We start from the raw sequence: 65608 nt of genomic DNA, 5'->3' as shown, positions 1-65608 counted from the left end.
ACCCTAACAGGTAAAACCTAGGTTGCATGATAATAATTAATAAAAGAATTAATTATAATATGCCCAAAATTTATCTTAAGTAAATTAGAGATAATATGTGATTTAATAATTAAATTAATATAATTTAATTAATCTAAAAATACTTTATTACTCTAACACTCCCCTTTAAGATAAACTTAGGGAGGTGCTAAAAACCTAGAAACTACTACTGAAAGAAAATTTTGGTCCCAAAAATAAAGCTTGATGAGATATCCAAGGACAATCAAATCTCTGACAAGAGGAGAAATAGAGAAAACCATATGGGAAAAACCCTACTCCAAAAAGGGATGGAAATAATGTTAAAAAGAACTAGTGAAGGATTAAAGAATCCTCCAAACTAGGGAATGTCCCAAAAGATAGGAATAATAGATGATCATGAAGAACTCCATTAGACTATGAATTTGCAAATATTGCCAAATTGTTGATCTAAAGAACCTCCAATATATAGAATATGATCAAGAAGAGAAGACTAAGTCTAAAGAGCTGATTAATTGAATATGGAAGGTATCTTCATGCTCTCTAAAAATAGGAATGAAAGAATGTCTATATGGTAAATGATCCATCTCATCAAAATGCATAGGTATCTAGCCACTGTAATGGCGTAGTACATAGGATCAAATACTGAATACGCTCCATCAAATCAAGATAGGAATAGAATCAACATAACCCCCCTATAATGCTGAGAGGTATGACATGAACATTGAAACTAAATGCAATATCTCCTACAGAAAGAAGAACTAGGAACATTGGAGTGCAAAAGAAGTACATACACCTATAATGACATGTGTGATTGACACATAATGAGGCTAATGTCATGGAAGAAACACTCACTTGACAAAGGAAGATGGTGAATATGGACAAAATGAAACCCCCAAGGCACTTTATAATGTAATGCAAGTACAATAAAACACAAAGATGTCCAAGATCCTAAAATGCAATATCTCGGTGCATTTGCAAAAATACTACAACAAGATGGCAACAAAGATCTAAAGAGACATAAGAATGATATAAGAGATAGTACACCACATGAAAAATCATCTAAAGCAACAAAATTAATCTTCAAGCCCAAAACATTCCAGATATCCACCAGAATGCAAAAAAGAAAAAAATTAAATGAGGTGTGCTTGGAGAAGAATCTAGAAAATATAATGCCTCAAGATATGTCTCCCTGAGTGCAAAATATGAAATTTTACTGCATAAATTGACAACCAAACATCATTAAAATTATAAATAAACTCCACCATCATGATGGGCTCAAAATTAGCTTTTTGATGATATCTTGTTTGAGAAAAATGGAGTACAAATGAGAAAGTTATAGAGAAAACACCACATGTAGGTCAAAAAAGTGCTAGAAGGGAAAAAAATGACTACCTTAGGATCTGTTCTAGAATGCCTCAAGTGTGCCCCACTAGTTCCAAAATTACCTTGGGAAGCATGCTAGTTTTGTACCAAACTACCTTGATTTGTGTACCCAAATTTTTTGATTCACATACCAAAATCTCAATTTGTGTGCCAAAATCTTGATTTTAATGACAAAAGGTCTTGATTTGAGTGCCAAAAAATCTCAATTTTTGTGCCAAAATCTCAATTTTAATGCCAAAAATCATCAAATTTCTGCCTTAGGAAAATTTATTCACAATTTGAGAGCAATAATTTTTTGCCTCATATTCCAACTGTGTCCAAATTGGACAAATTAATTGAATAATTAATTATTATATGCCTAAAGTTTAGACAAAGTAAATTAGAATCAGCAGGAACACAAAGGCAAATAACTGAACTCAAAGATATAGATGGCATGAAACACCAAATCCTAAAGATTTGATCAATCAAACATGGAAGGGTGCATCCAAAATAGGAACAAAAATAACAGTATCTATATGGTAAATGATCCATCTCACCAAAATGCATAGGTATCTAGTCTCTGTATCTACCTATTACATCAGAACAAATATTGAATATGTAGATCACTCCATCAAGCCAAGGGAGAATAAGAACCAATAGAATACCCCCCTAATGTAGAAAAGGGTCTCGTGATAGGAAACTAGAAAAGTGGGCCAACAAAATTGCATGTCAAGGAACCATAATCACAATGTACAGATAAATAAATAATAGTGTAATGAGGTGATGAATCTCAAACATATGATGCAACTAATGTCATAGAAGGGAAACTTATTGGACAAAAGTAGATGACAAACAAAGGCAAAACATCAGTACACTATGGCACTTAATCAGATTAGTGTATGTACAATAAGGCACAAGATATGGTGAATCGTAAGAATACAGTAATCACATATGAGTTTCCTCAAATGAAATTGCTTGAAGAAGGAAAAAGAAAGCTAAAAAAAAAATATAGAATGAATATGACACTTTATCTTAGTGCATTTGCATAAATGCATACAATAGATGTCTACACAAATCATAAAAGACATAAGGTTGGTGCAACAAATAATACAACCCATGACAAATTATTCCAAACAATGCAAAATGATCTCTAGACCTAAAATAACCAAGATATCCACCATAATTCAAAAATGAAAAAAACTTAATAGGATGAACCTAGTACAAAATTTGGAAAAATAACTAGCATCACTAGAAAGAACACAGAAAGACATTTTTAATGATATAAATAATTCCCAAATCATAGCTCAGATGCTCAAGATATGTCTCCCAAAGTGCTAAATAAAACTCCTAACTTTGATAATAAAAAATATATCAAAACTAAAAAAATACTTATACCACTATAATAGGCTCAAAACCAAATTTCTCATGATATCTTGTTTGTGGAAAATGGAGTCTATATTTTTTAGATATGAGAAAAAAATAAAATCTTAGTCCAAATAGATCTAGAAGGACAAATATGCATGTTGATGCAGTGTTGATGTCAACAAGTGATGAGCCCAAATTTGACAGTCAAATGGTCATCGAGGAAAAAAATGCCTAAAAAATTCTCTTGCCAAAAAAAAAATCGAGAAAGAGCCATATGGCTAGAGGAAGATAAAATCATAGAAAACATGGATTTATACTAGAAAATAAATACAATAGCCATAAAATTAGCATGTGCAAAAAATGATTCATAGTTGCTAGAAAGTAGAAATTAAAAATGACCACCAAAAAGGTAGAAATCATTTTGTAAACTGAAAGAACCACCCATTTAGCATTGAAACCTCTATTAAAGGTGAGAAAATTAACAATAAATGGGAGGGAAACTACTAGAAATCTCTCAAACAAACTGCTTTTACATTCCCATAAATTGCCAAAAAATTCTCAAGAAACTGCCTTCAATAAATTTCAAGAAAATAAATCCCCCAAAAAATGCTCCATAGTGCCAAAAATCATCAAAAATAGAGGGGATGACCATGTGGCATGTCTAAGATAGATGTGGGTGCTGACATTGGTGTAGATCATAGAGGTCCAAGAGCTGACTTGGAGTTAGGTCCAAGGTTGGTTAATTCTCAATGCGCAAAAAAGTCCTCATAAATGGAAAGGCCTAAGAAATATGCATGGGAACCCAAGTCAAAGCATGTGGCAAGAGGACTTGTGGTGTATTTAAGGTTGCTACTAACAGAGAAGTTGTGACACTTTGCGTGACCTGCTATAGTGTAGGATGAACAAAAACAAGGGCGCTCCAATAAAAAATGTGTGAGCTCCAAAGATAACTACGATGTCAGGGTGCTAGGTGGTACAACTATCAATAGAGGTCAAAGGGTTCACAATGGTGGGCATGAGAGTGCAAGTTGAGAACTATGCCCAACATTTACAATAACAGTGTAAGCTAAGTGGGCCTAATGAAGGTTTCAAAGCTAGGCACTCCAATAAAAGATGTATGAGCTCCAAAAATAACTACGATGTTAGGGTGCAATGTGGTACAACTATCAGTAGAGGTCAAAGGGCTCATAGTGGTTGGCATGGGAGTGCAAGTTGAGAACTATGCCCAACACTTACAAAAGTGATGTAAGTTGAGTGCGCCTAACAAGGCTTCGAAGGCTAGGTAGGCCTATAGTCAATGTGTATGCTTAGAGAGAATGACAATATGCTAAATGAGGAGGGATCAAGAAATAGAGTAGACCACTTGGGTGAGTACAGGGCTAGAACTCTAAATGTGGCTAGTTCCTATAGTACCCACATAAATGTCTTCCCCCCCCCCCCCACCCAACCCCCCCTAAAAAAAAAAAATTGCCTCACACCTTTTTAATTTTTTTTTAATGCCAAGACCCAAAAAAACCATTTGTGTGTGCCTCTTGTAAAACAAAATTGTGAAGATTTTTTTGATAAATAAAATCAAGAAATTGTAGCCTTGGAGCACATGCCCAAGGCATACTACATTGGTGTAAATATTTTTATCTTAAAACATAAACTTTGTCCAAAATGAGGAAACTCTATATGGAAATAGGGTTTTTTTATGCTCTAAGCTCAACGGGAATGTCTATTTGGGCTCTAAGTGACCAAAAATCTTCAGTACCCTCATATCTAATACAAAAATTTTGCCAAAAAATTAGATTTGAAAAACAAAGCTGAACCTCTCATGAAGAGAAGGTCCAGAGATTAGATACCATGTTGAAGTTGAAGAAAGCTCAACCCACAACTCCTAAGAATTAGTACATGCAAACTCATATCATAGAAAGAGAGGACAAAAACTATTGAGGATGGAATTCAAAGATCTATAAGAGAGGAGATATTCTTGATGTGTAAAACAAAAATTACCACTAAATCAGAAAGTGTTAATTATAAAGAGAGATCCACCCTTATAAAAAAGATGAAAACCTTAGTAGGAAACTAACCTATGTTGCATGATAATAATTACTAAAGGAATTAATTATTATATGCCTAAAGTTTAGACTAAGTAAAATAGAGTTAATAATAAAACACCTTATTACTCTAACAACAAAAAATTAAATCTAATACAAAAAAAAGACCCATTAAAAACCCATTGCAACAAATTAAGAGTCATTACGATGCATTTGGTCTAATTAGAATACAATGCAATCCTATTATTTATTGTATAACATCTTTATGATGTATGCTATCCTAACATGTCATAAGCGTCATAATGGGTTCTAAGTCCTCCTAAAACCCATTAGGGATCCTTCTAACCCATTGTGGTCCCCTTATGATAACTAATTTGTCCTAATGGGACCTAATGTATAATAAGGGTTGTATACATTTTAAATCAAAAGACATAGAATATAATAATGTTGCATACATAATGGGACCTTATTTTAAATGTCCTAATTAATCAATGTTGCATACTATTGATGAATATTAATGAATGTGATTGGGAAGAGAATTCAATAATGGAGGCTCTTAAGTTTGGTTATAATCATGATAAGGTTGATGCACAACTCCCTTCTGGATTTAGGTTCCATCCCACTAATGAAGATCTCATAACACATTATCTCATGTATATATGTATGTATGTGTACTACTTTAAGTTTATTTGGTTTCAAATAATTTTATTTTCAAATAAAATTAAGTTTCAAGCTAGGTCTCCTAACACCTATATAAGATATCAACACAACATCTCCCCATAACCCACATATTAGATTTTGTAAAAGGCTAAGTGGGTATCGAGAAAATTGGGTAGATTTTCTTTAGCCTATATAGTGGAGGATAGTTGAAACAATCCATTTGTTTTCTTGTGTTTTGTGAGAATATTGGGAAGAGAATTAAATAATGGAGGATCTTAAAATATTATCTCACTGATAAAGAGTTCATAACATATTATCTCATGAGAAAGGTTTTAGACAATAGTTTCATAGGAAGAGCCATTTCTCAAGTTAGCCTCAACAAGTGTGAGCCTTGGGACCTCCCTCCTTTATTTTTCACTGTATATATAATGTTACATACCAATTTGATCTCAAATGTTGAGTGTCTATTCCGAGTACTCCAAAATCATCTATTTCATACCTTCATCTATACACAATGTCTTTATAGTTTCTTTCTAGTCACATGCCCATTTTATTTCATGTGATCATATGAAAATTTTGTCAATCTAATTTATCAACTATTTCCTCTAACTTGATCACCTCATAATTGCTAAATGGTGATGCATTGGTAGATACATATACAAAATATCGAAGAATAGAAAAGGCACATTATTCTTTCACGTAATGTTTTTAAGAGATCTCAACTTATAGAATTCCATGATTGTGGGATACATAGTAAATGGAAATATTTAGTACAAGTTTTTCAAACTTTGAAAAAAATGAAACTATGCATTTCTAGATGCACAATTCTAGATTTGTTAGGATCATGTTAGTTGGATAGGAAGAATTCCATCATTAACATAGGTATAGTTCCATTTGTTTCCTTGTTTCAACAACCTATATTTAATATATCCATCTACAAATAGGCCAAGGGGTTCCTACTAACGTGCCTAAACGAGGATGCCGACAGTGCTCTCAAGAACCCCACTGACAAGGGATGAGGATATCGACAGTGCCCTCTGAATAGGTGTATAACCTTTCACTGGCCCTTCCTAAACGAGGATGCCGACAGTGCCCTCAGTGACCCAGCGGATGATAGGGATGAGGATATCGACAGTGCCCTCTGAATAGGGGTAACCTTCACGATACACATAAAGGTTCCGGGTCGGGCCAGACATTTGTGCTACAACTTAGTGTTGTTAGGAAGTCATTCTAAAAACATTGGTGACACAAATTGTGTTGGAGAGGAAAACTTCCACTTTTTGATAGGAAACAAATGTAGTATAACTTCTTAATGATCACTCTAAAATAATGCTACAATATTGGATATTGATGACTCATTTGGTGGTTGGAGTTGGTGTTGCATTATTTCATAGAATCCTTTAAAGAGATGTCATCTCATGGATTTCCATGATTGTGGGATATGTAGTAAATGGTATAGGTTATTGTTCAAACTTGTAAACAAGTGGAATTGGTAATGGTATCTATCAAGAAACATTTCACAACTTGCAAAATGGGTATGGACATCAAGAGAAACATAGTGGTTAATGATGGAAGTCTTCCTCTTTAGCCAACATAATCCTATCATTCGTGATAGTTACATCACCAAATCCATTTGTTTACAAGTTTGAACATAAGGGTGGACATCCAGAAGTTATATTGTATTTTTTTTCTATCAAGTGATGGAAGATTGGAATCATACTTTAGTTCATCCATTAAACAAGAGAATAGTTCATATTGATCTAAATTATACATTATGTTAAACTTTTATAATTAGAACAATGCATAACAAAATTGGGCTGAACTTGTCTAATTAGGATAGTTCATAATAATTGAACTATTCCAAGTATGATTTCCAACCTTTAACTATTCCAATTATGAACTAATAGTTCATAACTAAATTTTAATGTATGAACTGAAGTATGATTTCTAGTGTTTAACTATTCAAATTATGAACTAATAGTTCACAATAAAATATTGTTATGTATATGGACCTAATGTAATTGAGTTAGACTTTATTATGAACTATTGTAATAGTCAACCGAATGTAATTGGGCTCAACTTTATTATGAACTATTCTAATCATTCTTCAGTTCAGACATTGCAATATTATTTTGAACTATTGTAATAGTCAGCCTAATATAATTGAGATTATATTGTCTTACAATTGAATTACAGGACCTTGATGATCTTCAAAAATCTTCTATTGCATAGGTATCTTCTTCACTTGTTTTCTTCTTCTATAAATTGAAATCCTTAATTTAGATTACATAATGATAATAATAAGCTTCAACATGAATTATAATCTACTGACTCAATAAGTAGTAATGAAATCATTAATTATAAAAGAAATTCAATAAGGCTTATTTTTTATACTCTTTTATGTCATTAAATAAAATATGGACATGTTATATTTACAACTTTGTTTGCATAATCATGAGCCTTGTTGCCTTGATTAGGGTATTTAAGGTAGACCAGGTGATACCCATACTCTATCCCCCACTTGTATTTTCCACTGAATATATAGGAATGAATGTTAGGTATTAACTAAGAATTTAGAGTTGCGGGGAGGAGAAGTTGATCTTCTACCATCACATGGTTGGCCTTATTAAGTAGAAAATAATAACATGTTCTTGAAACAAAGTGAAGCTCGATACCCAATCACCTTCTCAAATGATGTAGGAGCATCCAGAGGTATAAGGGCAATCTTGTGTCACCAAAAAAAAGTACTTAGACTTAGTTTTAGTTTCATGTGTTTTCATTTCTGGATACCCATTTGGGTCAAATAAAGGTTCCAACTCTCATAGTTCCACTATCAGTGTTCTAGGATAAAGTATTTGAACACATTGGGATACGTGTAAATGCCAAAAAAATGAGAGTGTGTAATTGAGCCATCATTTTGGTGAACTAGGAGGTGTAAATTGGCCATATGAATGTAATTGTAATTTAGAGCATTCCAAAAAAAGAATCAGGTCAAAAGGCCCCACAGTTTGAAAGTTATCACAATTTTTTGAGTTTTGGAGACCTCCTAAGAATGCTTCAAATTCAGGTTAGGGGCATTAAATGACCTCAAAAAGGGCCAAAAAATGGGAGATGAGCGAAGCTCATCTATAGGGCTATAGTGCGCTTTGAGAGCTTTCCAAAAATGTAAATGGTTCGTCAATCGGAGCTATGGTTCAAAAGTTATGCCTCCCAGAAGTTCGGTTAGCATTTTTGGATTCTTTTAGATTTGCACCAACTTCTAACACAGCTTCTGGAGTCTTCTACTTGGTTGGTGGATGCCTACTAGCACTTTCTAGAATGTATTCCTAGTCCTTAACCCTCCGGGGTCTATTTAAGGACATTTTTGGCATTGTAAAAGGCAGTTTGGAGTGGAGTTTGAGAGGAGGTACTAAAAGGAGAAATTATCTCCATATTTATGTTATTGTAAGCCCATAGGGCATGTTATGAAGTCTATTTTCTCTGTGCTGAATGTACTAGCTTATTTTCACAGTTAATATAATTTCCCTTTTCCTGTTGTGTCCATTCTGTGCTTGGGTTGTGTCCCCATCATCAAACTATGATTGTACCAAAACTACTTCACATTCAAGAGCCCTATCAATGGTCAAACTCTACCTTAGGATCCAATACTTGCCACATATCACTTGCCTTTAGACTTCTCTTTGTAATACTCTTATCTAAGGACTTCATAACCATTTTTTGTGCACCTAGAATCAACTTAAGGTGTATTTCTCTCCTCATTATTGATATTTTACATCTCTTTATTATGCATCTCAAACTTTCTTGATTGATCATTTAATAAAATTGATATCTTGTATGGATGACTATCCCAGAGTAGCAATCTTTTTGGTTTCAATATTTGCACTATCCTAGTCAATTAAATGTTTACATCCATTGTTTGTGCACCCAAAATCAAATGTATGTAGCTATAATTTGAAAACACTAAAAACCATAACAATTTCTTCTAATTCTATCATTCTCTTTGTAATTTTATCAAATTTAAGTTTAAAATTTAATTATATTTATGTACATATATTTCAATTTTGTTATTTCTCTTTCTAGCTCATAGTCCACTAATATTTTTTCAAAACATATATCGACTAGTTGGAGATTGAGCCAAAAAATTGTAAGAACAATTGTGCCAAAAGAGTGTATAAATTATTGTGCATGATCATCATCTTTTTGTACTCTTTTCTATGCAACTATTCTTACATTTTATGATTTTTAATGAGAACAAAATTCCAAATTAATCAGGTAGCAGATCCAAAATCAATTATAATTGGTTAAGGTATGTTTAAACAGCTTATTTCACATGTTATTGAATGTTATGTATTTATGTGCTATTGTTAATGAATGTTAAAGAATGAACAAATGCTAGATGTTAGCTTTGGATATTATGAGTTTACTTTATGGATTCTCATTTTTTTTACTTTATGTGATAATGAATGAATGTTATATTTCATTAATGGATGAAAGAATGAATAAATATTAGAAGTTAATGGGGAATTTTGAGTTATTATTTTAAGGTATGTTTGTCTCCTTATTATTAATATTTTATGTCTCTTTATTATGCATTTCAGACTTTCTTGGTTTATAACTTAATGAAATTGATCTTTTTTTGTGGATAACTATAACAAAGTAGCAGAATCTCAAGTCTTTGTTGTTGATTGTTTGCACATGGATCCATCAGGAACATATGATGAAGGAAATCCAAAATATGTTATTCATCTATAAGTCTTATTATTTTGTCTTCAAATATTTAACCAATGATATTTTAATTTTAAAAATTATCTTACATACTCATTCATAAGTCTTATGAAATATTGTTGTTATTATCAATTTATCTTATATATGTTGCTTTACTTGATATAGTGCTTGAAATGAAATAGATTTATACCATGAGATAATAACTTAGAAAGTTAAATGGAAAGAAATTATCTTAAGAACATCACCTTAATATTATGTTTATTAGAAACCATTCTAGGAGAAAATTTCCATGAATAAATTTAGTAAGTATAGTTCAAACTCTAAATGCCTTGTTACATGGAAAACAAGCTTAAAATTCTACTAGTGAAAATATATATTGAAGTAAAATATAAATGCTTCCCCACCCAAGCTCACTCTTTTGCTATGAACTGATTTGGATTCCACATTCTAAAACTCTCATAGATTTTTTTAATGTATTTTTGTTGGATAGGTATAGTAACTTTGATAAGTAGTATATTTTAAGCCCAAGAAAAATACTTGTTTCAATGGTTCTTTGCAACTTTTGGCAACTGATTGGTTAATCTGTCCAATTTCTCTCAGGCAGCCATTTACATACCTCATTGTAGTTGTTAATATAATGTACATGCTATTATTTCTCATGGAATCATCCACACATCTACCCTTGTCAAAATTCTAATAGAAACACCTTTTTGATACAAGTAGAACATAATTAACATGGATCTCCTTTTCTATAATAAAAATGTTAATAAATTCATAACGTGCTTTCATATTTCTTATTATTCTATATTATTTGAACTTGCAGATCATACTAGTTCTCTTTGTTCTTCAAATTCCAATAGCATCTGCATATTATAATTGTATCAGGCAAAAGATTTTATAATATTCTCCTGCCACAAACTATTTTTAAAAAAATTGTCTTAAAAATTGTACAATCTTAAATAAAGTGCAAATAACTTTATATGAGGAATTTTGATTGTACAACTAAGAAATATCAAGCTTAAGCTCCCATTATTGGAATGAGAAGCAACTTAAAGATATTTATTATAGAGATTGACAGAACTATGTCATTCTCTTGCGTAAATGTCTTTATGTTGATTTTTGTTCCAATACTAGGACTTTGAGCTTGAACAATCCTCATGTAATATTTGTACATTATTTTAGACCATTTCTACAATTTTCAAGTCAAACTTTAAAAAATGGTTTATGGTGGAAGAATAATATATCACTACCAAAATAGAACTTGTTAACTAATAAATCATTTGCCTGACATGATTATACTATCAACATATCGTCAGATTTATAATGTCAAACTAATTTTTTTGATGTAATATATAAAGAGGATGCCATACATCTAATGACAAATCCTATCTCCAATGATAACAATTATGGGCAAGTTTCTTTCATGACTTCCACTTGACTGTAACCTACCAATGACTTTTGGCATCAGTGTTGTAAAAGACTACCAATTCCATTGCAAATTTCAATGCCTATTGAATGATGACTTGTTTAGCCAAGGAATTGACATATTTTTGTTGCTTGATGTGATGGACTCTCATCAATAAATGGGCCCAAATGTAGTAGTAACTTTATAGAATAACTAATTGTGCATATGTAGACTTAGTTTAGTAATGGACTCATTGAAAACTTAGAAAACTAATAAACCCAATGAAACACCAATGTTGAAATGTACCCATTGGCAACATTAGTTTTGTAATATACAATTTGCAAATATTAGAAAACAACAGTAAGCTATTAATAGACTTATACTCTTAAATATACATTAGTCATCAACATAAAACTTGGTATTCAATGAGAACATAAAAAAAGTAAAACAACAATGCGAAATATGAGAGTACATTGATAAGAACCCAAGTAGATTACAATTTAAATTTCATTGTAGAATGCATCATTAAACTAGTTGTGAAAATGTAAAGGTGTACTTATAATGAATTCATTGACAACATGACAAAAGTATAACAACAATGTGAGACATGTGAGTACATGTCAAAACAAATTGTATAGTATGTAGAGTTAGTTTTGTAATGTACTCATTAACAACATAAAAAACTAATTGTACAAAATGAAAACTTGTCTAATGTGCTCATTGAGATCATTACTAAACTATCTCATTGATTTACTCCATGACAGTCAAAAAATTACATGAATACAAAATAAATCTCAATATGAAGGCATCAAATAGCTAGAGTAGATTAACAAGTATAATTCATCACAAAATAATCACATAATTAATTGTGTACTATGTAGAGTTAGTTTTGTAATGTAGTAATTGAGAACATTACAAAACTAATATACCCAATGAAACCCTAATGGTCTAATGTACTCATTAAAAATAATGTAATATACCCAATGAAACCCTAATGGTCTAATGTACTCATTGAAAATATTATTTTTGTAATGTATTCATTGGCAACATTAGTTTTGTAATGTACTAAATGATAACATTAGAAAACTAAAGTAAGCCATAAAAATGCATATAGTTTTGAACATACATAAAGCATCACCATAAAATATATATAAACCATAGAAAGTAAGTAAACATATCATTAAAATTGGTACTTGACTTTGCATTAGATGTACAACCGTGTAAAATTGGAATATTTACTTTCATAATATAATAGGGAATAAGTAGGATGAAATGTAGAGTGAAAAATACATATACATTATAACATACATTAATAATGACTATGAAGTAATAAGTTAGCAATACAAATAGTCAAATTGGGAAAATATCGTACGTAACAATTAGTAAAATTGGGAAAATAGTGTGTATTTGAACTACTAAAAAAGGAAAGAACCATACATTGAACAATATGTTACTAACCTGAACAAGCACAAAGAATAATTCAAGAGTGCTCAAACAAGAAATTTTCAAAGAAATTAACATGACATTGTATCCTTCTTATAGGAATTTTGTCAAAGAAGAAATGGCTAGTTGATTTGAATTATGGATTGTTGTGGGAAGTGATCGGTCATCTCATACAATGAATTGCATGTAATATTTACTTCATGTGATGACTTCTTGATTTCAAATTTTTACTATTTTTTCTTTCTTGTTGATGCTTCCATCTATTTAATTTAATTCAATTATTGCACTTTCGTATGTTTAATTTAATTCAATTGGTGAGCCTTACACCATTAGTTGTGCATGTAGGTACCCAAAGAAGTTGGATTAAACAAGTGAAACATACAGGTAACAACAAATTAAATTTAACTGAAACACTTACTGAACAACAAGAAAATGAATGTTATCAATCAACTGCGAACAACAATACTTGACACTATACATAGATTTACATGCACATTAAGTCAATATAAATTTGTTATATAAAAAATATCAGATGAAGAATGGAAAGTAGTAGATTGAAAACTAGAGTAATGCATACAATGCACATGAGTTGAAGAATGTATACATTCTTATACATATGCATACACATGATGCAAACTAAAAAAGACATACATATAACTATACCTCAAAGAGTGCATACAATCAAAGTCCACTTAAAAATCATATAATTAATGTCAACTTTACAATGTACATAGTCAATATGAACTTAACAATTCAATTAGTCAATGCCAACTTAGTAATTTACATAATCAATGTCAATTGAACAATGCATACATTAATGACAATCTAATAATGTACATAGTTACTTGAATGCATAAATGTAATCAAATAGAGGTATGAAAATGAGTATATTCAAAGTATTCAATAAATGAATGAAAAATTAAGAAATATCATAGCTAAGGTGGGTGTTAGGAAGCATGAGTGGGTGCTGAATTTTTAAGAATAATAATATGTGGAAGGCAATGATGAACACAAAGAAATCCCTATATTTTAAATGAAGAGTGAAAGAAACTATGGAAATACACAAATAGTACAACACCAATTAATGATTAAATCAACAATGTACATTAATTTTTTACCATTTCCTCTAACAAATTTGTTCTATCATGTTACATGCAATGATTTGAAGGTGGAGATTGAAACATACAACTATGATCACAAGAAATCATTAGAAACAACATTAGGGTATCATTATAAATAATTATTCAAACATATGATTAAATTGAAAGTGTACACCATTTATTTACCATTTCCTCTAATTATTCTATTCTATCACATTACATGCTATGATTTGAAGGTGGGAAGATTGAAACATACAACTACGATCACATGAACATCATTAGAAATGACATTGGAGTATCATTACAAACTAGTTGTCAAACATATATGATTAAATCGACAATGTATACATTTTCTTTACCATTTTCTCTAATTATTTCTTTCTATCATATTACATGCATTGATTTGAAGGTGGTGGTTATATTGAAACATACAACAATGAGCAGAGGAAAATCACTTGAAACAATGCTAGAGTATCATTACAATCACTAAGCTAAACATAAGATTAAATAAAAAATGTACACATTTACTTTATTCTTTCCTCTAATTATTTGTTTATATCAAATTACATGCAATAATCTAAAGGATTAAAGATTAAAACACACAACTATGAGAACAAGAAAATCATTAGAACATCACAAGACTATCACACACACTAAATCAAATAGATGATTTAATCGACAATGTACACAATGACTTTACCATATCCTCTAATTATTTTTTTCCATCACATTACATGTAATATTTTAAAACTAGATTGATACATAAAACTATCAGAACTTGTAAATCCTTAGAAACCCTAGACTGTCAAAAACTCTACATTCATATATACAACTATAAGCATGTGTAATTTCTTGTTACATATTCTCTAATATTTTCAAAACCCATGGAAACCTCAACTTTTCAATTCCCATTTCGACTAATTATTTCTTTCTATCGATGTACATTGAATAGATTAAATCTAGAATGAGATGAATATACAACTATCAACACAATATAATCATTAAAAATCCCCTAACCACAAATACATTATCATTCAAAAGAAACCCTTTAATATTTTATCTTTTTTTTTGAAACCCACAAAAACCCTAATTTTTTATTTCCCTTTTCTCTTGATGATTTCTTTCTTTAGAATTATCACCTGAACAAAACATTTAAAAATCCCCACGAACCCCTTATAAAAATGAAAACATTGTGAGTAGACCAACAAACAATGATTAAAACACACAAAAAGTAATGATATCAGTTAATATGCTAAAGACAATGATAAGTACAAACAAAACCCCATATTTTTTTTAAACATGCAAGATATTTTACACATTTAAAAAAAACACAAGATGAAACAAATGATTATATCAATAATGTACACTATTTTATTACCATTCCTCTAATTATTTCTTTCTATCACATTACATGCAATGATTTCATGTTTAAACTATAGAAACATACAATGAAAACTACAAGGAAATCATGAAAACACTAAGTGAATGATAAATAAAGGCGAGATATTGCTAGTTTGTGATTTCTTTACTCAAATGTAAAAGAAAGACAAGGTTGAGTGAAATGATAGAGATGAAAGAAACAATAAGCATTAGTAAGAGGTCTGCAAGTGACTTCTATATGATGAAAATGAACTGGTTTGGGATTTCTTCACCTTAGTAAATCGGTTAACCACAACTGGTACTATGAATTTTTGTGAACATATTAACACTAGTAGAATTTTAACAAATAAATGACTACGTGACTAAAATGTTTAGTCATAAGACTAAATATTTTAGTTATGTGCCTAAAAATGATTAAATTCTTGTGATGTTTCATAATTTATAAGTATAAGTGACTATATAGATGACTAATTTGGTCATTGGGTAAAATCCTAAGGTTAGAAAGAGATAAATGACTAATTAAATGATCAAATAAATGATTAACTAATTTATCACCAATAATAAGTTACCCAAATAAATTACTCTGATTTTTCCAAAATAAGATCTTTATGTTATATTTTTAAAGATCTCTCTCTCTCTCTCTCTCTCTCTCTCTCTCTCTCTCTCTCTCTGCCTTATTTGGCCAAAAAAATGATCGTTAAAATGATCTTTATAATAAGTTATAGATAAAAAACTAGGCTAGTTGTTGCATTTTTGATGATTTATACTACAAAAGAAATACAATAAAATATCCAAATACTTAAAAGACACTAATTACGCTATATTTTTCAAGTATTTGTTTGATTTATATTAGAAAATAAACACATACAACATTGCTTATATTACAAATGAAATATAATAAAATAATATGAGAACTTATCAACATCGATTAACTATTAATTTTAGCAATTAAAACTATTGACCAAGCATCTCTTTCTTTCTCTAAAATTTCTACTTCTTTCAAATACACATCTCACAGCTTTAAATATCCTTTTCTATAGAGAGATTGTATAGAAGGGTCAAAAATTCAAATCTTACTAAGAATATGTATGCCTCATTTATTATATATAAAATTTATATGATTTAAATGATAAGTTATTTTTATACTATCTAAAAATAATATTAAAAAAGAAAGAGTCACAATATAATTTAAACCCAAAAATATACCTAAACTAAAATACCAAGATATCTTAGAAATACTATTACATATCTTATTGTTATGAATAAACTTTATAATATTCAATTGATAAATTATTTGTATACTTTGTGAAAATGATATTAAGAAAAGGGAGGTAGATTTAAAATTTTGTAACATATAAGAATTGATTGGAATCTAAAATAAGGAAGAAAAAGTCTGAAAAAATAAAGCAAAGGATACAATTTGATATGTCTTTCTAACTATATAGCCTAATAAGTTATATTAAAATATTTATTTTTATATATTAAAAAATAATATATATCTCTTTTAAGATTTTTAATGATGGCATAGACCTAAAATGGCACCCCTAAATCCCAGTTGGTGGTTTCCAATAACCTTGTTTCTATCAGGTTTGTAAATGAGGGAGACTAGGAGGAGGAGGGAGAAGTGACTAAGAAGGGCATTAGAGGTTGGATCCAAAGGTTTTATCCACAGTGGATGATCATCTGTAGATTAAAATGTTCAATGATAAATTAAAATGGACTTTGTCTCAAAGGGTTTTTGGGTTGTAGAATTTTTGAAAATGGAAGATCACAAAAACTTTGTTGTGGATTTATAGAATTACATTTTTAAGAATAAGTATCTTATAGTCAAGGGATGAATGATTTGAAGGAGAATTCAAAGTTTGGTAATGAGCACTGGGAGTCATATCTTTTTTGTTAGGAAATTAGGGGTTGAGGAAGAGAAGAATATTTCTAATAGTATGGGTAAGGGCATGGTGCTTAAGTTTAAATTGGGAGAGTTGAGGTTTGGGGGCTCTAGAAGTGCATCTTTATCAACACCCAAAAAGGTATTTCTCACAAGGGTTGTGACCAAAAATTTTCTAATGATCCTTGCAACATAGAGGATGCATCATTCTACTAGGTTTCATCAACTAGACATTGAGAGTGGAAAGGTTGTCAAGGAGTGGAGATTTGAGAAGGATGGAACTCCTATTACAATGAGAGATGTGGCTGATAGTAACAAGGACACACAATTGGATGTTTTGGAATTTACCTTCTTAGGGTTGGATGATAATAGGTTATGTAGGTGGGATGTGAGGGTAAAGTATGGTTCTTAGGGTTATGTACATGATATTGATAGTCCTATATTGAATTGGATAGAAGGGCCATCACTTTTTAGGAGGTTCCAATTTCTAGTGCTTACAAGTGCGATAACTATAAAAATCATATAAGTGCTTAGGAGAAGCATAAATGAGAGAACTAGGAGGTATGCATTTAAGCCACAACATTCACCTATATTGAAATATGTATTACAATATACTTTATACATATTATAGATTTGGGGACTTCATGGGAGTCAAGTCTTACTTATATGTAAAGCATGTAGAGTGAGTTGGAATGATTAATACTTATAATGATTGTCTTTTAATTTTATAGAATGGCTTTATTGTGTTAATAAATAGGAATACAATTCTATAGAAAATACAATTGGTAGTGTTGAAAAAATGTATACAAAAAGGAGCTCAAATAATGATCTATTATCCACTGTTAGAAATCTTGAAATGATTACTTAATATTCAGAATTAATTAGGTCTCACTATAGAAAAGAGTACTCATTGTGACTAAATTTATATTTTACCTAATATAGAATCATAATATTAGACATTGAGTGCTAATCTATGTTTTTTCTTTTGGTGGTATTTAATAATACACAGGTTGCCTATTTGCAACATTTTCAATGAGGATTATGATTCAAAATTTTAGGGAGTTTGTTAGCTTAGTTTTGAGGTATGGCTAGTGCCATCTAGATGATTGAATATGTTTCATGTAATAGTTTAGGGAAATTATTACATGATGATTTCACTAATGATTATGAGCTTAATGAGCAAGAAGTTTATATTTTTTCCCAAGTCTCTAAAATTTGGGGATGGGTTGGTCCTTTTAGCATTATTGTTTATAAATATTTCATTATAAAAATAATAAAAACACAATATTGAAGTATGTTATAGCTATATAGCTAAATGCACTTGACACCCAACACATCAACATTGATGATTAGTGATTATTGAATAAGAATGATGACCAATACATACTAAATAAAGATGAAATATCAGAATGACAATCCAATATTGAAATATAAAAATACAATTTGATCCCTTAACACCAAGATGCACACCCTCAAAGAAAATATTTTAAAATTAAATAATAATGGAAAATAGATACCATAAGGTAAAAATAATGGAGAGTTAGCAGTCAACATTAGTTGTTGAACTCAATTTATTAACTCTTTTTATATTGAGCTACGTACGGTTAAGGGATCTTATACAACTAGTTGTAGAGCTCATCATTGCACATTAATGGAAAATCCAAGCCATCTTCATCATATTCTACTTGAGAATGACACATAAATATGATCCCTGTAATGACTCAGCCACCTGCAATAATTTCACCATACATGTGCTATTCACTTTATTTATTTATTTTAGATTAGGAAAAGAAAAGAATTATTTGAATGAATGTGTGAGGTGTAGGATAAATGATACAATAGACAAAACCTTAAATACCTTTATTTTTTATTATTGATAAGCTTTAGAATCCTTCCAAAGCCACAAATGATTTTTCTTGGATGGCCAACTAATGTATTTGTTATTTATCAAAAATTTCAAGCTCATCTAGACCTATTCAAAGACCCAAATCTAAAACTAAAATTTTCACACCATAAAATGTCAATTTCTAAATGTTGAGACCATTCACTACTTTTGTTTAATGTATAGTTGAATTATAGAATTGACAGTTTCATACAATGAATAGAGGCACAATAATGGAAGCTTATGAATGAAACAAGAAAATTAGAATGAATATTTGAAGTTTGTAGTTAAAGATACTGTTCTTGTAGCATTACACAATCAACTCAGCCATTTAAGAGGAATATCATTATAATCAACAATTTTAGAGTACCTCACACCTTGAGTTTTAGCCATTTAGAGGAATATCATTATAATCAAGAACTTTAGAGTACCTCACACCTTGAGTTGTATACAGGCTTTAGGCCTTGTCAGTATAGAGTAGATTCTTGTTCTTCTAGCCAAATGATATAATTGTTGTAGGGAACTTCAAAAGTATAGGTGAAAATCTTGTATTTGTAGTAGATTGATAGGAATTGGGCTTTACACACTCAAAGTCATGCTATGAATATAAATGTCTATAGAGATCAACTCAATGTCCACTAATGTCTTCATGTAGGGAAATATGATGTAATTCATTAAATGTTCATATAATATTCATCCTTCCTTAAGGTCCATCACAAGGTCATAAATGAGTCACAATCCTTCCTTAAGGTCCATCAAAAAGTCATAAATTAGTCACAATCTCAAAAAATAAGTAACAAAAAGAAACCTAGGAGTTGCAATAATGCTTTAATGTACCACACACAATGTTTAGCCTATATTGAAGAAAAGAGGAAACCCTTGAACTATAATCATCAAGGGATGATGCAATTAGTCACAACTTTGTTCAAATATACAACTGCAACCTTTTCCTACTATATGCTTTCCATGCCAATAAACTATACAAGCACTTAGGAGATATATCTTTCATTAAATATAAGTACTACTATCAAAAACCTTTATATTTTTTGGCAACTAATATAGATTCCTTGATTTATTGAATCATCTGACATATTCCTCAAGGAAAAAAGATTTCAATATATTTTGATAAATATTAAATCATTTGACTGTGGTATGGGCATATGAAACATTAGTTTGAGGCAATGTCTCTTTATTACCCCTACTATATGGTAACTCAAAATAAATTATCAGCCTTGAACCAAAGTCCAAATAAAAGATCAATAATATTTAAATATATTTAACTCTAATTATAAATATATAACTATCTTTTAGAAAAGGTATGCCACTGTTAAAATACCACTGAAACTATAATCACTCCCTTCTCTATTCAAACACCTCTACCATCATCTAAATGGGTATCAATTTCTCCATAGTGTTCCTTGATTGCTAACTAGGATTATTGAATGATGAATGGGATTGGATGTTATAGATGAATTATCTATTGTAATATTTCATTTATATTATCCATTTCCTAGTGGCCTGATGTTAATATTATTATTGCTATAGATAAGTTCATTGGATTCACATCAAGAAGATTTGAATTTTTTTGTGTCTAGTGTTTCTTCCATATTTTTGTTCGATTCTTGTATGATATATAATCCATTTTTAATCAATCTGATCACCCATAGAAGTAGATGCAAACTATAGTGCAGAACTTAACATCCTTTAAGTTGCACTAGATATGAATCCTACAGTTACATTATGGAGCCAAATCAAGAATCTTTCAAAATTAAAAGCTACCACTTTTTAGTAGACTAGCCATCTAAGTACCATCTAGTTGGCTAACCTATTCATATATCAACATATGGTGCTACAAGAATTTCTAGCAAATGGAAAATATAAATATGTGCTCAAAAACCAAAAAGAAATGGAACTTCAATATTCTACAAATATCTAGGCCCAAACTATGTGGCACATCACAAATTTCTTGTATGCTAAAACTAAATGGACCTAAATTGATCTTTGAGTGCTTCCACAAATCTTAGTATCATATATAGATTCCATAACCAAAGGTTATCTCTTCCATAAAAGGATATATTAATAATGGAAATGTCTATATTGTAGGTAGTTAAATGGTGCTAAGTTAAAACCATCTCCTATACTTCAAAAAAAGTTCTCTTCCATCAAATTCTCATAGTACTTGCACTTGCCTTTTTTCCATCAAGGTATACTTGACGCTATACTAGACGTGTTACCTTCATTGGGTCAAACACTCAAAATAATTATATATGAGCATTTAATATGTCACCTAGAAATTTGAGCTCATGTTTTGGCTTAAGCCCAATGATTTACCAATTGATCTTATTTTTTTACTACTTGCGCTTATCCCATTTGATGGCATACTACCTATATTCATATGCCATAAATATGCATTAAGATATTAACCATTCCCTTAATTATCATATTTACATTCAAAGAGGGATAACTTGATTCTACCTCTATTACTAAAACTAAGTTGGATATTAAATTGTTGAAAACCAATAGCTGGCCCACTTATCACAAGACAACACTACTAATTTGCCAGTAGTTGTAAAGAAACAATATAGAATACTAGGAATCAATAACTATTCTAGCCAATTTAATTATGAGAAGATGTTCACTAAAATACTAAAGGAAAATAAAATTTCTTATATGCACCTATTTTATTTGATCTATGTGATGTTGAAACCAATATTATCCACGCAGTTAACTAGGGTACTAGATTCCCCATAATTAATTGTAGACGCTATACATAACCAAGGTTTCATTGACATAGGAAGATTGCATAATGAACTGATAACTATAATAAATCAAATATACATTAAAATAAAATAAGAATTGTGTCAAATTAGCTCAAAGATAATTTACTAATCGAATGGCTTCTTTGAAAAATTATAATTTGACAATTTTACATAAGTATAGTTTAACTTATTTGTATTGGTGTAAATTTGACAAAAGACACATTTAAAGAAGTGATCAAGAATGGGATTCTAAGAGAACACAATAAATTACTTGAGCTAGTACATTAATTTAGAAAACATATGATTGTGTTTTTACTATATTGACATAATCAATACCATTTGTTGCATCAACAAGAAACATATTTGAGGGCTGAAAATAATAAGCTCAGATTATTTTCTAAACAAGTTACTACAAATTTAGATGATACACCATGTAGAACAATTATTATTATTATTTATCAAGGAGTTGCTTTTTTTTAATCAATCATACTTAATTAATCCTACAATATGGGCTTTGGATTCTCTAGCAAAAAACAATTAATCCTATACATTGTATTGGGCTCTACTTTGCATCGCACATTTATTTCAACTAGTTTGAGCTACTATGTATTAACATGGCTTTTGATTATTATCATATCTTTTGAATTTTGATGTACTAATAGGGAAATATGTAAAATACATTCACCAATGGCTTACTTTTAGAAATTAAAAATTTGAAACATAATAAACAAGCTATATTTGAGATGTTTCCATATTTGAATGATGTCAAATTCTTATCTTAACCAAATTTGCATAGTTTTATTCAAGTCTATCTTGATTATCCTTGGGGATTGTTCATATGGTTTCCTTTCATGTTAAGGAAAACCCTTATATTGAATCTTTGCTACACTTTTGGTGTAGTTTTTCAAACATGTAACCTAATTTTTGTGATTACATATTGTTAGTATCAATGAGACCCTACTGACCAATCCTATTAGATCTGAGTTATTATCACCTATCACCAACCTCCTTTTCTAATTGTTCAAGAGAAAATGTTACTCCCTCAAGCTCATTGATAATTTTAGCAATTTTTTGCCCTAGTATTTGTGAGAGTAAATTATTAATTATTAATTATTAATTATTTATTCTATTTACTTAAGCTAACTTAGGTTAATGCATTTATTTAATATTTTGTATTTAATCTATGTTGTGGTTAGTTGTTGACAGCATGGGAGTTTGTTCCCTTCTAGCATGTTCCACCTTTTGTGGATATGTGCTGAGTTGTCATCCTAATCTTCTACCACCTTCTAGCTTGTTCTAGAAGCTTCCTTGAGGTCTTTATAAGCGACCTCTCCCTCATTGTATTTTCATCACATTACTTCTCATTGTAAATACATTTTTCTCTTGTGTTCCCATATTTGTCTCTCATGTCCATTTAGGATTTTTCCCTTGCTCCTTGCTCTTCCTTCCTTGGCTTCTCTTTGACAGGTTCTCACATGCAGGTGATCTTGGGCATCTTCAGAGTTGGCTTTCCTCAACTCCAACATGGTATCAAAGCCTTCTTGCTGCTGCTTCGTTGAAGAAATTTTGAAGCCGTGATTTGAAGTCACAAACCTTAGTTTGTTTGTGCATTTTTTCTTCAAATCAAGGGATCAACAATTTTTTGGAGCACATTGGGGCCAAATGGACATCACCATTGGATCTGAAAGGCCGTTTGCAGTCAAGATTCATATAAAGCTTTTTGTTTTTGGAGACAAAGCTCAGGAGGCAATTTTTTTTTAACTTCTAGGACTACCATACAGATGTATGGATGATTTCGGGCTTGAAAATTTAAAAAAATTTCATGCAGAGTGCATCGCCGTGGCACCGCCTAGCGGCCACTGTGGGGCCGTCCGCGGCTCCCCAGTTACTGGCGCCTCCGCCTGAGCGTCTCCACCAGCGGCGTTATTTCGTTCTCTGCCCGTGCCCCACTTCTACAGTGACACCACCATCTTTCTCCGCCACCGCTAGCTTTGCTTCTCTCTGTGCTGCTTATCTGAGTCACCAGTTTTGTCAGCGTATGCGTCAGCACCTGCGTTGACAGTTTTTGCTGACACAATGCATAGTCAACACAGTTGTACCACGTGGGGTGACACGTGGCATGGGTGCCACGTGGCACGTTGCCACATGGACCCTGCGACATCACCTACCACATGGCCTTCTTTTTTGCCACGACGGCCTAAAAAATGTTAAATTTAATGGCGTGACTTGCTGACATCAGCGCTTGCATCATTAGACCTTGCATGCACCTCTCCTAATTTTATTTTGCACCTACTTGTGTTTTTTGGCCATAACTTTTGCATATGAAGGTATTTTTCTGATCCGAAAGAAGCACCAAAAAGCTAATTCTAAGATGGAGACATTGGTGTAGGTATTTTAAGGTTTTGATGCTTTTTTATTACCCATTTTTTAGTTGAAGTCCGAAGTTCTTTTTTTAACTCCGGCATGCATATCTTTTGAGTCCCATGCCCATTTTTTGAAAACTTTATATTTTTGGAAAGCTAGTTTTGTCACCTTTTCAAAAATGTGGTCCTTTTTTTGAGTTTTTGGCCCATGCTCTTTCTATCATAGTTTTGGTATTTTTGCTATATGGTGGATATCTTGAGTGTTTTAGGCCTGAGGATCATTTTCTTGGCATGGTTTCCTTTGTTTTAGGTTGTACTTTATTTTTTTGTAGGTTGTTTTTAGTTTTGATCATTGTAGTTATCATTCTGAAGCACTTTTATGTATTTCACTGAGGTAAAGTACCACTTTTGCATTTTGGGAGTCATGAATGTTGTTTTGAGTCAGTTGTACATGCACTATTTTCATAAAAGCACCATGGCGGGGATAGTTACTTGCTATTTTAGGCATTCTCCCTTTGTCAAGTGAGTGTCCCTTCCATGACATTAGCCCCATGCAGAGTTAGTTTGACTGTGTCTTTATAGGTGTTTGTTCTTTTCCTCTCTCATCATTCTTGGTTCGTCTGCAGAAGACTTTGGCCCACCTTCTCAATTGCTTGTTATCACACCCCGTCTACATTAAGGGGGGGTCATGTTGTTTTTCTAATGCATCCATAGTTCGATGGTTTGATAGTGTGTGTGAACTATGTATTCAGTAGTTGATCCTATATACAAGGCAATTGCAGTGGCTGGCTACCTATGCATTTCGGTGAGATGGATCATCTACCATATAGACATGCTCAGTTCATGCCTTCTTCTTCCATGGAGGTTCTTTAGATCAACAGTTTATAGATTTGCAACTTCTTCATGCTTCACTGATGCTTCTACGTGATCACTCTTTGTTCCTATTTTAGGGGACATTTCCCTAGTTGGAGGCTTCTTTAGTTCTTCACTAGGTTCTTACCTCTTTTTGGGGGAGGGTTTTTCCCACATGGTTTTCTCTCTTTCCTCATTTTCAAAGGTTGCATTTTTTTGCATTGTACATGGGTACCTAACATGGCCTTGTTGCCGGGATCCATTCTGCATTCATCTTAATTTTGTGAGCTTAAGGCATTTTCCTAAGTTGCACTTAAGGGGGGGTGTTAGAGTAAATAATTAATAATTAATTATTTATTCTATTTACTTAAGCTTACTTAGGTTAATGCATTTATTTAATATTTTGTATTTAATGTATGTTGTTGACAACATGGGAGTTTGTTCCCTTCTAGCATGTTCCACCTTTTGTGGATATGTGCTGAGTTGTCATCCTTATCTTCTACCACCTTCTAGCTTGTTCTACAAGCTTCCTTGAGGTCTTTATAAGTGACCTCTCCCTCATTGTATTTTCATCACATTACTTCTCATTGTAAATACATTTTTCTGTTGTGTTTGCATATTCATCTCTCATGTCCATTTAGGGTTTATCTATTGCTCCTCGCTCTTCCTTCCTTGGCTTCTCGTTGATAGGTTCTCGCATGCAGGTGATCTTGGGCATCTTCGGAGTTGGCTTTCCTCAACTCCAATAGTATTTGTGGCACTATGGATTCAATAGGCATCAATTTGTGACCTTATACTCTAAAATTAGTTGAAACTTTCAATGATTGAAGATCAAAAAGATTGTGCAAGTTTTCTTGGATACTTGTGAGAAAAAACTAACTATTGCATGATAATGTAACTAATGTTATTCTAGAAACATGAGTAGTAACTTTATTAAATATATTTCTAATTCTTGTATCTCGAAAATGAAGATGACAATTCACATGTGATGAATACATGTGTTTCTCATCTATAGGTAAGGACAAAATTTTAGTTGTGGAAAATGATGGTGTTTTCCACAAACCCTTTATGAAGGTCCCAAACCTTTATTGGCTGATTAGAAGTAGTGCTTACAAATTTCCTATTTGATAATCTGCTAACACATATAACACAAACCTTATTTGAATAACTTGTTAAAGTATGAACAATACGACCAAACTACACATCCTATAGATACAATTTGTGATCACTGCTAGCTCCTAGGATAAATTTGTTTTCATCAAAGGTACCGAGATCCAAAAAAGCACCAAGAAAACCATGTAATGTACTTATCAAGGAACCTAAATTTATATCCCAAAGTTTAATTTGCATATCTTGCCAACTAGTGATTATTCGATCACTATTGTTTTAACAAAGTAAAGAATGGAAGCCACCTTCGTGGGAAAGAAAATATATCTTGTAGAAGATGGTATACTTGACTCCGCATAATTCTCAAATGCCAAATCACTTTGCTAGATAACTCTATCCGCTTACTTCCATGTTGATTCTTCTATGTTGCTAGCTTTAAAATGATTCATCATACGAAAGTATTGTCTTGGAAACAACACAACTAATGAAAACATAGAAAATTAGGTACCAAAGCTACCAAACATACCAAATGCCATTACGAAGATAAATTTAAGGCTTTTCTAAGTTTTAGTAGGTGAAATGCATAGATTAAATATAAAGGGCTACTTGAAATTTAAATATTTGCATTATTTTAATTTCTAAAAACTCATCTTCAAATTTATTAAAACAATTTCTACAAACTAGAGAATCTACTATAACTTGTATACAGTTTGTTATTGTATATGCCTGCATTTAGGAAATTGGAAATGATACTTCCAATTTAGGGATAGCCATGAAGCTATAGATTGATAGACTATTAATTCCTTGAATAAAGGATTTTTCTTGACTTTGGCAGCTTGTTCAAATGCATAGGCAATTTCAATGAGAGTAGGCACTGAACCTCATTTCCCACCAAAATATATGCCAAAGGGAACACTAGCTTTATTGTAACCTATAGGCATAGTGGTTCCAGGAAACCCATAAACTATGTGGTTTCTTCTAAGAGCCTTTCTATATTATTGTAAATTCAAGTTAGATGTGCTTTGAGCTAGGAGGAAATAGTACTGTCCATACTTCAAAATCTCTTCCTGGTACTAAAATAAGGTAAAACATACATAATCTCATGAGAAGTTTACAATGAAGCTATAAAAAATATAGCAAAAGAGAGAGGGAGATAAGTGAGCAGAGAAAGGGAGAGATCTCAAGCAATTATTGATCACTTATGAGAAAATCAATGCATTTCTTTTGGCATATAAACCAAAGAGATTGCATGCTCATGTCAATGGTTATAACTTAAAATACATATGCTTTGATGTTTTGATTTTAAAAAATTCAATGCTTCTAATAAATATAAATCTGGACTATTGGTCCTAATGGGCAAGGGATATGATGAGATTGGAATGACATCTTTATTGGCTACTTGATGTTAAAGAAATGACTTAATTTTGAATATATATGGTTAACATTCGTGGTGTCATCATTGTTGATCTTATTTGCCAATATTGAACAGTCTTTCAAGCACTTGTTGTTTTGGTCCATAATGTTGGTCCTAATTGGAAACTTGTGAGTGATATAATAAATTCCATCTTGTAAATAAACGTGATTTTTTTAATCTTCTTTATGATATCAAGCTCTTGTACTTCCTATCTTGGGATTGACTATTTCTTTCTTATTCAATTATTCAAGTCTACATAGGAATAAATAAAAATGATTTGTGAACATGAAAAACAATAGTGTTGATTTATAGGTGTGTAGTTTTATAAATTTTTATAGATTCATGAGATTGATTTACACCTGCTTGATTGGATGTTGCCTATGAAATTTTATCTCATTAGTGCATTTTTTGAAAACCAAAATATTGTAAAGAATGACATACAAGTCTCATGAAGATAATTAGTGGAGATGGTGGTGACAGTCCAGAAGATTTTGGCTCTTCTCAACCTTACCCTCTACCTTACTTGGAATTCGAAAGGCATGATCCTAAATGATCTTTGTGTTGTAAATACAAATTTTGAATTAAGATGATAATATATTTCTAGGTTTTATTATATATGCATTAATCTAATTACATGCAGGCCATTTTTTTGAAGATTTTAGTATAGCTATTTGTAGGCTATAAGCATTTGAACATAAGAAAAAAAAAAAAATCTACTAAAGAAATATTTGATATGGAAATTATGGGTTATATTTATTATTTCCTAATATTTTCTTCAAGGAATCTACAATAAATTAAAAAGTTTTAAAAATAACTAAAACATTAATAATTTTAAATCATAAACTAGTTAAACATACTATCACAACTATTGTTCACTAAGACCTTTTACTTTCTGAACTCTTTAGTTAGTTCTACTTTAATACTTTGTTAAAGGTTTTGGGTCTTTTAAAACCTATTTTTACATAATCAAAACTATTATCCACTAACTAATTTCTAAAATAACATTACTTTCCTAAACACATTCTATTTCTAACCCTTTTAAATCTTCATTAAAAATATATTAAATTAAATTAAAATAAACTAAAACAATACTACAAAATATTAATTCTATTTACTAAAAAACAATTAAATATAACCAAACTTAAATAACTACTAACCAATCTTAATTACAATCCCTAACTTACTAACTAACTAATCCTAACCATCTAACTCCATTAAATACCTTCCTCTAACACCTTTTAATTAAAATAATTACTAACTAACTATTACTAACAACTAACCTAACCTACCCTTAACTACCTATAACCCAACCCTACCACCTATCCCCACTAACTCTAAGTCCACCTAGGCTTACGTGATCTTTCCCCATATAGAGGTTACACTGTCCAAGGATGGAGAAAGGCATGTCAAAGATGGTAAATGCTTGGGAAGGGAGTTTAAAGTTTAAAATGGAATCTTCAAACTATTTCCTAGCCACCACCTACCCAAGCTTAAAACAAACTTACACCCAACCACACTTGTTTGTACTTCCCACCAATCAACTCGCATGCAAATGGTTGGAAAGAGATGATGCAGATTTCCAAGCATGAGTGGTTATATTTAAAAGTTTAGTGGGTGAGACTTTAGGATAGGATAGAATAGTTAGATATTCATTTTTTTTGTTTATTTATTTTATACTATTAATTAAATAAATATCAAGGAATATTAAAGAGAATCTTGAGGGAATATGCTCTATTCAAAAAGGAGATTAAAATTTTTCCCACACAAAGGGCAAAGAGCATTTTTGCTCCAAATATATTTTTATTTTTTTCAAGGTCTATATTTTTTTCTAAGTGTTAAATTCTCTAAATTATTTACATAGCCAAAGGTGGATTTTTTTTCTCTATGATAGATTATAGCTTGGTGTTTGATGTTATATTGATACACTCGAATAGGAATATTTTTTTCTCGATAATTACTATAATACAATGAAATACCAACTAAATAAATTGAACTTCCCTAATATAGTTTGGGATTAAATTTCATAACTTAATATAGCATCATTTCATCTAATTATCATTAAACATATGTGTATACATTTGAATCATAAAGAATATCATATGAAAACAAATTGCTCATTTTTAAAAACATATGTGGCCTAACCACTTCTTATTCATTTTATTCAAACACCTAATTCAAATACTCCGTCAAGAAAGAATTAGGGAAGAAAACCTGACATCATTGTCATTTCAAAAATAAATTTCACAATGAAGTTTACAACATGATCTATCTTCAGGAAAAGTCTCAAAGACATCTAAATCAAAATACTAAAACCCTGAATACCAAATAAGCTCCATATCAAGGTAGCCACTATGAAATCTGCAAATTACATCAAAGTAATCATGGAGAAATGAAAATTAATCAGGAGGCAAACAAATTTATTATAAGAACTCATACAACCAAATACTCCCATCCTAAGTTTGCACAATAGGTTCATTATTGAGCTCGACTAGGGAGAAGGTGGATTTTTCTAGGGTAGGAGAAGTGAATCACAACATCATAACATATGTCCCTTCTGAGGCTATAATCATGAGAATTTTCATTATTTCACCTCTCGATTTTCAAAATAGAAAATGGTTTGTACTAACAAGTAGGGGCTCATTATCACCCTACTCTCTCCCTCTCCTCATCATGAAGAAAGACTCTACACTACCCAGGGTCTAACTGAAGCCCTCCTCCTGTACATGGCCACTTCTACCCTATCTAAAGGTGAGTAATGCCAACCCCTTACAGTTTTCCCTCATAAAAATAACGAAAAATATGAAAAAAAATAAATTAAGAATCCCATAACAATCTCATCCCTTACATATTTCATCATATATAAAAAAAAAACACAAATGCAAAATGCCTACTTACAAATGAGAACAAATGGTTAATGCAAACTACAATTTTGAGAAAAGCTATCATTCTTCCTTCTTCAATCCTTGCTTTTTACTCTCTCTAAATGTAGAGATTGGGTAAACACTCTTCAACTCTCAAATTTCAACTAAATAGGCTCCTAACTTACCCCACTTAAAAATTGTAATAACTCCAGACTTTACCAAGGCCTTCTAAAGTCTTCTAACTTCATTTTATCATTAAGACAACCTTTATGGTGGTGTATAAACTTGTCAAACTCATGGTGAAGTTCCAATTTTTGCACGAAAGTAAAAATGGGATATTTGGGTGGTCACAAAAGTCAAAAAAAGGGTCTAGAGGGGTGGGATATTTTTTCTCCTAGGATCATTCTAGAACCTATTAAATTGGCTTGAAATATTTGAATTTTCTAAAAATCCTAATTAGGGTAATTAACCCAGTTACCACTAATTTAGTCCATCTTAGATTATCTGGTTACTCTGCTAACCCTAACTATCATGCTAATATACATATATGGATTATGAGTGTCAAGTAACACTATAAGATTATTTTTATAAAATATTAGCCACTTTACGATTACAGAATGATACATACATTCAGATTATGATAAAAATAATATAAAAAAAATGGGGTTTGCAGCTTTTATTAGACTCAACCTTGGTTTTCACAAACTATACATAGAATCAGTTACCAATTCTCTATTAGATTTCATGACTATTAATCCTACACACTAAATTCACACATTAGTAGCTCAAGAAAAATCACATGTATGTAGTTAAAGTTTATCTAGATAATCACATAAATCAAAAGATCAATCTTTCATATAAATAACAATTATCTCATTTTTGTTCATATATTTAACCATTAAAAATTGCATAATCAAGGTATTAATCATATTTCTAATCTTATATTAATTTACTATACTTTATCATAAATATGCATGCTCACAAAACATTTAAATAATATGATTAAGTATCTCAAAGTAAAACATCACACGACATAAAATAACACAATAATGTTCAGTTTGTCTAACAATGTCTCACCATATCAAGTCATAATGTATCAGCTATATTATGATGGATTAGGGTGAGGCCTCACATCCTCCCCTACTAGCCATGAACTTCCTCTTGGAGTTCATCAAAAAATTATGGGTACTAGGATCTCAGAATCTGTGTTGCATGCTCCCATTAAGTTGTGACTCATGATAACAATCCCACTAGACCTTAACCTGGTCTAATTCTTAGCCTCAAAGAGCTAAGGTCCTTTAAGAAATAATATGGATAGGCTCCAATGCTAAGTACCCATCTGAATCCACCTAGAAGGCATTCCAATCTATAATGTGAGACTCATCATAAATGTATCCTCTAAGTATAGTAACATGAACCACATCATGGATGTGTGATAGGCTAGGTGGCAAGGCTAGATAGTATGCAACTGGTCCTATCCTCTCTAAGATCTCAAATGGTCCAATGAACCAAGGTGCCAACTTAGAGCCCTTTTAGAATCAAATCAAACTCTTTTATGGTTGCACTCTCAAGAAGACTCTATCTCCAACCTTATACACTCAATCTATCCTCTTCGCATCAACATACTTCTTCTATCTGTCTTGTGCCTCTCTAAGGCACTATCTAATTAAGGTCACCTACTGCTCCATCTCTTTGCCTAACTTAGAACCAATAAATACCCTATCCTCAATCCTATCCCAACTTAGGGTTTTTTGCAAGGTCTTCCATACAAGGTCTCGTAAGGTGCCATGACTATAGAGGAATGGTGCCCATTATTATAGGAAAATTCAACAAGATGCAAGTATTTCTCCCATTTGACCTAATGATCTATCATGTACATATGTAACATGTCCTCCGAAACTTGATTCACTCTCTCAGTCTGGCAGTCAGTTTGAGGATGGTTTGATGTACTAAAATTGAGCCTAGTGCCCAATGCTACCTACAACTCTCTCCAAAAGGATGAAGTGAACAATGAGTCTCTATTTGAGATGATCTTATGGGGAATGCCATTAAGTCTGATAATGTCTTGCAAAAACACCTGAGCTATGTCTCGTGTTGTGTATGTAGTATTCACAGGTGAGAAGAGGGAAACCTTGGTCAATGTGTTAACCATCACCTAAATGACATCATGGCTATGAGAAGACATGTGAAGACCAACAATAAAATCCATAGATATAGCATCCCACTTCCACTCTAGAATTTCATGAAGCTAAAGAAGCCCACTGGGATAACAGTGCTCTACCTTCACCCTCTGACACTCAAGGCATTTGAAACCAATGCTAGCAATTTGCACTCTCATGCTTGGCTAGTGATATAACTACCTTAGATCTACATGTAGCTTCTTAACACTAGGGTGCATTGCATAAGGTGCTTTGTGAGCTTCAAGTACAATGAGCTCATGTAAACCCCCAATGTAAGGTACATAAATACATCCTCTATGATGCAAAAGTCCATCAAACTCCAATGAATACTCTGAGTATTTCCCTTCTAAAGCTCTCTAAGAATGCACCAACTAGCTAACTTCTACATAAAGCTCATCATTTGGAAAGTGATGTAGGATGTGCTCTCTCAAATTGATGCAAGTAGTCACAAATGAAAGTTAATGGCACCTTTGACTTAAGGCATTTGCAACCACATTCTCCTTTTCATTGATGTAATGAACATCAAAATTGTACTCACAAAGGAACTCCATCTACCTTCTTTTTTTAACACTAACATTTAGCTGTGTGAATATCTACTATAAGTTCTGGTGGTCAGAATGAAGTTTGAATCTATAACCTAGAAGGAAGTGTCACCACCTCACTAAAGCATGAAAAACTACTACCAGCTCTAGGCCATGAGTAGGGTAATTAAGTTCACAAGTCTTAAACTCCCTATACTCGTAGGAAATAGGTCATCCATCCTGCATTAGGACTACCCCTATACCATCTAAGGATGCATTTGTGCACACCACAAAATTTGTAGAAGGATCTAGCATTGCAAGGATTGGTGCACTCATGAGGTCTCTCTTGAGCTCTTGGAAAGCTCTAACAAACTTCTCTATCCACTCAAACTTCTTTCCCTTTCTATAAAAAGATGTGATAAGGTGTGCCAATTTAGAGAATCATATAATAAAGTGTTGATAATATGTTGCTAGTCCCATAAAACTCCTCACTTTAGTGATACTAGTGGGTATTGGCCAATCCATGATGGCCCAAATCTTCAATGAATCTATTGAGACTCCATTGCCTGATATAAACTAACCCAAATAATATATCTTAGGTCTAGAAAATGCACACTTTAACAAGCTTCCATACAATTGGTTCTCTCTCAACTTTAGTAACACTTGTCTTAGGTGCTCTTTACACTTTTTCTCATTATGAGAATATATTAGAATATCATCAAGGAATACAACTACAAACTTATCTAAAAAGATACATAATACTCCATTCATGAGGCTCATGTATATAGCTTGAGCATTTGTGAAGCCAAATGGTACCATGGTGAATTCATAATAACCATACCTCATATAGAATGTAGTCTTGTGGATATCACTATCCACAATTCTCAATTAATGATAACTTGACTTTGGATCTATCTTCAAAAATACTCAAGCACCATATAACTAATCAAAAAGATCATCGATCCTAGGAAGTGGGTATTGGTTATCAATGGTTACTTTGTTCAACTACCAATAACTAATGCACAACCCAAGTGATTTGTCCTTCTTTACAAAGATCACTAGTGCACCCCAAGGTGATACACTAGGTCAAATATGCCCTTTCTCAAAGAGTTTTTCGAACTGGGTTTTTAGATCATCAAGCTCATGAGTAGTTATTCTATAAGGTGCTCTTGATACTAGCTAAACTTTTGGCACACGTGTTGGTCAATCCATGATGGCCCTAATCTTTGATGGATCTACTAAGACTCCATTGCCTAATTTAACATAACTCAAATAATATATCTTAGGTCTATAGAACACACACTTTGACAAGCTTTCATACAATTGGTTCTCTCTCAACTTTTGCAACACCTTTCCCAGGTGCTCTTCATGCTCCTTCTCGTTACGAGAATATATCAAAATATCATCAAGGAATATGACCACAAACTTATCTAAAAAGGTACAAAATACTCCATTCATGAGGCTTATGAATATAGCTCAAACATTCATGAGGCCAAATGATACCATGGTAAATTCATAGTGACCATACCTCATACAAAATTTAGTCTTATGGATATCACTATCCATAATCCTCAATTGACGATAACCTAACTTTAGATCTATCTTCAAAAATTCTCGAGCACCCTATAACTAATCAAAAATATCATCGATCTTAGGAAGTAGGTATCAATTCTTTATGTTACTTTGTTCAACTACTGATAACCAATGCACAACCCAAGTTATTTGTCCTTCTTTATGAAGATCGTTGGCGCAGCTCAAGATGATACACTAGGTTGAATATGCCCTTTCTCTAAGTGTTCCTCCAACTAAATCTTTAGATCATGAAGCTCATGAGTAGTCATTTTGTTAGGTGCTCTTGATACTGGCTCAACTTCTAGCACAAGATCTATGTGAAAATCCACTACTTTAAGTGGAGGCATACTAAAGAGCTCTAAAGGAAGTACATCTACAAACTCCTACAGAATTGGAAAATCATCGAGGGATGGCTCTCCCTCTAAATCTTCCTCTCTATCACTAAAGGTGCTAATGAACAACTAGCATCTCTTTCGCATGCACCATCTAAGCTACATAGCAGAAATCATACAAAGAGATACTAGTCTCTTTACTCCAAAGATCACCCTCGAGATCCCATATTCATCCATACATTCTACCCTCTTTTGTTGACAATCCATCTTGGTAGTGTGGGCATGAAGCCAATACATGTCAAGGACAACATCATAAGAACCTAGAGGGGTAATGTGTAGATCAAACATTGTGGTCATGTCTCTGATCTAAATCTAACAATAATGCACCATAGAACTAACTAACCCTCTAACTCTTAAGGCTAACTCTACTTCCCAACTAACATCATATCTAATTGCCACTAGCCCACAATGCTCTGCTATATTTGGAGATATAAATGAGTTAGTAGCTCTAGAATCAAATAAAACAACAACCACACTACCCTATATTATACCTATGGCCTAATGCTCAACTTGGTGGTTGTCAACCATTGCAAATACTCTATGAGATCTACCCATGTCACCAACTGTAGGCTTTGGAGATAGCCCCTCTCTGACCAATGGATGATTGCCCCTTTGGACAATCTCTAGCTATATGACCCATGCCACCACACGTGTAGCATGGTCCTTGGGTATATAAGAATGTACACCCTAAGATATGGACTATTGTGGACCTCCTCACCTACTAGATACACTATATCCACCCCTAGAAGGTTTTTGAGTCTTTGTTAACTAAGACAGTGGGATGTGTGCCTTCTGATCCTATTTAGGACCTTGTGACTTCCACTACTTCGGCTTAGAGCCTTGATAACTCTTTGATGGTTTTTGTTGCTAGGACTATTGGCCCTTAGAGGACCTTGTTGCATAGCTTGATTCCCTTTCCAAGGGGATTTCTATTGTCCTAACTGCTGTGTAGAGTTTTAGTTCTGAGACTAATCCCAAGACTCCTATCTCCTTCATGTATTCAACATAAGGAAGGGGCTCAAGAAACTAACTCTGATACCAAGCTACTATGAAGCCCCTTTGATGTAGAGAATGAAACTCCTCTATCTACTTTTTTTTTAAGTACTCATACAGGTACTTCTCTCAGAATCTAACCAAAAATGTCTCCCATGTGAGGGTACCCATCCTCACTCCTATAGATTCTGCTTGTTGCCACCAAATGGAGGTATTATCCCTCAACTAATGGACTACTAGTCATGCCTTCAGATTACTCCCATAAGGACATAATCCAAAACTCTATTGTAGACTGTAACCAAGCCTTTGCTACTGCTCCATTAGTGGAATCGATAAACAATGGTGGCTAGATTCGTATCAACTCCCTGATCTCATCTCCTACATGTTTAGGAGGTGTATCAAGTGGTGGTCCTAACTGATGTACTGACTCACCCTCATGTTCATCCTGTCCCTCAACCTGTTTCAGTGGGGGACTCCTACTCCTCTCTCTTCCACTTGCCCTAACTCTTTTAAGATCCTATGCTTCCCCTTTAGGAATCTGCTACCCTAGTTGTACTATAGGTGCTAGCCTCTACTAGGCTACTCTTATTAGGGTCTAAAGGGCATCCACAATATCATGATTAGGGTTCGATAGTGGTGGTGGTGGAGGTCATGTAGGTGGTGGTCCATCCTCATGTTCCACCCTAGCACTTGCCACTCTATGACCTTTACCTCATCAATTGTTTTGTGTGATGGGAGACATCCTACAAAAATTAAAATTTAGATTAAGTTGAAACATAAGGGTTTTATGTTCCTAGTGTTGAAACACAACTCTAATATCAAAATATCATGCCCAAAATAACGAGGCAAAAACACACATAATTTTATTTATTTGTTTAAGGTTAATAAGTTCACTATGTTGATACATGTTTGACTAAGACTTACATGACACATTAGGTTTTGACATAATCCAATAAAGTCATTTTACAAGTCAAACTATAGGTACATTGAAATGTAGACATAGGGTTTTTCTAGCAATATGTTAATTCCTTACCTAAAGATTTCTTACTCAAGGATGCTTTAATATTTAAAATATAGCAACCATCTACAATTTAATTTAATTTTTTTTTAAATAGCTAAAATATTAATACTTTTAAATCATAAACTAATTAAACATACTATCATAACTATTATTGACTAACTAATTTCTAAAATAACATTACTTTCCTAAACATGTTCTACTTCTAACCCTTTTAGAACTTAATTAAAAATATATTAAATTAAATCAAAATAAACTAAAACAATACTACAAAATACTAATTCTATTTACTAAAAAAATTTAAATAAAACCAAACTTAAATAACTACTAACCAATTACAATCTGTAACTAACTAACTAACTAATCCTAACCATATGACTCCATTAAATACCTTTCTCTAACATCTTCTAATTAAAATAATTACCAACTAACTAAAAATATTAACACAAAAATAAAACTAACTAATTATTCCTAAAAACTAACCTAACCTACCCTTAACTACCTCTAACCCAACCCTGCCACCTATACCCACTAACTCCAAGTCCACCTAGGCTCACATGAGATTTCTCCATATGGAGGTCAGATTGCCCAAGGATGGAGAAAAACACATCAAAGATGATAAGCACTTGGGAAGGGAGTTTTAAGTTTAAAATGTAAAGGTGGTTGGAGATAATCTTCAAACCATTTCCTAGCTGCCACCTACCCAAGCTTAAAACAACCTTACACCCAACCACATTCTCTATTTGTGGAACCATTGGGGAAGGTTTAAAAAGGTGTGCTTGGAAATTTTATTGAGGGGTGGTGTATTAATGTTGCTCCCTCTTTTTATTGACTTTGGTTGACATCTACAAGACATAGGAACCATTATGATTTAAAGTATAGTCAATGGACTTTAGGATAGGATAGAGTAATTATGTTTAAAAGTTTAGTGGGTAAGACTTTAGGACAAGATAGAATAGTTAGATGTTTTTATTTATTTATTTATTTTATATTATTAATTAAAGAAATATCAAGGAATATTAAAGAGAATCTTGAGGGAATATGCTTTGTTCAAAAAGGGGATTAAAAATTTTTCCCATACAAAGGGTAGAGAGCATTTTTGCTCCAAAGAATTTTTTTTTTGAGTGTTAGATTCTCTAAATTATTTACATAGCCAAAGGGTTTTTTTTTTTTTTTTTTCCCTTTAGGATAGATTATAACATGGTCTTTGATGTTATATTGATACACTTGAATAGGAATATTTTTCTTCTGAATAATTACTATTATACAATGAAATACCAACTAAATAAATAAAACTTAACACAGTTTGGAATTAAATTTCATAAGTTAATATAGCATCATTTCATCTAATCACCATTAAACATATGTGCACATATTTAAATAATAAAGAATATCATATGAAAAGAAATTTCTCATTTTTTTAAAACATATGTGGGCTAGCCACTTCTTATTCATTTTATTCAAACACATGATTCAAATACTCCATCGAAAAAGAATCAGGGAAGAAAACCTGACATCATTATTATTTCAAAAATAAGTCTCACAATGAAGTTTACAATAGGATCACTATCTTGAGGAGAAGCTTCTAAGACATCTAAATCAAAATACCAAATCCTTGAATACCAAATTGGCTCCATATCAAGGTAGCTACTGCAAAATCTACAAACTACATCAAGGTAACCATGGAGAAATGAAAACTAATTGGGAGACAAACATATTTTAGACAAGGAGGACTCATACAACCAAATACTCCCATCCCAAATTTTCACAATAGGTTCATTATCAAACTAGACTAGGGAGAAGGTGGATTTTTCTAGGGTAGAAGTCGGTCACAACACCATAACAGATGCCCCTTCCAAGGCTATAATCACAAGAACTAATGTTCTTTCAATTATCAATTTCTAAAACATAAAATAGTTTGTACTAATGAGTAGTGGCCCATTTCACCCTACTCTCTCCATGTCCTTGTCATGAGGAGAGACTTTGTACTGCCCAAAGTCAAACTAAAGCCCTCCTCCCATACATGGCAACTTATGCCCTATTCAAGGGTGAGTAATGCTAACACAACCCTTATAGTTTTTATTGATAAAATAAATGTAAAATATGAAAGTAAAATAATTAAGAAACTCATAACAATCTCATCCCTTACATGTTTCATCATACATACAAACACACACATATGGAAAAGGCCTACTTGAACAATTGAGAACACAACATGAAGACACAAATTTAAAGGATTCCTACCTTCACAAATGGTTATGGAAAACTAAAATTTTGAGAAGAGTTATTCTTCTTCCTTCTTCAATCTTGGCTTTTTACTCTTTGTAAATGTAGAGATTGGGTGAACACTCTTCAACCCTCAAATTTGCAACTAAATAGGCTCCTAACTTACCCACTTAAAAATTGCAATAACTCCATACTTGACTAAGGCTTTTTAAAGTCTTTTAACTTAATCTTATCATTAAGAAAACTTTTATGATGGAGTATGAACTTGTCAAACTCATCGTGAAGTTCAAATTGTTGTACTAAAGTAAAAATAGAATATTTGGGTGGTCATAAAAGTCAACAAAAGGGTCTAGAGGGGTGGAAAATACCCCCAACCCATACATATACCATCAAGCACTTGGTTCTCATCAATTTTTTGCCCCTAGGACCATTTTAGGACCTATTAAATTGGCTTAAAATATTTGAATTTTCTAAAAATCCTAGGAATGCAATCTTACCACCAAATTCTAATTAGGGTAATTAACCAAAATTTTCACTAATTAGTCTTAGGTTACTAACTTAATCCATCTTAGATTATCAAGTTACTCAGCTAACTCTAATTATCATGTTGATATACATATACAAATTATGAGTTTTAAGTGACACTATAATATCACTATTACAAAACATTAAACACTTTATGATTACAAAATGATAGACACATTTAGATTATGATACAAAGAAAATATAGAACAACGGGGTCTTCATCTTTCATTAAACTCAACCCTAGTTTTTACAACTATACATAGGGTTGGTTGGTTATTGGTTCTCTATTAGATTTCCTAGCTAATAATCATACACACTGAATTCGCACATTAGTAGCTTGAGAAAAATCACATGTATATAGTTAAAACTCATCTGGATAATCACATAAGTCAAAATATCAATCTTTCATATAAATAACTATTATCTCATTTCTGTTCATATATTTGACCATTAAAAATTGCATACTCAAGGTATTAATCATATTCCTAATCCTACATTAATTTACTATATATACTACATCATACATATGCATGTTTATAAAATATTTAAATAACATGAATAAGCATCTCAAAGTAAAACATCACACGACATAAAATAACATAATAGTGTCTAGTCCATTTGGCAATGTCTCAACATATCAAGTCATAATGTTTCAAAATAACAATTTATTAGTCGTACTATGATAGGATAGGTTGAGGCCTCATAGGAAGATACATATCTATAAGCTTCACCACTTATTCCTTTCCTACTCACATCTTCATTTGTAGCTATTATATTGGTATATGAACAATATCTTTTAGTGATTTATTTGATGATGAGAGGGAGATAAAGTGGGCAGAGAAGGGGAACTAGGAAGGAAGGGAGTGAAGGAGAGGGAGAGATTCTACCTTCTTAGCATATTTTAATTGAAAGATATGATGTCATCCAATGTGTGAGTAAGAGACTAGATGATCTATAAAAGGTAGATATTGAGATCATGTTTAAAACCATACCCTTGAACTATTTCTTCCATGTTGTTGCTTATATTCAACAGATCACTAAAAATTGTATAATGTCATAATAGTGCTGATATAATTTAACCATTAGCTTTTGGATTCAAGGGTGCCAACTACCATGAAAAATTCAACTACCAACTATCAATCATGCCTTTTATTGAAGCTATTTATATCCAAATTTATGGGCATTAAAGATGATACTTCTTTTCATAGCATAGTTTCTTAGCATAGCATATTTTCTTAGCAACATCCTTGGCCCACCACTGGATTTGTTTAGTATAGGAACTGCATTTTTAAAAAGGTTGTACTTAGTAGCTTTATCTCATATTATAGCTGCCTGAATAATAATTTATAGGAAGGCCTCAACAAAATTGGCTTAAAAGGCTTAATGGGTGTGAACTATGTTAAGAATTACTAGATTCAACTCCTAGTGAATTAGGTTGGTAGGGTTGAAAGGTGGCATGTAGATTGTCTAATAAAGAATCTAGACAATGTTTATCAAATATAGGAGTAACAACTTATTTACAAGAGATTACAATCCTTAATCAAGCTCCATTACTTTTGGTTGTTCTGAACTTTGATGACCCCAAGAGATTCTTTAGAGCATAATAGACATGCAAACTCAGCTTTCTATTGTACATATTATATTTTTTTATTTTGTAAATTTTAATATATTGTAGACCATGTAACTAGAAAGAGGCTGATTATTTGTCAGGAATAAGACAACTGAAAACTAATTTCTTTATCTTTACTTATAGCAATTTGCCTTGCTTTACATGCTCAATTATCAGATAGAAGTAACTTGATTTTATCGAGTTACCAATTCTGGTTAGAAAATTCTGACTACTAGGTAGTATCTAAGGAAGGGCTCATTGCATGGTCTTACAATATTTAAAACTTAAATATATGGTCAAAGAACAACCCAAGGGCTCTTAATAAACTCATACACATATATTTCATTTCTATTTCACATTATAAAAATTAATCTACTAAAGTAGAAAAGATGTGGGGGTTTGCTCAAATGGGTTTCCAGATTTTTTAAGTTGTCGTGGTGGTTTTTTTTCCATGCTTGTGATGGGCAAAGTGTGTTTAATCCTCCTTTCATTCTCATCACAGTTGGAGTTATTATTAATGACAATGCCAAGATTTCTAAGACAAATTAGAACTTCATTTGCACTATATTAGATTGGTGGCCTCCTTAAAAGTGTGACTACAATGGATGCAATTGGATTAAGTCTTCCATTCTCAATTTAGTTATTATTTGATGCATTTTTCACTATTTGTGGTGTTGCATTGTAGATTTAATGGTCACTCTTTCTACAACAAAACATGAGTACTTAATGTTGTTTGAGATAAAACATGAAATCGTAACTACAATAGGGAAATTACTATTATTTTGCACATTGACAATCTTTTCCAGATTATATAGAAGCCTCTAGTAGTAGTAGTCCAACATGCCCTTCCCATATAGGATTTATGTGAGGAGTTTACATCCGATATGGTGTGATGACACCAAAGTCAAATTTAGATGAGCAAACTAGAGTTGCTCTTAAATATATTCATAAGGTATCCATTCTATGAAAGCCAATTGCATGATTTAATTTTTTTTTTTATTTCCATGAATTGTGACTCAATTATAATAAAAAGGAACATTTTCTTAAATATTTTTACAAACTGATTATCTATAGACAATATAACTAGTCTTAAATTTCCCTTGTATAATTCCTTCCATTGATCTTTCAGCAAATAGAATTCAATTATATGTTTTTGTAATTGAAACCATTTCATATGTAAATATTTTTTAGGAATTTGAGCTCATGTATAGAGAAGTTGCATGGTTACATGCTAATGATCTGAAGAAGTTACTACCAAAAAAGAAACTTTATTTAGTGTTGGATCTAGATCACACATTGCTCAATTCTTCTCATTTTGTTGAAGTCCCCCACAAAGAGGTGACATTTGTCACATTAAATTAATTAAGGGGCATATTAAATGCTAAATCAAGTGTGCTAGTTAGTTCGTTACCTAGATAATATTTTTAATATCATTTTAGTCTTTAAAATGATTTCTTTTACAATTGCAAGGACTCATGCTTTAGTTACCTATTCCTTTTCATTTATTTCACCTTTCAATGTGTATTAACAATTCTAATTACCTTTTCTATTTGTTATTGATGTTTATTATTAGTCTGTTCACTACTTATTTTTACTTGATTGCTGACTTGAGAATGCTTCCTTAGACCATTTAATTTTTATTCACTACTACATGACTTGAAATATTTTTTCATTCATGATAAAAATTTCTGTTTGAGGTGGTGCTATGACAATGTTTTCAGTCCATTTTTGTAAGTTAAATGAATCTAATTTGATACCATTTTCCTCTTGAATGTTGATTTCTACTCTTTTAGTGAGTTCTTATGTTGATTGGTTTGATCTAGATAATTGATTGCTGAAGAGTAATATTAGTGGATTATTATCGTTATTTTTCTTCTATGCTTTATCTCTATCCAACATATTGATTAGAGATTTTATATCCAAGAGCTTTGGATATTGGTAAAGAAAATATTTTACACCTTCTAACCATGTTGAATAGAATTCAAGATTTTACACCTTCTAACTATGTTTTCTAATGAACCCTATTTACACCTTCTAACTATGTTGAATAGAATTCAAGATTTTATTCATACAGATTTTAAATATGATATTAATATTTAATTTTCTTGATTATGTATTTGTTATTCTACCACATATAGTTCCAATGTATTTCTTGAGAAGAGTATATCTATTAGATACAAATGATTAATTGTGTATTGTCTTTGATGTTACACGAATGTTATATCATTATCAATAAGAATATGTCAAGCTCACTTAGGCAATAAAGATAGTTTTATGTGTCTATGGAGTGTTCCTATGATTGCCTAGTTCAGAAGGAAGTGTCTACTAAGCATTGAAGGGAAGTATGCAGAAGGTGAGTGTTAACTAAGCTTACTCAGTTGCCAAAGGAATTTTGTGAGTTTATAGTGTTAATCAAGCTTCTGTTGGTTAATAAAAGAAATTATTTTTGAGTTAGCTTCTACCAAGCTGGGTCAACTAACAAAATATTTTCTTATTTTGACATACTAAGCTTAATTTTTTTATCTATCCAATTGACTAAGGTGATGAATATTAATTATTCTAAGTTGTATATGAGTTGACTTGACAAAGTGGAAGATAGTATAAGGTCAAGTTTGTGATTTTAAAGTGTAAGTGAGTGTCAAAATATGAAGATATTATTGACGATTTAATGATGAGAAGAGGAAGCAAATTTGAAGGATAAGTAGAATATCCTTGTGGAACAAAAAACCTATATTCAATTAGAAAGGATCAAGTACAAACTAGAATAGAGATCTATAATCGACAATTTAGTTGCATTTAAATTAGGTCATCTCATTATTACTTTCTAACCATTGTAGTAGTGATCTAAATCTCCTAACAGAGTTGGCTTAACAACTAACTGCAAATCCTCTAACAAAGTGGCAGTTCTATTGAATTGTATAAAGGCCTCTAACAAGGTCACTCCTAATAGGTTGATTAAATCCTCTAAATAGTAACTAATTGCAATTGTTGGTTTTCCCAAATTGGGTTTCAATGTTAAATTTTGGTGTCAAATGTGTTCATGCTATTTTCTTTTATTTGTTTGCAACTAAGTTCTAGTAATGGTAATCACTAATAACATCTAAAGTTTATATGTTAAGCATTTACTAAGTACTTGCCGAGTTACAACATTTTTGTGTGTTTATCGAGCTTCAACAATATTTAGTTTTTAGTTTGCATTTTTGTATTGACATCTAAGGGATCCATGATTTATTTTAGTAGTAACTAATTCAACCCTCCTCTCTTAGTTACTCCTCTTATATTTCCAACAATTGGTATAAGAGCTTTTGGTTCTTACAGAGAAGGTTTCAAGGATGTAAGCAAAAGATCAAGATGTCTAACAAAAGAGAGATTCACAAGCTAAACAAAGATAATTTTGGGGCATGGAAAAGACTTATGAGGTTACACTTGGATACCATCAATGACTTAGGATGCAAGTACTGAATACAAGACTCCCATTGGAACATTATTAGTTGAAGATATTGTTGAAAAGAAGAATCATAACATCATGATGATTGAGATATTGCATCTACTCTTAGTTATGCTAAATTTGATAAAGTCAAAGACTACAAGACGGCTTATGAGACATGGATCAAGCTAAAAGATATATATGGAGGAGATGACAATGTAAGAAGAACTAAAGTTGAAAGTCTTAGAGGTCATTTTGATGAGATGAAAATGAGAGAAGATGAGAATATTGCAAAATATGTGGAAAGGATAAAAGTAAGTGTATGTACAATCAAAATATCTAGAGGAGACATTGAAGAGAAAAAAGTTGTAATCAAGTTACTTAGAACTCTTATTCCTATTTATGAAATTAGAGTGTCTGCCATTCAAGAGATGAGATGTGATCCAAATAATAAAATATCTTTGGCTGCTCTAGTTAGAAGATTGAAAGCTTTTGAGTTAGATAACTTTGATGACTATGTTCTTAGTTCAAAGGTTATTGAATATGCTTTTAAAGCTAAACTCTCACTCAAAGAAAAGGGTAAGATATCAAAATCTAACCAATTAGGAAGTGAAGAAGAAGGAACATCAATAGAAAGTTCAGACAATGATCTTGAAGTTGTTGAAGCTCTACTTGCAAGGAAGCATTCCAAAGGAAGAGGAAAGTACAAAGGTAAATTTCCTCTGATCTGCTTTTATTGTGAAGAAGTTGGTCACATTTTTGCTAGGTGTCCAAATAAGGAAATCAAAGATGAAAAAAAAAGAAATAAGCATAAAGGCAAGAAGGATTTCAAGAACTACAAGGAAAAAGGTAAGAAATTTTTTTTTATAGCTAAAGATTCTGATAACAATGAAGATGAAATGGTATGTATTACTGTGAAATATGAATCTGATGATGAAGGAGATAAGATAGAACTTATCTCTCAAATTAGCAAAAATGATTATGGATAATTGATAGTGGTTGTTTACATCATATGACTTGAGACAAAACAAAGTTTGAGCATATGGAATATTATGATGGAGGTGTGTGAGATTTGGAAATAATGAACCTTGCAACATAAAAGAAAAAAGATGTATTTCATTGACTAAAGAGCTTGTATGTGACAATGCTTATTGGGTTGAAGGACTAAATCACAATCTATTGAATGTGGCACAGTTGAATAACATTGGATTCAAGATAAAATTCATGAATTGACTAGCCAAACTACTTACTAGATGCAAAAGAAAATCTAGTTAGATCTGGTAAGAAAATGAAAGGTAATCTATTTTATCTTAATCTTAGTGATTGTTCATGTTTTATTGCTCAAGTAGAAGAAAGCTAATTTTGGCACAAAAGGCTATGTTATGTAAACTTTGATAATCTAGTTAAGATAAGAAAACATAAAAGCATAAGAGCTATTCCTAGTTTGAAGAAGCCTAATATGGGTCTTTGCAAAAATTGTCAAATTGGTAAGATGAGGAATACTAGTTTCAAAAGCAAAAACTATCAGCTTGAAGAAGTCTTAGAAATTATTCATACAGACTTATGTGGACCTACTAGAATAGAGAGTTATAGTAGAGAATTTTTTTTCATTCTTTTTGTTGATGACTATTCTAGAATGATGACTGTAATGTACCTAAAAGAAAAATTAGAAGCCTTTAAAAAAATTCAAGTGGTATTTGAAAAGAGTAGAAAAGGAAACTAGAAAGAGGTTGAAATGCTTAAGATCAAACAAAGTTGGTGAGTTCATCTCCAATGAATTCAATAATTTGTGCATTGAAAGAGGAATCAAAAGAAAAGTACACCATAGTAGAATGGTATAGTTGAAATAAGAAATAGATCTATCATGAATTGTGCAAGAACCTTAATGATTTAAAAGAATGTTGCTCTCTAATACTAGAAAGAAGCTATCAACACTATAGTTCATACCTTAAAAAGAGTATAGTTGAAGAAAGATTCAAACAAAGCTCCTTATCAACTATGGTATGGCTACAAATCTAATGTAAGTTACTTAAAAGTGTTTGACAACAACTGTTATATCTTGAAAGAATCTAGAAAGGAAAATTTGATGTAAAAGGTGATGAAGGCATATTTTTAGGATACTCTTGTAGAAGTAAAGCATACAAATGTTTGAACTTGTCTACTCATAAAATTATAGAAAGTGCACATGTTAGAATTGATGAGTTTGTAGAAAAGAGTGAAGAAGAATGAAACAAAGAGCCAGTGGATTATAGAAGAATTTTTTTACTACAAATCTAATACCCTACCAAATCTATCTAAAAGAAAGGAAGCTTCATCTCCAAAATCTCTAAAATTTCCAACAGTTATTGAGTTGCAGGCAGTGCAACCTGAGTTATAGTCTAAAGGACCTAAGTCACAATTAGAGACTATTGAGCTAGTTCAAACTAAGCTTGATGGACCCAAGTCATAGAAGGACCTAAGCTTGAAACTAAAATTTATGATGAAGATGATGGGACTCATTCAAAGACCAAAGAGCCTATGTTAGCAAGATATGTTGGAAGGCACCATGCACCTAATTAGATCATTGGATACAAATCTAATGGAACAATGACAAGAAGAAAATTAAAAGGTACATGTTTACTTGCTAAATTTGAACCTAGAAGTGTTAATGATGCTCTAGATAATGAAAGTTTGATTGAAGCAATGAATGAAAATATGAAACAGATAGAAAAGAACAAAACTTGGACTTTGGTTCCTAGACTCAAGGATAAAAATGTAATTGGTACAAAGTGAGTATTCAGAAATAAGTTGAATAAAGATGGAAAAGTTTCAAGAAACAAAGCAAGATTGGTGTGCAAAGGTTACGCTCAAGATGAAGGTATTGATTATGGTGAGTGTTTTGCTCCTATAGTAAGAATAGAAGGTGTTAGAACTTTATTAACATATGCAACACATAGAGGATCTAAAGTGTATCAAATGTATGTCAAATCTGCATTCTTGAATGAAATTCTTGATGAAGAAGTCTACATTGAACAACCAGAAGGTTCTGTAGATCCTAACAAAAAAGACATGATTTGCAAGTTACACAAAGCATTATATGGTCTCAAGTAAGTTTCTAGAGCTTGGTCTAAAAGATTTCATAATTATTTGATACAGATTAGGTTTCAAAGAAAAAATGATAATAGTAGTCTATATATCAAGGAAGGACTAGACAAAAAGATTGTGTTGGCATAAATATTTGTTGATGATACTCTATTTATAGAAAATGATGAGTTGTGCAAAATATTTTTAGAAGAAATGAGTAAAGAATTTGAGATGTCCATGTTTGGTGAGATAAAATTCTTTGTTGGATTGTAGATATAGTAGAACAAAACCGGTATCTACATCACTCAATCTAAGTATATCAAAGAAATATTAAAGAATTTTGGAGTGGAAGATTCAAGACCAGTTGGAATCCCTATGTCTATTGGACACAAGCTCTCCAAAAATGATGATTCCAAAGAAGTAGATTAGACCACATACATCAATGATTGGAAAATTATAGTATGTAGTACACACAAGGCCTAATATTGATCTAGTAGTTGGAATGGTGGCAAGATTCTAAGAAAATCTTAAGGAAAATCACATGATGGAAATCAAAAGAATCATGATATATCTAAAAGGTACTAAAGACTATGGCTTATGGTATAAACTTGGAAGAAATTTGAACTTGAAAGTATTTACTAATGCTGATTGGGCAGGAAGTATTGATGACAGAAAAAACACTAGAGGTGGAGCATTCTTTCTTGGTAAAAGACTAATGGCTTGGACAAGCAAGAAGCAAAATTGTACATCTCAATCCATAACAAAGGCAAAATATGTGGTAGCAACAATTAATTGTTTTAACATTGTTTGGTTTAAAAAATTCTTGAAAGGAATGAAGATAGAGATAGAGGATGAATACTGTGATAACACCAGTGCAATCAATACATCAAATAATCTAATGATGCATACCAAAACAAAGCACATTGCAATAAAATATCACTTCTTAAGAGAATAGGTGCAAGAAAAAGAAGTCTGATTGGAAAGTGTCAATACAAAGAAATAGATTGCACACATATTCACCAAGCCATTACCTAAAGATGAATTTTTGTATCTAAGAGGTAAGCTAGGGGTCATTCCCCTATCTGAAGCTCACTAAATGAAGTTTAGTGATGCATCAACTAGAACCTATTGAAGATCAATCAGTTGGTGGAAAATTAGCAAGGGCATATTTTAAATGAATCAGTACTTAAGGTACATTGGTATTAACAAAATTGCTATCTTTGGCATGTGTTATCAAAGAGGGAGAAGTTTACTATCATATCTCTGAGAAATTTTGTAAACCAAAATAAAGTAAGGAACCAAAGAGGGAAAAGTTTCTCAAAGAAGGAGAAGTTTGTTGTAAAAGGAAAAAAATTCTGTAAATGAACTTGGTAAAAATTGTTGTAGATAGAGAAAGAATCTAGTGAAAGGAAGAGCTCATTCTAACAGAGGAAGTTCTCAAGTCTAAATCCAAATTTTCATTATGCTATGACATGTTGTGTTGCCATCAATGCCAAAGAGGGATATTTTTGGATACAATTGATTAATTGTGTATTGTCTTTGATGTTACAAAAATGTTAGATCATTATTAGTCAGTATATGTCAAGCTCACTCAGGTAGTGAAGACAATTTTTTGTGTCTATCAAGAAATTCTTATGATTGCCTAGTTCAGAAGGCAGTATCTACCAAGTTCTCTTGGGAATTGAAGGAAAGTATGCAAAAGTTGAGAGTTAACTAAGCTCACTCGATTCATAAAGGAAAGTTGGATGGAACCAATGCTAACTAAGCTCACTCAATTGCCAAAATATTTTTTGTGAGTTTGTAGTTAACTGACCTTCTATAGGTTAACAAAGAAAATTATTTTTGAGTTAGTTTCTACCAAGCTTGGTTGGCTAATGAAGTATTTTTTTATTTTGGCATATTAAGCTTAATTGATTTATCTATTAATTCTAGCCTACTAAGGTGATGAATATTAATTATTCTAAGTTGTATATGAGTCAACTTGACAAAGTGGAAGATATATTTTGTGATTTCAAAGTGTAAGTGAGTGTGAAAGTATGAAGATATTATTAAAGATTTAATGATGAGAAGAGGAAGAGAATTTTGAAGGATAAGCAAAATATCCTTGTGGAGCAGAAAAGGTATATTCAATTAGGAAAGATCAAGTACAAGCTAGAATAGAGATCTGTAATCAGCAATTTAGTTAAATTTAAATCAGGTCATCTCATTGTTACTCTCTAACCATTGTAGCAATGATCTAAATCTCCTAACAGAGTTGGCTTAACAACTATTTGCAAATCCTTTAACAAGGTGGCAGTTCTATTGAATTGTCTAAAGACTTCTAACAAAACCACTCCTAATAAGGTGATTAAATCCTCTAACAAGGTCACACCTAATAGTGTGTTTTGTAACCTTTAATAGGGTTAGCTCCTAACATGGCTCACTTTAGAAGAGGAAAAATAATAACTAGTTGCAATTGGTGGTTTTTCCCAAATTAGGTTTCCACATTAAATCTTGGTTTCAAATGTGTTAATAATATTTTCTTTTATGTGTTCGTAACTAAGTTAAAGTAATGGTAATCACTCATAGCATCTAAAATTTATATGTTAAGAATTTACTGAGTACTTTTTGAGTTACAACATTTTTGTGTATTTATTGAGCTTTAGCAGTATCCAATTTTCAGTTTGCATTTTTGTACTGACATCTAAGGGATCCAATATTTATTTTAGTAGGAAGTAATTCACCCCCCCGCCCCCCTCTCAGTTGCTCCTCTTATATTTCCAAAAATATCATGTTACAGTGACCATGATCATGGTAGATCTAATGTTGGGAAGACAACATTGTTAATTTTTTGCATTATTCTTTAAAAGGTACTAGCTCAATAGAAGATCACCTACTTTATAAGTAGGAGGATGGTGGTTCAATTCCATTGTCCTAAAATGACTAAATTAATGATTAAATAAACTACCAAATATATTACCAAATCAACCACTAAATATATTACCATATATACTACCCAAAATACTAGCAAATATGCTACCAAATAAACTACCAAAATTACTAAATAAACTAACATTTAAACTACTAAGTAACAACAATAAATGACTAAATCTACCTAATTAATGATCAAAATAGTTTAGTCATAAATTTGGTTGGGAGATAAATGTCTGGCAATAAACTACAATTGGTCATGTGATCAAAACTAGTCAGATATCTACAATTTTTAGTAGATTATCTAGTAATAGATTGTTATTTTTGTACTAGTGTATAAGTATCAAGGTCAATAGGTTTAGGGTCAGTTGTGGTTAAGTGGATTACTCATATGGGTGTAATAAAATGAGGTTATAATTAACACTAGGGACAAAGTGTTTTAATTAAAATGACCCTTGACCACCTTTTGTGCCTAGTACACAAGTTCACATTATAAAGTGAACATTCATCGACATAAAAATAATTACTAATTATATATTTTGTGTTTAAGTTTAAATCATTGGGGTATGGCTAGTGGGTTCTAGGGGAACATTATAAAATGACACTTTTAGACCACCTCACACTCTATGAGTTCTATAGAGAGCTCCATAAATGTGGAAAAGTCAAAAAATTAGCTTTAAGCTCTTCACTCACCTCTGAAGATTCATTGTCATTGTTTCTTCTTCTATATATAAATTTCAAGTAAAAGCCCTAATTAGGCTTGATTAACAACCTAAATGATTCAACTGTATCATTTTTGAACAGTTCTATAAAATTTTGCACATACCCTCTTGATGTTAATGCATCTAAAAAAAATTATACCTTTTCCTTTGGTAAGAATCAGGAGGAAAAAAAACTCCTTAAATGAGCAATAATATTGTAATTTTTTTTAGATGTAAGGTATTCCTCACCTCTCGTAACAATCAAGAGAAAAAATGTAAAAGCTACCCTTGCAAAACTAATGTCACATCAACACTCTCCATAAAATGCAAAAAATCCAATTAGAGTTAAGGTCCTTTGAATATTGACTAGTCAACATTAACTCCCATTTATCATTAAATTTTAAAAAATACATTTACCAGATACTAGATACCAAAATACTGAGATAGTTTAGACAGGATGACCAAGTTGAAATAAACTCCAAAACCTACTCAAGAAATATAAGGGTGAGAATATTGTAGGAGTACTTTACCTTACTACCACAAAGTTTTCGAACTTTCCCAGAATCTTTCTCAATGTGAAAGATACCCACTAGGTAATACCAAGAGAAGTAATGGAATTGTGTAACACATTGTCTATATTATGATCAAAAAATTCCATCAATCCCACATGGTAACATAAGGCACTCATACAAGGCAAAAACCAATTATTAGTAATAACTTAAAAACAACACAATGCCCCATCAATTCATATGGACAATTACATATGCAATATCTACACATAGTCATGAATCTCATAAAAATAATACTCCCAATGGATACATCTTAGTCTATGCCATTACACAGGATGTTCTTATCTTGATGACAAGATTAACAACACATTAATTTTTAAATTTAATTCATATGTACTATAATGAATTATATATTCAATGCTTTTGATATAGAGAAGTATACCAAGAAAGATATAAAGATACTATTATTTCTTAGAATTGTTAGAATTTATACATTTTGCATGCAACTTAGAAACATGAATAATAATTATTAGTGAACTTAATTCATTTAAGTTGAAACCACATTCTTAGTGAACAACATCCTAATAGTAAATTACTAAAATAATCCACTTAAAGCTAATTCAGATTATTCACATGATTGGTGCTATTCCTATAAGGAACAAATTTCTCCGTAGCTATGCTACTCTACATAAAAACACTAATAGGTATATTATCTATGATATATTTAGCTTACATCATTAATACAATCAACATTGTATGTGAATCCCAATATGTGAAATGATTCAATGGAAGCACATTTTCAATACAAGAAGGAATATAAGGATTACTCAACAAGATTTATTGTCATATATAATATTTCATATAAAGATCTCACCTTATTCATTAATCTACTAAGAAAGGCTCAACATAACTCTAAATCCAACATATTACACACTTTTACCCAAAAAGAAATAAATGAAATGCATCATATTTACACATGTTGTAAGTCCTACCTAGTGTACTATTTAAACCAATTTCCAAACAATGATTCAAAATGGTTCAAATAAATATTTAAGTGTAGCTTTTGTTGTTCTACCTAGGTGTTGGTCTAAGTTTAGTAATTTGCTAAAGTTCACTATCCTTTTAACATCAAAGAACACATCTTCCAATATGGCTTTCGTTAGAGATTTATACTAGTCAATTTTGTAGTGTTGTAAAATCTTATGTTAGACCAAATGTAGTTTATGGATTTATATCTCAAACCAAGCCTTTTTCTTGGTGAGACATAGGTGAAGAAATTCCTGATAAGTTCATTTCTAAGTTAGTTAATGGGGGAACATCTTTAGTTGTGAAAAACATGGTTGTGAGTGTCCCATCATCCTCAAGTTGGGTTTTATCATAGTTTCTCAAATCAATAATACTAAAAATTACTTTACTCCTTTGTAGTTGGCTTACGTTATCCACAATTGAAAGAAAGTTGACATGTTTAAGAGGGTTTCTATTCAAAAATTTCCATTCTTTGGTTGAAAGGCTTCTTACAAAACAACTATGGTTTTACACACATATATTTCTCATTTTCCTACAACTTCTAAAGGATTTTCAAAGGTCTCAATCTCTAGTCTATCATTAATATCTCCAATATATCCTTTGAGTTGACTAATGTTTTAGACATTTGAAAATTTAGTAGAGGATGGTTGTGATCTAAGAACAAAATTTACATTTTGTAAACCAAAATTAGAAACATAGCTCCTCCCAAGTTATGCAAGCCTCTTAGTCTTACATCATTCTTAGCATGGAGATAATATTGTATATATGCTTCTAGATTCAATTGTGTTAAGATTTTTCCATCAACATTTTGAATCACACTACGTGATCCATCATCAGGATGAAGAGCAAGAGAAGAAAAACAAAGTGTGATCACGTAGTGTGATTCAAAATGTTGATGGAAAAATCTTAATGCAATCGAATCTAGAAGCATATATATAGTATAATGGATTGTGGAAATTTGTTCTCTTTAATGTAGATAATAGTTGGGTTGCCAGTTTTCAAGTATGGAAACAAGTTAAAACTAGTATCATTTTAGTAGATAAAGAAACTATTTAACAACCATGATGAATAATAATAGCACATTTTATTGCTAAGGAAACTAGTTCACCAATTTAAGATGTTTTTCTATTGAACCAATGATTGTAGCTTAGAACAAGGTGTGAAGAACATCAAATTACTTATTAACAAGAAAGAAAAAGGAACATGGTATAATTGAGGATATTAACATCCTTGCTATTCCTATTTTCCCCACTTTCTCTTCCATTCCAGCAACTCCTTTCCAAAGGATCTACCAGTTTGGTAGAGAAGATTATGTGGGTTGAGGTGGCAACACTGTGGAGAAGACTTGGTAGAGTGGTGGCAACAAAAATCATGTGTAGTTCTTCTGACTAAAAATTTGGTGGAGATTTACTTTGTGTAGAGTGAGAGTTTCAAATAAGGCCAGTTATCATGGATATATTGGTGTCTATTCAACATGATGTAGAGGAAATCATGTTGATGGCTCATAATGTCAACAACCAGATCTCAGTTGTAGGAGGATTCATTTTAGAGCAGTAAGGAGTCATCTTTTTGCTACTTTTTTTTATCTCTACTAACCACCTCTTTTGTTAAATGGGTGGGGTTTCTCATAGGATTTACAATCTTCTCCCTACTACTTCCCAGTATACATGCAAAAATGGTTATAACATATTTCCCCTGTCCCCCCCCCCCCCCCCATGCCCTCAAAATTCATAAAGAATATATAAATGAGTAGTGCTCTACCATTTATATTTCTATAACGATCACCATCCAAAATAGAATCTTTAACAATGCATTTAGTTATTCATTTATTTTTAATTCTTAATGAACCAACATTAGTTGGGTTTAATAAGAGATCCAGATGGCTGCACAAATACCATTTATTTAGGTATGGGAAAAATAAGTCATGACATCCTTATTCTCTTAGAGAATGCATCATCTTGATGTAGATATACATACATACATACATACATTCATACATATATATATGAAATATAAATCATACCCAAAGATATTCAAGACTCAAATCAATAGGATCAAAGTTTAACTTTCATTACTCACAATAATGCACGTGCAGCTGTGTTCAATTCTATCAACAATTTGACTTCCTTCTAATAATAGTGTCAAATTTTTATTTTCTTAATCCATTCAAATCAAATGAACACACAAATTCCAAGGACAAAGGTAACACATAGTGCATTAAACACAATCATGAATGATAAACATACAATAGAAGAACCCACATACTATAATTAAACATTTCAAGCTTTTTTTCTATGTGAATGTGTGAATTCCATTAAATTTATATGGTTTAGAAGGTTATCTCTCTTTGACAATATCCTCCCTTTCTTATGATGTGTCATTCCCTCTATTGCATTGCAAAAAAAACACAAAAATATCAGTACATCATATATCATAAATCAATTCAAATGTCTAATAAAATACTTTCTTATCTCACAAAGTCTCAAGGTTAATATTACCTTAAAGTCACATTATATCACTCACATACCTATGCTTAACTCATCATATCTTGGCATTAGAAGGATTTGACCTTGTTAGTAATTACTTTATACACATTTCCTTCCATACTTATACATACGCACTTACAATACTTTTAGCTCATTCTTAATGCCAATAGCTCAAGTAGAGAATTATTAAATTATAAACTTCAAGAGTCAATGTTTTCCCTTAAAATCATCTTTAATCACACCTTGATCAAGAGTAGAAAAAGCAATCAACCATATGTACCATACATACCATCTAACATGTGGTTCTTGCTAAGTGGGTAAGTGTCCACAAGACATAATCAAGTAATGTAATCACATTATATCTATTTCATCATCATTTGAATCATCATAAACATGATGGAATTTTCATATAACATTGTTGATGTACTCATTAAAAAAAGTAATCATCAATATGCATATACACACTTGTGAGAGTTAACATCCAGTGTAATCATAACACATCATTTAGCTCAAAATTAGTGACATATATCTAACCAATGTGACAAGTAAATGAATGATATAAAGGCCTCGTAGTAAAATGTAATATTGACCTAAGGTTTTGCCTCAATAGGTAATAAAACCAAATCCCCTCCATAAATATCGACTAAGGGTCTAAGTCAAATACATAATGACTAAGACTATGTTGAACAACATATCAAATAGGAGTCCAACAGATAATTAAAGATAACCAAATCATCAGTCGACATTCATCAACCAGGTTGACTAGGTGAAAAGGTGTCAACAACTAAATATGAGTCGCACAAGGTGGATAATGACATATACTTAGCACTAAAGAAATATATTTTCAGCACTAAATAAAATAAGGATCTATACATACCTATTTGCATTTATATAGGAAGACCACATTTCTATACACTTGCCATATAGACCAAATGTCATGTCAAGTCAAAATCAAAAGTCAACTACACTTAGTCAAATCAACAAGAAAATAAATTATCTTTCAATCAATTATGCAACGTCATTATAGTTTCCAACTTACATGTTGAAATAATAAGTACAATAATAATTACAGTTCATAAGCTAATTATCGACCAAATTTTTGAACACAACATAGCATCACATGAATATGTCATAAATGAATCTACTAAAGAAGTTAGCCTACATGTCAAAATTTATTTCATCATATGTCAAAACCATATCCTACTCAAAAATTGTCACATCATCAATTGCAAGAAATAGGGAAATAATCAAGCAAAACCATAGTTTGAATAGTCAACAATTATTTCATTTATCATAATCAAAGATTAACAGAATAATTATCCATTTAAGAAAGTAACACATGAAATTATCTAAGGATGCTGACCTACTCATTATCCATCCATCAAAATGCATGATTTAATAAATACATCAAGTATAATCTAAAGTGTCATACCTCATAGAAAATGTCGACCTACACATCGAACGTGGGACAATATGAACATCATACAAGTGCAATAACATCTACCATATGATTTGCACCATTAATTAAATCATCTAGGTATGCTCATAAATCATCTGCAAGGATTAGTAAATTCAATTTTTTTTCATTTCAGTGACCTAGACCCTCAAGCCCATCTCATCACCACAATGTGCTTAGCTAAACATATAAGCACAAGTTTTGATGTATGGTCTTTACACCATTCAATCATCACATAAAAATATGGTTGAGGTGCTTTCCTAACCAACCATGAAGCCTTACACTTCCTTGGGACTCAAACTAACATATAGAATACCCAACCCTACAATGCCTAAATATTACAAAATGCAATTCCTTGGGATCCTATCTAACATGTAGAATTCTCAACCTAGCAATGCCCACATAGTACAAAAGGTACTTTTCTTGGGATCCTACCTAACATGTAGAATTCCCAATCTAGCAATGCCCAATAATGTAAAAAGTAGGAGGTATTTGGTGTAGCCATGAAACATACTACTTCTCACATATGTCCAAGTAGCCCTAATTATGGTTGTGGCAGGGAGATGAAACATAGGAAAGAATATCAAATAAACATATATGCACATAGCATTGACCAAAGCATTTTTTAGTACCAGCATTACATTGGCAGGTAGAGTGAAAAATGAAAGCATCACTTCTACCTCTCCCTATCTGTCCACATTCAACATGCACATTGAAAGATAAGCTTTCCAAAATAAAATAAAATAATACAAAAATAATAATGACATAGGGTAAAAGCACATATTTGTGTCATCATTTAGGATACCAAAACTTGTTTTGGTCAAATCTTGTTTCTCTATCAAAACTCTATTTTTTTTCCAAAACTAAAAATACCCTTTTATAGATCGCAGATTCAATATCATCATTATATAAATTTTTGAGTGTTTTACTTAGTTATAATATGTTATAATTTAAAAAATTTATAAGTCAATATTTCAACATTTCAGAAGATGCTCCCTCAAAAAAGGAAAAAAATAGTAAATCATATCAGAACAATTAAAAAATTATATTTATCTCGAGAGGAGAGAGTCCTCTTCACGAATATGTAAATTTTTTTCAAGAAGGTGTAGATTTGATAGGAAAGTTTTGATGGAAGGAAAAAACTATTGGATTCTAATAAGGTTGAGCTTGAGTACTTATAACAAAGAAAATATACATAAAAAAAATTATTTCTTTTTTTGTTCCCTAGCTATGCATGTCATCTATAAGATATTTTTAAAACAAAACAAAAAGAGATGATTTTCATATACTTGTTTAATGGGAACTACACATTATATTTTTTATATTTAAAAGAGGGACTTAAAAACAAAATAAAATGAATAGATTCTTACTTAAAAAAATATAAAAATTATAGGCATAAAATTCATCTAATTCTATACATTTCATCAGTTACATCATCTTCAAATTTTAAACACAAATACCATTTTTTTGTCATTAATGTTGAACTGTCACATTCTGATATCCTATTTCTTTATAAAAGGTGACATAGGTTTGTGCTTTTACCCCATGTTCTTGAAAATCCACTCCCTTATACATCCTATCATTTCTCTACACTGAACATGATAGATGACATTGCTTAAAACACAAGACTAGCATTGTAAAAGTGCACAACCTAGCCACCACAAGATCAAAGAAATCTTGAAATAAAGATTCACAATTCTCAAATCAAAGTCTAAGAAGGAGGCACAAAACCAATAAAATAAAAGTGAAAAAGAGTCATAATAGATAAGTAACATAAGAAATTGGTGGCTAGGTTGTCACAAGATTTTATTTTTCAAGCTAGCCCTTGATCATATCAAAGTTTATGAAAATTGAACATAATCAAATGAAAACCCAATTCACATAAGGGACAATGACTCTTACTAATCACCAAGAGGTAGTAGATGTTTAATGACACCTTATATCCAAGGACCACTAAAAACAAAACCAAACTTCACATGCATCACATGAAATTTATCTTGATAATAACACATTTCTAAATGCATAATGGAAAATGCAAAATATATCCATATTCTTCCTACTTATCATGCTAGGTAATTCCAAGAATCTCTTGACTCTAGAATCAAAATTCTCATGCCACTTATGTGTCACATGTCATTTGCATAATATAAGGCATATTTTTATTTCTATCACACGCCATGTTTTGAATTTGTGGGCACTCTTAACTAGTGTAAAAATCAACCATCATTTGGCTATTTCAACAAATAATAGAATTTCACATCCTTCTTGCATTACACATACAATAATAAGTGCTTCAAGTATATCTCAATGATTTCCATATTATACATTCACATAATTTTTACTCAAAATTATAACCATTTGAAGTACTCAGGTCACCAATCATTCTAGAAAATTTCCATTGTGACAATCATTAAAAGAGTGCAATATCAACTAAAAAGCATGACATTTATAAGGAGTATCGTATCCTTCTCTATCATATGTAATCATAACTAGGGGACACAACATGTAACCCATGTCATCAACTCATGCAAAATAAATTAAGTTAGTTGACTTACAGTTGTGTGTCTAGCATAGTAAACTCAAGGCCCGAGTATGGAACCAAGAGCTTTGATACCATATGTAAGAACTAACCCCACAAAACCAATGCCACATTAGTACTCTCCATAAAATGCATAAAATTCAACGAGTTAAGGGACCACTCAACATTAATTCTCAATTATCATTAAATTTTAAGAAATACATTTACCAGATACCAAATACCAGAATATCGAGATGGTTTAGATAGGATGACCAAGCTGAAAGAAGCTCCAAAACCTACTCAAGAAACATAAGGGTGAGAATATTGTAGGAATGCTTTATCACCCTACCATAAAGCTATTAAACTTCCCTGAAAGCTTTCCTAACATGAGAGATACCCAACCAAACATCAAAGAAGACTAACTAGGTAATACCAACATAAGTAATGGAATTGTGAAACACATTGTCTATATTATGATCAAAACATGCTAACATAAGGCCACATCAATTCATATGGACAAAAACATATGCAATATCTACACATAGTTATGAATATTATAAAAATAATATTCCCAATAGATAAATCTTAGTTTATGCATTAATTTTCAAATTTGAACATGATCTCTTATGCATTAAAACAAAATTATATTACATACCCTTAAATTCATATGTACTATAATGAATTATAAGTTCAATGCTTCTAATATAGAGAAGTATACCAAAAAAAAATATAAAGATACTACTATTTCTTAGAATTGTTAGAGTTTATACATATACCATTTATATTTAGTGAATTTAATTTATTTAAGGCCAAACCATATTCTTAATGAACAACACATCCCAATAGTAAATTACTAATTCACTTAAATCTAATTCAAATTATTTACATGACTGGTATTATTCCTATAAGAAAGAAATTTCTCTGTAGCTATGCTACTCTATGTAAAACCACTAATAGGTATATTATCTATGATATATTCATCTTAGATCATTAATACAATTAATATTGTATGTGAATCCCAATATGTCCAATGATTCAATGGAAGCACATTTTTAGTATAACAAGGATTGTTCAACAAGAGTTACTATCATATATAATATTTCATATAGAGATGTCATCTTATGCACTAATCCAGTAATAAAGGCTCAACATAACTCTAAATCCAATAAGAAATAAATAAAATGAATCAGATTTACACATATTCTAAGTCCTACCCAATGTACTGTTTAAACCAATTCCAAACAATGATTCATAATGGTTCACATAAGTTGTGAAATACATGGTTGTAAGTGTCTCATCATCCTCAAGTTGGGTTTTATCATAGTTTTTGAAATTGATAACAATAAAACTTACACTATCCATAATTGAAAGAAATTTGAAATGTTTAAGAGGGTTTCTATTCATAAATTTCCATTCGTTGATCCCAATCTATTTCTCATTTTTCTACAACTTATAAATGATTTTCAAAGTACTCTATCATTAATCTCTCCAATATATCCTTTGAGTTGACTAATGTTTTAGACATTTGAAAATTTAGTAGAGAATGGTTGTTGTATGAGAACATCATTTGCATTTTGTAAAAGAAAATCATAAACACACCCCCTCCCAAGTTATGCAAGCCTCTTATTGACATGCGAGGGAATTTCTTATTGTTTTAGTATAATGCAATAGTCCTACATCATTCCCAACATGAGATAATATTTGGGTTGCCAATTTTCAAGTATGGAAACAAGTTAAAATTGATATCATTTTAGTAGATAAAGAAACTATTTAACAACCATGATGAATAAAAATAGCACATTTTATTGCTAAGGAAGCTAGTTCACCAATTTAAGATTTTTTCCCATTGAAAAGATGTTCAACGAATGAATGCAACCCAAAAAAAAGTGTGAAGAACAAAAAATTACTTATTAACAAGGTTGAAAACAAAACCTAGTGTAATTTCAGATGCCAACATCCTTGTTGTGCCTTTATTCCCCACTTTCTCTTCTAGTCCAGCTATTCCTTTACAAAGGATCTACTAGTTTGGTAGAGGGGATTGGGCTGGTTGAGGTGATAGTGCTATGGAGAAGACATGGTAGAGTGGCGGTAACAAAGATCATGTGTAGTTTTGACTAAAAAATTGGTGGAGATTTACTTTGTGTAGAGTGGGAGTTTCAAATAAGGCCAATTATCATGGATATATTGATGTCTATTCAATACAATGTAGAGAAACTCATGTGGATGGCTTGTAATGTCGGTGACCAGATCTCAATTGTAGGAGGATTCATTTCAAAGTAGCAACAAGTTCTTTTGTTGCTTCTTTTTAATCTAGTAACTGCCACTTTTGTTAAATGGATGGGGTTTCAAATAAGATTTATAGTCTTCTCCATACTACTTTTTATTGGCCCCTAAGGGATTTCATGCAAAAATGGTAATAACATATTTCTTCCGTACACCCCATGCCCTCAAAATTCATAAAGAATATATATAAATGGGTAGTGGTCTACCATTTAGATTTTTGTAATGACCACCATCCAAAATATAATCTTTAACAATGTATTTATTTATTCATTTATTTTTAATTCTTAATGAACCAGAATTAATTGGGTTTAATAAGAGAGCCATATGGTGGTACAAATATCCACTTATTTAGGTATGTGATAAATGAGTTATGACAAAAAACCTCCTTAAAATAAGAAATGGTATTGTAAAAAAAAATTAGATGTGAGGTGTTTGTCACCTGGTCAAAGCACTATCTAGAGGAGTCATGTCACAGTTTCAAATTTTTTGGATGTTATCACAATCTCAATCAAATATAAATCTTTGGTGCTCTACACCACTTCTTGAATCACTCGTGTTTATATCTTATTTGGGAACTCCCTCAATGTATTCAACATTAGGAACTAATGGGCAAGATGAAGAGGAAGGAAGATGAATATTTTTAGCTGAGACACAAGTAAGGGCCATGGGGGTGATCTCATAGAGAAAAATTGCCATAGCTATTAAATGTAGAATGACTAGCCTTTGAGATAAATGGGGGGCTACAATTCTCAAGACACTCAATATGGAATCCTACAATGCACTCCAAGTATGCTATCATCAATTCATATTCTATATATTATACTTTCCATGAATCAATGAGGACTTAAAAGTAAAACCTTTTGAGCTTCCTTCATCTTCACTCCAATTTGTATTGTTTTTTAAACAATGCTTATGCTTGCAATTTTTTCTCATGACAATTGTTCAAATTCAAAATAGTCAGTTCAGAGAATGTTTTCTATGATACCCTTTTCAATACCACATCTAGTTCATATACAATGCATTCAATGCACATCCTAAGCAACAAATTAATTAGAATTTTTTGATGTGTATTTGTTCTTTTGTAATGTTTAACTTCAAAATATAGGTCTCCTTTGCCCACTAAAAAATCACAACCATAATGACTATCAAAAAACTACAAGTAAACTATGTCTCATTGATTTTTTTTTTTTTTTGTGTGTGTGTGTGTGTGCGTGTGTGCGTGTGTGCTAGTTAGAGCATTTATTCCATGATCTGGTCATAATTTTTTCCTCTTATTTGTTTCTATGTATAAGGACTTTTAGAATTGGTACTATACATTTTGTATAATGAGAATATGTGAATTGGATTTTAATCGAAGAATTTGAAACCAAGCTGATTTAATAAATTTACAATTGCTTCAACTATTGGGAGTGCAAAATGAGCTCCTTATATGTTTAAAGAATGAAATTGGATTTATAAAATGGTTTTCCTATTGGTAGGGTAGGGCTAAAGAAAGGAAAGTAGTTGACAAAGCCTATTTTGGGCTTTTTCAAGTCACAAGGAGTGTCATTGAAGATAGAGTTGAAGGAGTTTTTTGTAATGGAGGATGCCCTTCTTCTTGTTGGTACTCCCATTACTACTCACCATTTTGTTCCCAGCCAAAGTGTTGATGTCTAGAATCACAAAAGGAAAAAGTTTCCAGGTCTATATTTACCTTTAACTAAATGGTTCATGCTGGTAGAAGCACATCAAAATGACTTTTTCATCTATGCACACTCTACAATTGTACTTCTATAAGTGATAATTAGAATAAAACTTGTTGGCTTGTTTTTATACGTGTAGGCTTGTTTTTGATTGAAAAGATCATTGAAAAAGAGATTTGTTGAAAAGAAGATTGTTGAAGAAGATTATGAGTTTCAATCATTATTTTGTCGCTAATGTCAAACCTACTCTTTTCTAGTAAGACAATTGTTTGTAAGATTAAAGTACTATCACTTAGTTGATTGATGAGGAGGATTTGATCAAAAAGATGTAACAAAAGCACCTAGAGGAAAGGTTATGATTATGTAATGAAGTACAAAGATCAATTAGATAGTGATGACATGATGTATTGATGATCTACATAAGATTACAAAATGGTTGGCTATACTTAAGAAGTTTAGAAGAATAAGGTTAACAAAGTTTGTCTAACAAGCTTGACTGAGTGGATAGTAGGTGCAAAGTTAGTGCAAGTTGAGTAGAAAATTAGTTGGAGCTGAGTAAAAGAAAAATCTATTGGATGCTGAGTAAGATAGTTGATGTTGAGTAAATTTTAGTTGATGCTAAGCACCAATAAATTTCAACTATTGTGGAGTAACATAGTATGTGCTAAGGTTGATAATGTGATGGGGATACAACCCAAGAACAAAATGGACACCACAGAAAAAGGGAAATTGTATTAACTGAAAAATAAGCTAGTACATTCAGTATAGAGAAAATAAACTTCAAAACATTCCCTAAGGGCTTACAATAGCATAAATGTCGAGATAATTTCTCCTTTCAGTACCTCCTCTCAAACTCCACTCTGAACTACCTTTTACAATGCCAAAAATCTCTTTAAATAGACCTCAGAGGGTTAAGGACTAAGAGTACATTCTAGAAAGTGCTAGTAGGCATCCACCAACCAAATAAAAGGTTTCAAAAGCTGTGTTAGAAGTTGACGCAAATCTAGAAGAATCCAGAAATGGTAACCGAACTTCCAGGAGGCATAACTTTTTAACTATAGCTTCGATTGACGAACCGTTTACATTTTCAAAAAGCTCTCAAAGCGCTTTATAGCCCTATGGACAACTTCACTCATCCCCAATTTTATGGCCCTTTTTGAGATCATTTAATGCCCCTAACCTAACTTTGAAGCATTCTTAAGAGGTCTCCACAATTCAAAAAACTGTAATAACTTTCAAACCGTGGGGCCTTTTGACTTGATTCTTTTTCTAGAATGCTCTAAATTACAATTACATTCATCTAGCCAATTTACACCTCCTAGTTCACCAAAATAATGGTTCAATTACATACTCCTATTTTTTTGAGATTTACACGAACACTGATAGTGGAACTGTGAGAGTTGAAACCTTTATTTGACCCAAATGGGTATCCAAAAATGAAAACACATGAAATAGAAACTAAGTCTAAGTATATTTTTTTGGGTGACATAGGATTGCCCTTAAACCTCTGGATGTTCCTGCATCAAACACCCAGCGTGGATTGAAAAGTGACCCTGTCACTTTATGAATGGTAGAGGAAATCCCAAATGGGAAACCTCAGCTGCTGAAATCCAAGTTGAGTCCTTGATCGATCATCCTTTCCATTTGACCAAATACTCTTCATACTGCCTATTTCTGGTACTCCTACCCACACGATGATCTAGAATGTCTTCTATCTCCTCCTTTTTAGAAGTAGGAATTGGATATGGCTCTAACACCAGCTCCTCATCTGCACCATCATCATGTTACTATGTTAAATGTACAATGTTGAAAATGGAAGAAATGTGAATACCATCTGGCAGCTCCACTTCATATGCATTTCCTGAGTCATGTTTCTTCAATATTTTGCAAG

The 65608-nt window shown here is 31.6% G+C and overlaps 1 pseudogene; it reads left to right on the top strand.

Annotated features, from left to right (window-relative positions):
• The first annotated feature begins 23845 nt into the window (after positions 1–23845).
• Positions 23846–63868, top strand: LOC149556998 (uncharacterized; annotated as a pseudogene).
• Positions 63869–65608: the final 1740 nt, after the last annotated feature.

This window comes from Cupressus sempervirens, chromosome 5 (assembly GCF_028749045.1).
Source record: "Cupressus sempervirens isolate cs-2001-9-10 chromosome 5, ASM2874904v1, whole genome shotgun sequence".
NCBI lineage: Eukaryota > Viridiplantae > Streptophyta > Pinopsida > Cupressales > Cupressaceae > Cupressus > Cupressus sempervirens.
This window is presented reverse-complemented; position numbering and strand designations above follow the sequence as displayed.